A 72,089-nucleotide genomic window follows, 5' to 3' on the forward strand; every position below is an offset into this window, starting at 1 on the left:
GTCTGAACTCTTGGTCATGGGGATCTGTGCATTTTAGAGATGGTCTGTGCACGAGTGTCATAAATGACCATTTTATAGATAGATAATGTTCTTAATCCATAATTCTTTATTGCTGATGGTTATTGCATTAGATGATGACCCATAGCTATTAAGAGTCAGTTTTTAATATCACAACCATTTAGAAAGGTTAATGGACTCGGTTTTGAGACTTAACCTTTGGATGCTGCAGGTTAAGAGGTTATATTTGTGCACTAAAATGCCAGAAAATATCTACTTATTTTCATTTCTCAGTGTACTTTTGGTAGTGTTGTTATGTGCCATAACTGTTATTTACCGAGTAAAGTGAAAGGAACAGCGTAGGGCACATAGCATAGCAAGTCGCTAGAGCAGTGAGACTCTTTTAAAATACATTTCATATTTGGCTTCTATTATTTTTCATTTAGTCACAAGAATTGAAATGTGAACAGCTGTAACCCAAATCAGTTGAGGACTATTTATTACGGCTGTTCAAAAAAAAGAAGAGCAAGATTATAATTCATAGTTTTCTTGGCTAGTTTGGAAAGTTCACATGCATTGTAATGGAGAACTGGTCATTTAGGAAAGTCATGAATCCCTTATGGCTGATATCAGTCTACAGTCCAAAGTTTTCAGAGGAATAAAATAGTGTCTTTCTGGATTCAGTTAATTCTATTTCAGAAATCTAATTAAGGTTCCATGGTGGCCATTTATCATTTATTTTGCCACCCATTATCCATTATTCTTCTTAATATTACCCTTATTCCCTTTTATTCCATTCATCCATTGTGAACAGGCTTTGTGGGAGGAAAATTCCAGGCATTTTCCTTCTATTACAGAAGTCAGAAGCTAAGTGTGTAGTTGCAGTAACAGCCCCCAATGAATTACACCTTCTTGTATCCATGCAGTTGTGTCTCCGCTCCACTTGGACTCTGGCTTGACCATGTGACTTGTTTTGGCCAACAGGACATAACCAAACATGATGCAAGTAGAGGCTTGAAGAGTACACATACGTTAGGTTACCCTTTCTTGCTTCCTGCTTTTAGAACACATCCACAATGTAAAAAAGCACAGGTTATAATGTATGAAGAGACCCTGAATCAGTAGCTTCCTTACAAAATTAATCATTAGACTTGGGGGTGAAGCCATCCAGGGCCAGTCAGTCCTCAGTTGATATGTCTGTCCCCACTGCCTGTTACCTTACCTCTCATTGACTCTCTGAGCTTCTTGACAGTTTTCCAAGAAATTGCTTTTTATTACTTTAGCCAAAATTGGTCACTAATGCAACCAAGAACCCTAAATAACATAGGTTCTTAAGTTGGGACTTTGAAAATGCAAAAGGATTACTTGAGAATAAGCCAAAACCACCATGAACATACTTACACAGATTCAATCAGAAGTTAAATTATGAGTGAATTATGTGTATATTAATTAACTTTAGTTATCAAATATCCTTACGAGGGAGTGGATGATAGAAACTGCTATGAGCCAGAAAATGATATTAACTTAGCCACCTCTAGGTAGGAATCTGAGTTTCCGTTTCTCATTTACTTATATATGTTGTGTGGAGCTCAGTCTGGAAATTAAAGAACAGTTTCAATATTTAAAGACTTCGTGTCCTATGCAACATTCTCCTTCTGTTTCATTGAGATACAATTGACCTATAATATTCTATTAGTTTAAGGTGTACAAAGCATTCTCTTTTTATTGCTATATTCTCTTGTGCTTTTTTGTGTGTCTTTTTTTTTTCCCTTTGCCCCATGTTTCTACCTTCTGTGCCCCATTCTGTCATGGGATTCTGCTCCTGCAAATTGCACCATCCCAAGTGCTTCCCAATGTTGTTCTAATGTCTGCTGCCTGCTGCTGCTGTCCTTTCACATCTGCTCTGAGCTCATCATCTGCTTTGTGCTTTTGCAAACTTCATGGAAGGGCCATATACAATAAGTGAATTATCCTAAAAGATACAGCACATTAATTTTTTTTTTAGGTATAGCTCTTCTCACAGCCTGAACTGCATGATTATTGATAAATGTTTCTGTTTTCGCCACTTTAAAGCAAGAGGCCATACCTCATTGTCATTGTATTGCTTCAGTTCTTCAGATCGTTAGGGGTTGATGGGTGGCTAAATTGTAGCTTGTGTGGATATATGCATTTTATAGTGAGAAGATCCTGGCTCTTAAACCTGGCTTTCACCACAAAGAGAGAAAGCATCATGGCTACGGCCATGCACACTGCTTTATACATAGATGATGCTCAATAAATGTTCATTGACTTGAAGGTATATGAAGTAATTCTCCAAGATTGGAGAATTGGTCCTCATTCTGGATCAAAGGAACCTAGAGTTTCTGATACTATATAACTGCTTCCACAGTAAAAGGAAAAGAAAGTGAGTCCCTTTTGATAAATAGGCATTCAGTCATAAAAGATGAGGGGCCATGAGAAGACACAGAAGGATAGAAAATCTAAAATCCAGGAGAAAAAGAGGCCTTGGAGCTTAAGTAACATTTCCCTTTTTTTCCCCAGCATCGCTCCACCAAAGCTATCACAATCTATTCAGACTGTAAATTTGGTATTTTGTACATTAGAAGGTACAGTCAACTGACAATGCTAGGAAATCCATTTTTACAACTTAACAATTTCTGTCAACATTTAAAAAATGTTTTCTATATCCATTTCTTGGGAGACTCATAAAGCTGGTTTTCCTGAGTGTTCTTGGTTTCTGCTGTTTGTTCATTCTTTAACTATTTTTTCCTTTCATTTCAAGGAAAGCTGTTGGCCATTTTCTCACCTTCTTTGGCTTTGGCTGTGATGCTAGGTGATTCCAATATAATTAGGTGAGATTTTTATAGGCCCTCAAAGGCTAACAAAATAATAAATGTGGCAGTTCAAATAATAGCAATCATAGCAGGTCAAGCAAAAAAAAAAAAAAGGGAAAAAAGAAAAACCTTTGGACTGAGATTGACAAATCCTAATAGTATCAGAGCTTGGAAATACTACAGACTTTCTCCTTTCCTTCTCACTTATTTTCAGTTTTTTTCTTTTAACTTGCTTTTTGGATTGCATAGAGATGTTTTCATTCTGTCTCAATTGTGACTGATTTTTTTCATCTAAATTTTCAATGCATAGATTCTGCCTACAAAGAAATAGGGACTCCCATATAGCTGCAAAATGAATCCTTTTCATTGAGATTATATTTATTGTAGATTCTTTCAAAGGATACCTATTTCTCTAATTACTCTCTTATAAATCAAAATGTTATAAATTTCTTTGAAGTGATTTTTATTCTTTTGATTTTAAAAGTAATGTGTCTTTATTGCAGAAAATTAAGAAATTACAGAAAAGCATAAAGAAAATTACAACCATTATTTCTTTTCCTAGTTATAACTACTGTTGCCCTTTTATTTTATATCCTTCTAGTCTTTTTTCTATGACTAGATGTACACATGTATATGACATATATACACTTGGAATTATGCTTTTATGCTTAGAAAATATGAATTATAAATTTCTTGACAATAAACATAAGGGTTTATAAAACTTCAAGTAATAAAATTTCAAGTGGAGCCCTTTTATAATTAAAACGACAGGAATCTCTCAAATTTCTATAGCGTGGATGGGAGGACAGTTACTCTTTAGGTAATTTGAGATTGCTGTTTTGATGGGAGCTTGTCAAAAAATTAACTACAGCATATATAAAATAACAGAGATTTCAGATGGACCTACAAATGATGTCCTACAATCCATTTTGATATTTAGTCATTTTCCAGTGGACTTTAAGGCTGCTTGCCTCTCTATCCTCACCTAGCATCTCTTTCTCATGAAACAGCTGTTACACACAACTGATTGAAAGCTCACAGCACTTTTTCTTTCTTTCTTTTACCTTTTTAAAGCATAGCTTTATTCATTTTTTTTTCCATTGACAGTTAGAAATGTGGCTTCTGAAAGATAACAAGGCATGGTTCCATAGCATGCCAGAGCCTCTCTCTGTCTCTTCTGCTCACTGCTCTTTTGTTTGTACAATATTCTTTTATTCTGAGCAATATAACATTTTAGTTCTTGTAATAAATGCCTTCATGTGAAGCAGTTCAGCTAAGAGAATGTTATTAGACTGTGCTCCCAGGCAGCGCACCTCCACACGATCAATACAAAGCTGGGCCTCAGCTCATTCCCTCTTTGCTTAAATTCCCTGCAAATGTGCAAGAGAAGCAGCAGAGGGTGTCATCAATCACAGGCCACTGTGACATATGCTGAAACCTGACCAGGGCCGAGATGTTTTAATAAGGCATCCATTAAAACCCTCAAATAAATTGCAATTTGAAAACAGAACATAATACCAGCCAAGTTTTCCTCATCCATCTTGTGGCATGTCATGTAATGTAATTGCGTTGTTAATTTATCCAAGAACTTTCTCAGAACACTGTTTCATTGGCACTGCTTAATTTCCCTGTAGACTATTTGTGCGTGTGTGTGTGTTTGTGTGTGTGTGCATGTGAGACAGAGAGAAAGCAAGCAACTGGAGGAGAAAAAGAAAGACAGAATCTGTGTTTATTTCTGTGTGTTTGTATGTCTGTTGGTTCCTTGGAGGAAATAGTCATGTTTCTGCTTAACATGGTGTTAGCCAGAGAGCTGGTCAGAAATTTGAAATGTTTGACGTTTTGTCAATGACCCCTGAGCATCCTGACGCGGCCTCACCAGCTCTGGCCTAGAGCAGGACCATCTCCTTTCCCCGCTCAACTTGCCATTGGTTTATGCCCCTCCAGAGTGGGATCACTCAGAGTGCCTGTGGATCCCATCAATAAATATCGACGAAAGTGTTTAGGGGCCACTCAAGATCAACACACAATGACCCTCCAACCAGGACAGTACTGATTTTGGTTCCCTAACTCTTGGGTCATAAGTGAAAAGTTTTGACAAGGGTAAGAAAAGTAAAAAGTTATAAATCAATAGGAAGGAATGAAAAAGTATTTCTCTGGAATATTGTCAAAGTGATTGCATTGAAAATATATACATATATATATATGTATTTCAAGAGCTTGGAGGAAAGATACAGGCAGGCAGGGGCTTATATAGATTTCTTTGTCTTCTAAGCATAAATCTAAAAATAAGTAGTGCAATTCTTCATGTAGGGCTGCATCAGCAGATTCTTTACCTTTATTTATTCTTCTGGGTTTTCTTAATCTGTTCTCTTTTTTTCTGTAAAAGAAGCCATTGGAAGGCAGAGGGTAAATGCACTCCACACATTCCATCTATATCTAGGAAGTCACAGTAACCGTGATGCCAATCAAATATTGGCTTAAAGCTGTCAAATATCTTTTCTAGACCTACTGTTTCAAAGTGATAAGCTGTTGAACTAATGACAGAGGGGAGAAGACAGTGTGATGAAAGGGAAAAAATCCACCATAAATCTACTTGTGTAGCTGTTGTTTTATGATTGTTAATGAAGAGTAAAATAGTTATTTGAGATCCAGTAAAAAAAGGCAATTAAATGTAAAGCATACCAGTCAATAAATTAACAGCCACCCTCTCTCAGTGGATCCTTATGTCTAAAGTTGTATTATAAGTTGATCCTGAGGACATGGTCACATTCTAATGTGCAAGCTGCATACAAACCATTCTCCAAGGCTCCAACTTATCACTATGCAAACTATTAGACAATCACCGAGTATGAAAGGTGCCAGGGAAAGCCAAATTAGTTTCTGCTTTCTGCTAACGGATGACCTTTGTGATTTGGATCAGGTGCTGAAATTCACTTAGTCAGAAAGGCAGGAGAGTGGGGAAAACACCTAAAATCATTTTCTCTCCCTACAGAGAAGACGCCTGGCTACCACCTGCCCAATAAATGTCAATTGGGTTATTTTTTAAAAAATAAGCAGCCTGATTCAGAAGCATTGGATGCTGGGTTGAGAGGTGCAGGGGAGTACGAGTGAGATCACTTAAAAATATAAAATCGAAAAGCATAAAGCCAAAACAAAACCGTTAAAAATTAGACATGAGAATGGATAGTTCTCTCCCAGGGACTTTGTTCATACCTCAGTGTTCTAAGGAGCTTCTTAAAGCTTTACTGAAATTTGAGCTGATTTATTATGCTTAGTAGAAATCATGTTTGGTTTCTTATAGTTGAAAATATTTTGAGGTTTAGCTGAAATTTGTTTGGAATTGGGAGTGTAATACCCCAAGCAACATTCAAGGGATCAGAACCAACAGAAACTGGAATATACAAAAACACTGTTTCTTTAGCTCCACGTGAGCCTGGGTTGCCAACTTTCGCATGCTTCTAATGTTAGCTCAAGCTTTCTGGCAATCCCATTGTAAGCTCCATTTCACAGGCATCCTCTGCTATTTTGGCATTTTAATGTTGGCCTTGCTTCGTTTTATTTCCTTGTCCAGAAATACAGTCATTTTTAAAACAGCATAATTATTATTGGATGTGCGTTTTTTTTAAGTTCCAGCTTGAAATGAATTCTGTCTTGCAGTGATATTTAGCTACCACCCTTGAAATTCATGGAAGGCATAAAACATTAAAGACACAGAGGACATGGACCTTTAATTCCTCTTGTGTATTGCAAGGGCAACAACGAAATGTCAGTTCCCAAGGTGATTATAGAGTGCATGTTGGCAAAATGGAATAATTGTGTCCTACCCAGGGTATGAGAAATGTATACATGAGGAGATAAAATTGTTAAGAGGACAGACAATATAGGAAAAGCACATGTATAGCACAAAAGAATTCAATTGGGTGGATGACACAGGTCTTTGGCCTTTGTGGAAATCAATGAACTGCTGTTTAGGTGTCTTTTTCAAAGCACCGGAACGTTGAAAGGAGAAAGACTTGACTCTGATCCACTGTGGCTTGCTCAGTTAACCCTAGGATATTTTTAAGAAAGTTGATCTGTTTTCCATTTTTTCTCAGCTTCCTTGAACTGATTTACAATTCCTGCATCTATTGCTGCCTTTAGCTATGAGCGCCATTATTCAGCTACCCTTTTTGTAATTAAATTCTGCTTGAATTGCTTATAGGCCTAACCTCCCTCCTTAACTTCAATCTGTGACCTCCTGTTTCTAAGTTAGTTAGTGACATTGTATCAGGCACATCATGAATAACCTTTCCTGGCTGCTAAAACACCCAGGTCTGAATTCAGTTTGAGATTTCATCTTTGTACAAAATTCCCTGCAAATTTGCATGCAAATTCAAAGCCTGATCCATAAAAATCTTCTAGCAATATCATTCTAATTTCAGAAGCCTGGTGAGATGAAGCCATGTGTTATGTTATAAACACCCCAACAAAAGAACTGTGATCTTACCATGTTATTTTTTTTCCCCAACGTAATTTTGTAAATGTTGTTGATTCTGCCTCACCATTTGGAGACTCTTGCATGTGTTACCCTTCCAAATTCCCTGCTTTAAAATTCCCTAGAGCCCGGTAAGTGCTGGGTTTCTTAAAGAAACAGGTTAGCCTCACCCCTAACCCCCACACTCCCCACTCCTCCAACAACAATTCCTATACACAAGTGCCAATAAACTAACTCAGCTGCATACAATGATATTGTCAAGAAAACCTCAGGAGAAAACCATTTAAATTTCATGGCATAAATCTGAGCTCTTGGCCAACCTTCCGTTAGCAAGTCGCAAGCACAAGTCTCATGCTAATTCTCCCCCAAACCTCGAGTTTTATGAAAGCTACATTTTATCTGTTTGGTTATTTGCAGTCACTCGAGAGTTAGAAAAGGAATATTAGCACCACTCACATTTTATTGTGGGAGTCACAGTATTTGGTTGACCCCCTTTTCAGGTCCTATTGAATTTCCTATACAAAGGAAATGAAAATGTTTTATATTTAATACAGCAGCACATAACGAGGGACTTAGTTATTACACAGAGAGCCACAATTTTCTGCCTTTGTTTCAGTTATTACTGTGGAGCTGAAATTTCCAAGCACATTTTTTATGATTTGTTTATTACTGGCTTTAGAGCTGACAGTGCAGTGTGGGGGAATGCTACCTTTATGCTACCTACTCTACAGAAAAGAGCTTTCTGTTTGTACCTGGTCATCCCACAAAAGTGGTCCAGCTTTCTACTGATGTCCCAGTTTCTTGCAGAGAGAAAAATAAAGAAAGAATCCAAGGAAAAGTAACTTTGCAGAAACCATAGGTTGAACATAGAGCATTCTCCTGATTTTCCTCCCACGTGCTCTGAGATTATGATGGTGAGAGAGAACTCCAGCTGGGCTCTTAGCACACGCCAGGCCATGGTGCTAAGCTGGTCACCTTTATTCTCATTTTCAATTATTACAACAGTCACAGTGGTCTAAGTAGATAGTCTTGTTATTACTATGAACCTCTTTCTGTAGAAAGACTGAGACTTAGAGAGGTTTTCTAATTTGTCCAATGTTGCCTACTTAATAAAAAGGTGACCCCGCTAGGATTGGAACCCAGGTCTGTCTGATTCCAGAGCCTGCTCCTCCTCCTTTTTTGGATAACAGTAGTCATTCTGTGTTAATTTTTCTAAAATGTACATCCTGTACTGCCTCTTTATTTTAAAATTTAAATTTATTTTCTTTTAAAAAGTAGTATAACAAACACACAGCCTTCATCTAGACCCACCGATTTTGCCGTGTTTTTTCTATCTCCCCCGTCCCCCAAATATAGATAAATATTTATTCATTTCAGATGGTTTCTTCTAAGCCATCTTAAAGTAAGTTACAGTCATTATGATACTGTACCTCTAAAAATGAGAACATTCTCCCACTTAACCATGATGTCATTGCCACACTATAAAAATAAGCATTCGTTCACTAATGTCATCTCCTACACAGTCCATATGCAAATTTTCCAGGTCACCCTCAAAATGATTTTTATTACTTTTTATTTATTTATTTCTGACCCAAGGTCCAATCAAGGAAGAGCCTGCCCTCTCGGCTCGTCTATCTGCAGCCTTTCCAGAATACTGGATATAGAGCGAGATCTTCACAGGTTAAAAAATTAAGCAAAAAACTTGTGCCTAAGTGAAGCTATTACATTGACTCGTATAATGTCATGGTAGGTCTATATGTTCTAAAGCCTCTTTCTGCTCTGACATTCTTGGGGCCTGCGATTCTTTGATGCTGGCTATCTAAAGAGTGGAGTAATGGAACAGCTCGGTGATTCCCTAAACCATTCTTCTCAGAATTATTTAAAGCTACCGTATTCAGCCTAATTCTATGTTTTCGTTGCTTAAATGAGTCTCAACTGGCCTCAGCAAATCTGTTGCTAACCAGGTCACTCCTGACACTACAAGATTCAAAATGCCATTATTGAGAGAAAAGAAAACAGAGAAAACAAGGGGTAAGAAACCGGAAATCGGGGAGAACTAGGGAGAGGATATGAAGAAGAGACAAAAGCAACCCAAAGAAGGTTGATTAAATTTATAATCGCAACAACATAGTAACAAGTCCCAAAATATATTGAGTGCTTAGCATGCCTGGTGGAATAATGAGGGTTTAAAATGTATTATTTCATTTAATCCTTACAAATAATGTTCCAAAATGGGTTACTATTACTTTCTCACCATCTTATGGAAGAATTATTGAGTCTTACAAAGGTTAAGTATCTTGTCCAAGGTCACCCAGATAGTAGAACGCAGCTGGGCTCAAACCAGCGCTGAAGAAGAGAGGGAAAGGGGAGGAGCTGAGGCCTCGACTCTGGCAGAGATGGAGCGGCCTCCTCTGCTCCTCCTGTGCCCTTTCTTCCCACAAGTTCTTAGTCAGCACGTCTTGTCACTGGTTGGGAATGTCTTTTTGTCTGTCTGCTACCGCTGCTTTAGCTCGAGCCAACTCCATCTCTTCACCAGGTGCCTGCCATAACAACAGATTTTCTGCCGCCAGCCTCTCTCTCCCTCCCAAATGGTCAGAACGTTCTTCTGGGTGATCTTTCTAAACAAGTCACTTCCTTGTTTGAAATTCTTGGACTGATAGACCAGTGGTTCTTAACCCTTCCTGCACATGAAAATCACTGCGAGAGCTTTAAGAAACATCAATGGCCAGATCCCAAGTCAGAGATTCTGATTTGTTCTGAGAGGGTAGGGTTCCCAGAAAAAACTATGGGACACTCAGTTAAATTTGAATTTCAAGTAAACAATGAACACTTTTATTATAAATATGTCCCAAGTATTGCACTGGACATACTTGTACTAAAAAAAAAAAAAAATGGGTTTATCTAGAATGCTGATTTAACTGAGTGACCCATATTTTTGTTTGCAAAATCTGGCTATATGTTTCCATGTGTTGTGAGGGGGCTGAACGTAAGTATTTAAAAAACGTCTCCAGTAAGTCACATGTACACCCAGGGTGGAAACCACTGGCTTATGGGAAAGATTATGAAGAAAATAATATCTAAATTCCTTCTTATAGCATAAAAATTCCTTCAGATTTTGGCCTCTGCCTTCTTCCCAGGTCTTACCTCTTCCCTCTCTACACCCCACACTTACCCTCCTAAAAGCCATATACTTGCTTATCTCCACGTCTTTGCAAAGCTGCCTCCCAAGCCTGGGATTTCCTTTCTGGTCTGTTTGATGAAGTCCCAGTCATCCTTTAAGACCAAATCCACCTTCTTAGGTGAGGTGAATTGTGTGGTCTTCTATACTCCTGATGAGTTTTGCATGTGTGTCTATTGTTCTGGCTACTCCTGCTACTAATAATCATATGCATTGTCTATCTGTTTTTTACCCAGCCCTGTATTAGTCACTTTACACAGAATATCTCAAACTCTCATGATTAAAGTATAATCATTTGTTAATTTGTTCGTTCAAATTAATAACAACTAACTTTGTTAGTTGCATGAAAACAGAACCTTTCCAACAATTGTCAAACATCAATTTTTGGCAGATTAACATGCATTACACTCTTAACTTTAGTATATGCCAAAATCATAATACATATTAAATACAACATATATTAGAATTGTATATTTTTTTGGCCAAAGTTTCTTTCTCTCCCTTGTAACCATCAGCCAACTGAACAAAACAAAACAAAGCAGCTTAGACAAACACTTGTCTCCATGGCTTCAATGTTTTAAAAGATGTTTGTATTTCTAATACCCCCAGCCACAACTTCCTAGTAGCACTACAGTTTTTCTCAATAACGTTTTGGATGTGTCCTATATTAATTTATGTGAATCTTTGTTAAATCTAATTAAGATGTTGCCATATTTTAAATGTTTTATTTTGATATATTTTTCTTTTTTGATTGAGGTAACATTGGTTTATAACATTATATAAATTTCAGGTGTACATCACTGTATTTCAGTTCCTGTGTAGATTACATCATGTTCACCGCCCAAAGACTAATTACCATCCATCACCTCACACGTGTACCTAATTATTCCCTTCAACCTTTTCCCTCCCCCTTCCCCTCTGGTAACCACCAATCGAATCTCTGTCTCTATATGATGGTTTGTTGTTGTTTTTATCTTCTACTTATAAGTGAGATCATACGGTATTTGACTTTCTCTCTCTGACTTATTTCACTTAGCATGATACTCTCAAGGTCCATCCATGTTGTCACAAATAGCCAGATTTCATCATTTCTTAGAGGTATTCCAATGTGTATATATACCACCTCTTCTTTATTCATTTGTCCTTTGATGGACACCTAGGTTGCTTCCAAGTCTTGGCTATTATGAATAATGCTGCAGTGAACATAGGAGTGCATGTATCTTTACGCATTCATGTTTTCATATTCTTTGGATAAAAACCCAGCAGCAGAATAGCTGGATCATATAGTAGATCTATTCTTAATTTTTTGAGGAATCTCCATACTGTTTTACATAGTGGCTACACCAGTTTGTGCTCCCACAAGCAGTGTTTGAGGGTTCCCTTCTCTCTACATCCTCTCCAACACTTGTTGTTTCCTGTCTTGTTAATTATACTCATTCTGACGGGAGTGAGGTGGTATCTCGTTGTAGTTTCAATTCACATTTTCCTGATAGTTAATGCTGTTGAACATCCTTTGATGTGTATATTCTTTGGAGAAATGTCTGCTCAGATCTTTTACCATTTATTTATTTTTGTGAGGCAGATTTGGCCTGAGCTAGCATCCACTTTTTGCTGAGGAAGATTAGCCCTGAGCTAATATCCATGCCCATCTTCCTGTACTTTATATGTAGGATGCCTGCCACAACATGGCTTGATAAGCAGTGCATATGTCTGCACCCAGTAACTGAACCTGTGAACCCTGGGCCACTGAAGCAGAGCATGTGAACCTAATCACTACACCACCAGGCCAATCCCTCAACTTACTAGTATTTTGCTGAGGATTTTTGCATTCATGTTCATCAGTGATATTGGCCTATAATTTTGTTTTTTTGTGTTGTCCTTGTCTGGTTTTGGTATCGGGTGATGTTGGCTTCATAGAATGAGTTAGGAAGCTTCCCCTCTTCTTCAATTTTTTGGAAGTTTGAGAAGAATAGGTATTAAGTCATCTTTGAATGTTTGGTTGAATTCACCAGGGAAGGCATCTTGTCCTGGACTTTTGATTTTTGGGAGGTTTTGATCACTCTTTCGATCTCCTTACTGATGATTGGTCGAATCAAATTCTCTATTTATTCTTGATTCAGTTTTTGCAGGTTGTATGATTCTAAGAATTTATCCATTTCTTCTAGATTATCCAATTTGTGAGCACATAGTTTTTCATAGTATTCTCTTATAATCTTTTGTATTTCTCAGGTGTCCATTGAAATTTCTCCTCTTTCATTTCTGATTTTCTTTATTTGAGGCGTCTCTCTTTTTTTTCTTGGTGAGTCTAGCTAAAGGTTTGTCTATTTTGTTTATCTTTTCAAAGAACCAGCTCTTGTGTTCATTGATTTTTTTCTGTTGTTTTTTTAGTCTCCATTTCATTTATTTCTGCTCTAATTTATATTATTTCCTTCCTTCTACTGATTTGGGGCTTTGTTTGTTCTTCTTTTTCCAGTTCCTTTAGGTGTGCTGTTAGATTGTTTATCTGAGATTTTTCTTGTTTATCGGGGTAGGCCTGTATTGCTACAGACTTCCTTCCTAGAACTACTTTAGCTGTATCCCATAAATTTTGGCATGTTGTATTTTCATTTTCATTTGTCTCCAGGTGTTTTTTGATTTCCGCTTTTATTTCTTCTTTGACTCAATTGTTATATAATAGCATTTTGTTCAGTCTCCACATATTTGTGCCTTTTCTGATTTTCTTCCTGTAGTTGATTTCTAATTTCATACCATTGTGGTCAGAAAAGATGTTTGGTATTATTTCAATCATCTTAAATTTATTGATACTTCTTTTGTGGCCTGATATGTGATCACTCCTGGAGAATGTTCCATGTGCATTTGAAAAGAATGTATATTCTGCGGTTTTGAGATGGAATGTTCTGTATATATCTACTAAGTCCATCTGGTCTAATGTGTTGTTTAAGGCCAATGTTTTCTTATTGATCTTCTGTTTGGATGATCCATCCATTGGTGTAAGTGGAGTGTTAAAGTCCCCTACCACTATTGTGTTACTATCTACTTCTCCTTTATGTCTGCTAATAATTTCTTTATATATTTAGGTGCTCCTATGTTGGGTGTATAGATATTTACAAGTGTTATATCCTCTTGATGGATTGTTCCTTTTATCATTATGTAGTGCCCTTCTTTGTCTCTTGTTACAGTTTTTGTTTTAAAGTCTATTTTGTCTGATATAAGTATTGCTACCCCAGCTTACTTTTCTTTGCCATTTGTATGGAGCATCTTTTTCCATCCTTTTACTTTCAGTTTGTGAGTGTCTTTAGGACAGAAGTGTGTCTCTTGTATGGAGCATATATATGGGTCTTGTTTTTTCACACAATCAGCCACCCTACACCTTTTGATCAGAGCACTTAGTCTATTGACATTTAAAGTAGCCATTGATAAATATGTACTTATTACCATTTTGTTACTTTTTTTTTTTTAGTGTTTTAGTAGTTCTTCTCTGTTCCTTTCTTCTTCTTTTGCTCTCTTCCCTTGTGGCTTGATGGGACTCTTTAGTATTATGTTTGAGTTCATTTCTCTTAATTTTTTGTGTATTTATTATCAGTTTCTGGTTTGTGATTACTATGAGGCTCATATATAATAACCTGTGTATATAGCAATCTATATTAAATTGATGGTCTCTTTAGTTTCACCTCTTCCTAAAAACTCAACTCATTTACTCCCCTCCTCCCACATTTTATGTTTTTGATATCATATCTAACCTCTTTTGTGTGTGTGTGTGTGTGTGTAACCATTACCCTCTTATCATGGAAACAGGCAACATTAGTACTTTTGTCTTTTGATCTTCATATTATCTTCATAGGGGGTTGATCTGCTATCTTTACTGTATTTTTGCCTTTACCAGTGATTTTATTGCCTTTTAAAAATATTATTTTCTTATTCCTGTCTCCTCTTTCCCACTTAAATAAGTCCCTTTAGCATTTCTCGTAAAGTTTGTTTCTTGGTGATAAACTCCTTTAAGTTTTGCTTGTCCGGGAAACTCTTTATCTCTCCTTCCAGTCTGAATGATAACCTTGCCAGGCAGAGTATTCTTGGCTGTAAGTTTTTTCCTTTCTGTACTTTAAATATATCTTGCCACTCCCTTCTAACCTCTAAGGTTTCTTTTGAGGACTCAGCTGATAGCCTTATGAGGTTTCCTTTGTGTGTAACTTTTTGTCTTTCTCTTGTAGCTTTTAGGATTATCTCTTTATATTTAATTCTTGACATTTTAGTTACGAAGTATCTTGGTATGGGCCTCTTTGGGTTTATCTTGTTTGGTGCTCTCTGTGCTTCCTGTACCTGGATGTCTGTTTCCTTCCTTAGGTTAGGAAAGTTTTCAGCTATTATTTCTTCAAATATATTCTCTGCCCCTTTGTTTCTCTCTTCTTCTGAGACACCTATAATATGAATGTTAGTGTCCTTGATGTTGTCCCAGGGATCCCTTAGACTGTGCTCATTCTTTTTAATTCTTTTTTCTTTTATCTGTTCAGCTTGGGTGACTTCCCTATAGTCTTTCTTCCAGGTCATTGATCTGTTCTGTATCATCTACTCTGCTGTTGAGTCCCTCTAGTGAGTTTTTCATCTCCAATATTGTATTCTTCATTTCTGATTGCTTCTTTTTTGTGTTTTCCAATTCTTTGTTGACATTCTCACTGAGTTCATCCATTGTCCTCCCAACATCAGTGAGCATCCTTATGACTTTTTGTTTGAACTCTTTGTCAGGTAGATTGTTTATTTCTGTTTCATTTAGTTCTTTTTATGGGGTTTTATCCTATGCCCTTACTTGGAACATATGCCTTTGCCTCCTCATTTTTCCCCTTTCTCTGTGCTTACATCTATGTATTAGGTAGGTCAGCTATGTCTCCTGATCTAGGAGAGTTTGTCTTATGTAAGAGATGCCTTATGAGGCCCAGCAGTGTTCTTCCCTTTCGTCACCAGTTCCAAATATTCCAGGAGTGACCCCTGTATGGGCTACATGTGTCCTTCTGTTGTGGTAGGTTGCTCTTGCTGTAGGTGCCCGTGGAGGCTAGGCTGTCCTGTTGGCCAGCTGGTTGTGATGATCAGCTGCATGTGGCTGCTGTGAACCCTTTGGTCACTTTGTCAGGCATGGAAAGCCCCAGCACAGTTGGCTGCAAGACCTAATAGCATATTCCTATTGCAATTTTTCTGTTAAGTGAGTAGGCCCCCAGCATGGCTGGTTGCTTGGCTCAGGAGCTTACAATTGCTGTAGACTTCTGCCCTATAAGGATCTTGTCAGCTCTCTCAGGATTGCAGCTGAATGGGACTGACCCCAGGCACTGGAGCACCTAATTGTTTCTGGCTTTGGAAGCTGGGGCCAATCCCCTATGTGGCTCTTTGAGAAGCATAAATCGTCTGCAGCTGACAAGCCCCACCACCCACAGAGCCACATCGTCATCACAGTCCTGTCCTGTGTGCATGCCCTGACTCCCTGAAACAGATCCAGTTGACCCACTGCAGGGGCCTCACACACTCCACCAGCTGCTCACACATGCCCTGCCCCACAGAGGTGGACTCATTCACCTGGCTGCAGAGTATCCAGACACCCAGCCTACGCAGGTTGAAAAGGGCTTGCTTTTGGGTGGGGCCAGTCCCTAGGGCAATCTGCTTGCCCTGGCTAAGCTGGATTAAATCAGTGCTTTAGTGTAGGGGGCAGACCCTGGACTAACAGGCCAGGGGAAGAACTCCAATGGCATCTGCCAGCATCTGTGTCAGCATGCCTGTACTAGGTCACAATAATGGCTTCCACCAATATCTCAGTCCCTGGAAAGGTCTCACCTCTCACTTGAGATGCACCCAGAGCCTGTCAGGTGAGTCTCTTTTCACCAAAGCATTGTGCACCTTTCTTTCTGGTGATTTTAGGTTGCATTCTGAAATGGGTGTATTTGTGCATGGACCCTTTAAGAGCTGGCTTTTTTCCCCTTGTGTCCGATAGCTTTTCTGGGGGTATTCCTCATTGCACTTAATAGCCAGCAAAACCAGATATTATGACACTCGTCTCTGTTGTGCTGAGTCCAAAGGATGCTTATAGCAGTAACATTCCCTCACACAGGTCCCCTTCTCCTCCAGGGAAGGCTGTGTACCTTAGGATTTCTTCCAGCAGGTCATGAAGGGCAATGGCTTATGAAGGTAGCTTTTTTCTTTCCAGAAAGGAATTTCTGTCTTTTCCACCTCAGTCAGGACTGCCTCTTATTGTAGGGGTTCTTTTTATCCAGTTTTCAGTTCTCTCTCAAAGGTAATTGCTCCCAGAGTAGTTGTAAATTTGTTGTGTCCATGGGAGGAGGTGAGTCCACAGTCTACCTGCACTGCCATCTTGACAATTATCTCTGATATTTTCCTAATATCTAACAATGTTAGCATGTCTTACAGTAAAATTCCATTAATTTGGATTCTATCAATGATAATAGATTATGATTTGGATAAAGATTGTATTGTGGTTACTTCTCATACTCAATGTCCATTTTACCAAATGACTTCTTTTGGCATTGGAAACAGAAGGAAAAATGTAGAAATGTCTGCTCTTTCATAGTCCCTAGGTTAAAATCTAAAATAGAAATACCATATGATACAGCTATCCCACTACCAGGTATATGTCCAAAGAACATGAAGTCAACAACTCAAAGAGACTTATGCAACCCTATGTTCATCGCAGCATTATTCACAATAGGCAAGATGTGGAAGCAACCCAAGTGCCCATCAACTGATGAATGGCTAAAGATGTGGTATATATATATATATAGTATACAACTGAATACTACTCAGCCATTAAAAAAAGGACAAAATCATCCCATTTACAACAACGTGGATGGACCTTGAGGGTGTGATGTTAAACAAAATAAGCCAGACAGAGAAAAACAAATGCTGCATGATTTCATTCATATGTGGAAGATAAACACATGGATGAGGAGAACAGATTAGTGGTTACTGGAGAGGAAGTAGGTGGGGTGGGGGGGGATGGATATTGGGACACGTGTATAGTAATAGATAAAAACTAACTATTGGTGGTGAACATGAAGCAGTCTATACAGAAACTGATATATAATAATGTACACCTGAAATTTATACAATGTTGTAAGCCAATATGACCTCAATAAAATAAAAAAATAATAATAAAATAAAATACAGTTGCACTTGAGGAATGAAGAAAAGTTCACTGAGGGAGAAGGGAAGTCAGGTGGCCATGGTTGCCCCACATATGTCATTGATGTTTCCGTTTCCCATTTAGAAGACAAGTGAAATTCTCAGAGCAGGATGGTGACTTCTAGTTGAGCTCTGGGCTTTAGAGAAGCTTCTGACAAAATTATTGATTTTGATAAATATTTTGTCAACTGCTATATGACCTTGTAACACTTTTCATTGCTTTACAAAGCAACCTAAAGTTTGCAATGTGACCCCAGTTTTTGGCTGTGTAGGCATAGTGTATTTCACTTCTTGGTAGCAGGGAAAATAATGTCCTGCTTCATTGAGCTTTACCCCATCCTACATTTCCCATTTTCACCAGGAAGTGGATTATGGCCACTTTCCTCTGTGTATTCTCTTAGATAGTGTCCTGCCTCTACTGCTTGATGTTAATCCTTTTTAACTTCACTTGGATAAATTGCTTCCTCTTCAATAGGTGGTGACCTTTTTAAAGACAGAGACTACCACTTACTCTATCTCAGTGTCAAGTGTCATGCTTACCACAAAATAGTTTTTTGGTATGTTAATTTGCTCAAAATGGACATGTGACATTTGCTGGAGTACAAAGCACAACTAATAAAGTTAGTTATTAACTTGAAATAACAGATCAACAAGTGACTACATTTTAATTATGGGAATTTGAGATATTCAGTGTAAAGGACTTATCAAACACTGTTTATCAAAAAGCAGATACACAAAGCATAAAATTGTTATTTGGAGTAGTCAGAACAGTAGAAGTGCAAGTAAAACCCTGCAGGAGTAGGGAGGACCATACCTCACTTTGTCTAGGGAAGTTAGATTTGTGTCTCAAAGGATAACTGGGAGTTCATCATACAGACCAGAAAGGAAATCCCAGGCTTGAGAGACACCATGTGCAAAGACATGGAGACAAGAAAGTACAAGGGTCTAGTGGGGTAGCTGCAGAGTGTGGGGGGACAAAGGAAGTAAGACTTGAAAAGGAGGCGGGGAACAAAGACATACAAATGGTCAACAGGTACATGAAAAGATGCTGAATATCATTAATCATCAGGGAAATGCAAATCAAAAGCACAATGAGATATCACCTCACGCTTGTTAGAATAGCTATCTTCAAAAAGATGAGATGATAACTGTTTTGGTGAAGATGTGGAGAGAAGGAAACCATTGTGCGCTGTTGGTGTGAATGCAAGTTGGTACAGCCGCTATAAACAGCATGAAAGTTCCTCAGAAAATTAAAGATAGAACTGCCATATAATCCAAGAATCCCACTTCTTATTATATATGCAAAGGAAATAAAAACAGGATCTTGAAGAGATACCTGCACTCTCATGTTCATTGGAGCATTATTCACGGTGTCCAAGACATAGAAACAACCTAAGTGCCCATCGATGGATGAATGGATAAAGAAAATGTGGTATATACATACAATGGAATATTATTCAGCCATAAGAAAGAAGGAAGTCCTGCCATTTGTGACAGCACAGATGGACCTTGAGGGCATAATGCTAAGTGAAATAAGTCAGACAGAGAAAGACTGTATGATATATATAATACATAATACCGCTTGATATCACTATATGTGAAGCTAAAGAGTATAACTCGTAGAAACAGAGAATGATAGTTTCCAGGGCAGGGGGGTGAGTGCAATGGGAAAATGTTGCTCAAAGCATACAAACTTCGAGTTATATGATAAATAAGTTCTGGAGTCTAATGTATGCACAGTGATTATAATTAGCAATACTGTATTATAAACTGGAAAGTTGCAAACAGAGCAGATTTTAAATCTCTCCGCAAAAAAGAAATAGTAATTATGTGATGTGATGGAGATATTAGCTAATGCTAAAGTGGTAATCATTTTGCAATATACAAGTGGATCAAATCTACACATGGCACACATTAAACTTAAAAATGTTATGTCAATTATATCTCAATAAAACTGGGAACAAAGAAGAAAGAAAAGGAGGCAGAACCCAAACTCTGAAGGACATTTTATGCCATAATGAAGAATTAGATATTATGTTATTCATAATTTTCCTATAAGCCAGTGGTCTCAACCCTGCATGCACACTTAACTTACCTGGATGTGTTTATTCAATAAATAAACACTGATCTCTCTCTAGACCCAGAGAGTTTGCTTTCATATAACTCTTTTGCCTAACATTCTGACTTATTTAAAGATGAACCTGTTAGAATAATGATAATAAATATAATTTACATTTGCATAGTACATTATATCTCTCAGAACAGTTTTCAAATAGAAAATAAGTAATATATTGTTCCTCATAATAGCTTTGTGAAATAGATAGAGAAGGTGTTACAATTACAAAGAAAAAAGACAGAGAAGTTAAATTACCTTCTGATTCTATATAGCAAGCAAGAGTGCTAATAACACACCCTCTCCTGCCTCGTTGCCCACTCTTCATATCTATTTAACATGGAATTATAATGCAAACAACACAGAATATTTTACTTTCTTAGCAGTTGGTCTGAGAATTCCTTGAAAGGGAAAGCCTATGTTTGTTGGGACATTTCCATGATGAGTCTCTTGAGATGAGCCTGAGACTCTTAAAGAGTATGCTAAAAATAAAAGAAATAGTCTTAGAAAATATTTTAGAAACTAGTAGGGTCTGATAATTGCCAGGGCTTTAGTTTGAATGAACAAGGTTAAGCAGTTTCAGCATAGAATTTTGATCTAGATGAATTTCTCTGTATAACAGAGGGGAAAGGCATTTGAAGTTGGAGATTATCATGTCTGGGAAGGAAGAAATAGGAGCCAACGGGACTAGATCACATGGGAAGAAGAGACGGTCCCATTTCATGCCAAAAAGAGATAAGAAAAAGAACTATGTCTCAGTAAGTAGCTTTGGAATGTGTGATTAGAATCCTCGCTTGCATCTCCCTAAGTCGTCTTCACTTCTGTACGTTGCTCACTAATAATTGTCTGTGGAAGCTGAAAATGACCATGATGGGGTGTCTGGTATTTGGGTGCCATAACATAGTCTTACAGGTTAAGACAATTTACATGCACTAAAAAGACCATGGATTTTGAAACCAAACAAACATACAATCCATGTGACCAAGGAGACTTCTGTTTCTAAAATGGGATAGTGATACCTAATGCATGAGATCATTTCAAGGTTTAAGGTAGTGATAAAGTATGTATGGAACCTCGACTGAGATTGGAACCCTATAGTATGTGATAAACCATGGCCATAATTATTGATCTAACTAAGCTCATCTGCATAGACATGTCATAGAAATTCACATATTGATGTCAAGAGAGCCTTAGAGCTGGAAGCCATAGCACACACTTGCCCTGGACAAAATAAGCAGCCTGAGTTCAGTGAGCCATTTTTATGTCATTATCTCCCGTCACCTCCATCAATCTTTATATGTGCTCCACTCTCATACTTTTTAGACAAGGATTAAAATTTCATTTATGCTAAGGTTTTAAGATACAAGTGGCTTCCAACTTTCAATGATATCTTTCCAGGGGTTGAAAGAGCACTTTTATGGTGATGAAAATAAAATGAATCTTTGATAGTGAAATTTGACATCAAAAGCTAGGACAGTAGGATTGAGAGAGAAACACTTCAAGCCCTTGAAATCATACAAAATAGATGGTCCCTTACTCTACTCGTGTGTGAGGTGGTCTGCATGGTTCCATTCAGAGGGTCTGCGAGTATTGGAATCTAGCAAAATTCACGCAGGATACATGTACTTGGACTGCATTCCTTTCCAAGGTCTGTGTGGCAGCAATAATTTTAAGGAAATACGTTTTCTGGTCTTCAACATCTCCATGAACTTTTGTCTGGTAATGACTCTGTGGCTGAAGCAAGATTCTGGTTCTTCTTTCCTATCTTCTCTTTGACAACTATCCTTCTCCTACTTTATACAAGAAAGACATGCCACTCACCAGACCATCCCCATGGTGTCAAAAACACCAATAAATCAAGAGAAGGGATAATTTTTAATATTGTTGTCTGTGAAGCCTCCTGTAACCAAAGTGTCATAAACTTAAGGACTTTCTTTTTATTAAACATATTTCTATTAAAGATGAAGAGTGACATTAGAAACAAGCAGTTTGACCCAAGATAAAATATTCTAATTTAAATATGTTTGTAAAGTGAGTAGCAGAGGTTATATCTTCTTCCAAGAATCTTGTCATTTTCCTTTGTTAACTATTGTCAAAGAATGAATGATTCTCATTGGAGGGCCCCTTGGGAGCAAAGAGAGAGACTGTGAGAAATATGGAGGGTCAGGAGGTAACACATTTATAGCAAATCTCCTCGCCTGATCTATCTTTATACCTACCTACCTACATACCCACCTACCTGATGTATCTTAGAGCTAGAATTCTGAAGGGAAGTGTTGTCACAAGGATGCATAATAATATAGCTTTGAAGTGAAAAATAACATCAGACTTTTTTCTATCAAAAAGTAAGTTTGATTTGGTTGATTGGTTAGACAATAAGAACTGACTTTGCCAACTCACAAAAAGTGAACATTTTCCAAAAATGAAAATGAACTAAATTTTCAGCTCCAAGTTTTGACAAAACTATATTCAAAACATGTGATAAGAAGAAAGCATTTTATTTAAAAATATATTGGCAAAGATATGTTGAAATTAATGATATTTTTGTCCCAATCTTCTTTTGAGTGTATCAGGACTCAAAGTGATTCAAAGTAAAAGACTAGCAAGAATTATTGAAAGTTACTTGCTAAGTATTGGTAAAGCCTTCTTGGTCTACTTCCCGGCAACGGAGGCAATGAATGACTCTCATGACTGGGTGGCAAAGCCTTTCCCAAGGCGGGTCATTTATACTTCTGTGCTTTCAGCAAATTTGAAGGAGCACCTAGTCAACTTGTTGGCTGATAAAGCACTAGAAATAATAATTTTTTTTTTTTAAGATTTTTTTATTTTTTCTTTTTTCTCCCCAAAGCCCCCCCGTACATAGTTATGCATTCTTCGTTGTGGGTTCCTCTAGTTGTGGCATGTGGGACGCTGCCTCAGCGTGGTCTGATGAGCAGTGCCATGTCCGCGCCCAGGATTCGAACCGACGAAACACTGGGCCGCCTGCAGCGGAGCGCGCGAACTTAACCACTCGGCCACGGGGCCAGCCCCAGAAATAATAATTTTTGATGATAGATCACTATACGATATCTTGGCATATGACAGGAATACCAAGAATTGAGTGGCAATGCTATAACAAAATTCCATCCATTTCCATCAACCTATTTGTGTACACAACGATTTTCAGTGTTTATATCCATAAACGAGGAAAGGAATAGAACTGATGCTCAACTCTCTTTGATTCTGGCAGTAATATTCATCCACAAATATGTGAATCGATTGAATATGAAATCAGACTCATCCATCTCATTAAGAAATGCATTTCCAATCAAATTTATCATCCATAATTATTACTATCCAGATTTGTAACTTATTTCTGCTGTTTTCATAATTTGTTCACTAATAATATTTGTAATGATAACCAAATCAGAAATAATTTTTTTCTGGTAGAGCTTTACATAAAAGGAAAATAAATAAGATTTTAATTTACACGCATTTTTATTACAGAGAAGTAACATAGAGCAATCAATAAAAGATCTTCAAGAATTAAAATATATGTTTTAGCATAAAATTTAGTTGAGAAATTAGAATAAACATGCAACTTGAGGAGAAAAGGCAAAACTGTGAAATTCCCAACTGTAAAAGACAATCTCACTTATGTTTTTTTAAGTGATTATCGTAGACCAAAATCCCAACGGTATTTATGGATTTTGTTTTGTAAATAATATTCACGGCAAACCAGAAATTGTGTACTTTTTGACTGTTCAACTTGTTATGAAAAGTTTTAGATAGCAACTTAAAAGAAGATTTTCATAATTATTTCAGGGCTCAAGAGAGCAAAAGAAAATGAACACAAATACTGTAAAGTCATGAAACTTTGAGTTGTCTTCTCCTTGTGCCCATTGAGTGAGCTTCTCCACTACAGTCAGGTCCACACCTAACGGTGCCTGTAAGAGCGACCACAGCATCCCTCCTGCTGGGAGAATGTGCAGTAAGAACGCACCTGGGTAGCCATATACCAGCACATTCTTCTTAGGGGTACTGAAGTTGGACCAAAGAGAAAAATGGTTTCTGATGCAATTATTTTACATTAAGATCTAAATTTTGCAAACATAGGAGCTTCATCCCTAATGCACACTGTTTAGATATCACACGTGTTGAGTTCTTATGAAGACACTTCCCTCCTCAGTTCCCAGATCATTCTTTTCCAATGGAATCCAATGAACATGATTAATGCAAAGTGTAATGGGGATTTGGCCACAATCCAAATGTTCGCTAACCAAAGGGAACCTGGGACGTGACACTGTGCTGACTCCACAGAAAATCCCTTTGCTCCTATAAGAATAGTTGATTCAGGAGTTAAGGATGAGCAGCTAAATTTAATCCAGATGTACAAGGAAATAGTATTGTCATGAATGCAGATGGCGACGAGAAGTGGTCACCGAGAAAGATTTTAAACACAGCATCCAGGTGCCACCTTGACTAAAGACAGATTAATGAACCGAATGTCTGTAATTATTAGCATTCTTAAAAAGTAATGACAGCCAGCAGTTGAGGTCTTAGACTGTGCTTGTCCTAAATGCTCACCAAATGCTATCCTACATGCACTGCCCATGTTTCCTGAGGTAATCTTCACAACAAATCTGAGTCAGACTAATATCACCCCATTTACAGATGGAGAATCTAAGGCACAGATTGGTTAAGTAACCTTCCGAAGGTCACCCAGCAAATAAGTGGCAGGCCTAGGCTTTGAACTCTGTCTGATTCTGGAGCCCTGCACTTAAGCCCTCTATCACACATTATTTTATGGAATCTCTGCTGCTATAGACAAAGAAATTTATACTTCTTGAAGGTGGGTTTTTAAAAATATGGCAAGGGCAGATGGAGGAGGGGGTTTGCAATAGTTTGGCCCTCTGCCTAGAATTAAACATTCGCTAATTTTCTTTTGCTCTCTCCTATTTCTAAGTAAATTGCTATACACACTTATTTTATTATCATTATTTCTATCTGACATGCTGTGCAAGAACATCACAATTTAAAATATCTTAATAACAACCCAAAGAAAGGGACTTAAAAGTAATGTTCAGAGAGAAAACAGATGGCCACCAAGTGCAAATTCTGCATTCTTATATTTTTGTATGGGGAGTAGATGTGGTTGGTAAAAGGTTATGCTAATAAGCAAAATGTTCTTGTATTGTTATGAGCTTATTATTTAAAATCATTTCTGAGATCTGAAAGTTGTTGAAATAATAACCAAAGTGGATTCTGGCAAAATAAACTCCAAATCTTCCTCAAGAAGATGCTCTGCTTTAAGCAGATCCCTGATACTCAGTTTAAAATTCAAGGATTATATGTCACCAATAGGATGGAACAACTTCCATTCATTTCAAGCACGTGCTATCAGATCATATGTGAAAAGACCAAGGTGCTTGTCTAAGCCTGTACTCTACCTTGAAGCTATTTTTAAATCCTTATAAATTTCCTGCAGAAAAATCTTGGTAAACAGGGCCAGGAAACTTGAATCTAGGATCCAAACTCTCGAGGCGGGTCTTGGTCACCTTTGAACCCTGTCTCGCAGAATCCCCAGTGCAGCCACTCCTCCCCCAGCCCCTCCCACCGCGGGCTGGAGTCTCGGCTTCTTGCGAGTTCGTGCCCCAGCTCAAGAGCTCCCGTCCTTTGCTTCACCCTTTTCGGAATGACAACCGTTTCCTTCCGTTTTGGCTGTGGAAATACTGATTTTTAGATTAAAAAAAAAAAAAAGATAAGTCCTCTCCAAAAGCCCCTACACAATTCTACAAAAAGGATTTATTCCTATTCCTGATCTGGCCTTGTTGGCGTTATCCTCCTAATCCAGCTGTAGTGATGTATTGTCCTGGCTGCCTGCCACACGCAAAATTCTACCTTGGGACATCCTGCTGGAGGCAAAAGGCCAAGCTGGCCTGTTTCTCAGCAACTGGATTGACAAGTCAATACCCCATGGAAGATGACAATTGTGTATGTGTACATATTTAGAAACACACTCATACTCTATGTGTGTGCGTGTGTTTGTATACACACATATATATGTGTGTGTGTATATATATACATATGTATACACATATAATAACTGTGCCATATATGCTGAGAACTCAGTCTGGGTTGTATGTATATACACACACACCATGTACTCAGATTCCAGATGTGTTGTAAACTTCCTCTTTCTAGTCTAATATGAAATTCACATGCCTGCAACCTTTCTTTTTGTCACTCTGCGTCTAAAAGGATATTGGTCACTCTTCAATGCTCTCTCAGAGCACAGCTCTATCCTTCTGTATCACGTTGACGTGTTTTCACTTTGGGAATCCTTAAAGTACTAACACACCTTCTGACGTGCAAGTGGCAAGCGTGATGTGAAACATTGCGCCCTGTGTTTCTGCGTTACCCACTCACACATCATTTTATTTTTATAAGCAAGGAAAGGAAATACCAATCCAAATAGATATCAACATAAGCCTTAAACTTCCAGACCTGAAGGTTTAACGTGGATTTCCCTCTACTCTATAAATCACTGTCCTGCATTCTACTAAATCTAGCTAAGCAAGCTATATCAATATTTTGTCTGACAACACAGACGCAGTTTCGAAACAAGTGAAGGAAAAAAAAAGGTTACAAGTCCTGGAGATTCTTGGACGTTTCTCTAAGTCTCCTATGCAATTAGAGAATGCAAGTTTGGATGGATTTTAACAAATTAAAAAGAGAATTGTAATGAAGCCAGGATTTCCTCTAGAGGAATTTTTATTCAAAAGTGTCTGGGATAGCTGTGTACTAAGGCAGCAATATGTAATTTAAATGAAAAAATAGTGGGAAGCAAAGGTTAGGGCCAGAAAAATGAAAAACATCTAAAATATATCTTTCTCGCTAAAAAGATTATTTAAATGTGTAAACATATACTGTAAATGTTTTAAATATCAAAATAAGTGAATTAAATGACTTTGAACATATGTGGTCCAAAAAAACTGTGTAATTTAACACGTAGGCTCTCCTTGTAATTATCTTATTTCATTGCTTGAAATTTAGCAACTCTTTCTATTTGAGATTGTAATCTGACTATGAATCACTTTGTTCTGGGTTTTTTTCATCTAGAAATCATTTACAACAGAATTTTGGCTTCACTGAGGCACAATGTTTGAATCTCATCCTTGTGCCTGTTTTTTACTTCAGTGGCAAAATGAAACACACAGATTATTACAAATGGAGTTTCATTCAAATAGCATTTAAAGTCATTGTGCACAGAATACTCTTCAGTTTGGGACAGAATCAGAGCAAGAAATTCTATTTTAGGGAGAAAGACATGAAGCAATTTGAAGAATTGAGCAAATTTTTGAGGTATTTTTAACTGAGTAATTAAAAATGCACTTAGAAGTAAGTACCTGTTTGTGAGTACAGCAGAAGCCCAAAATACAGGATGATCAAAAGAGGGAGTCAGAGGGCCGGCTTGGTGGTATAGTGGTTGAGTTCATGCACTCCACTTCGGCAGCCCGGGGTTCACAGGTTCGGATCCCAGGTGTGGGCCTACACACCACTCATCAAGCCATGCTGTGGTGGCATCCCACCTACAAAAATATAGAGGAAGCTTGGCACAGATATTAGCTCAGGGCCAATCTTCCTCAAGCAAAAAGAGGAAGATTGGCTACAAATGTTGGCTCAGGGCCAAACCTCCTCACCCACCCCCCTCTCTGCCCCAAACAACAACAAAAAATGTGCGTCAGAGAACCATGGATGATGTGCGATTTTGATTTGGACATTATAGCCTAGTGATCTCCATCCTGTGCTATGACCATTGTCTGCAAAATGGGAAGTCTCTCATTTAATCATATATAGTGAACAAAAATTCACTCGTCCGATGGCAATCCGTATGTTATCTTTCCTGAAAGGCATGTCTCACCCTCCAATAGAGAAAATCATTCCCTCCTCAGTGCCATTTCTTTGCTTTATGCATACACCCACCGTTGCACCCTATGTTGTAATTTTATTGTTTACGTGTTGTTTTCCTGCACTTGACTGCAAACACCTTGAGGGTAGAATCTATCTGTGAATCCTTGTACTGTGTCTTACTCAAAGTAAAGTTTTTATGAGTTGATGGATCGATAGATGGTTGATGAGTAGGTAACAATATCCAGCTGAATGCTTAGCACTAAACGTTAAAATATTGTGCTGAGGCATTTCATATCAGCTCTTTCACTATGGCTTCACCTAATTACTTTTCCCTTCAAGTGGGGTTGAGAGTAATGATTCTGAATAACGTTTCCTTAAAAATTTCCTTTTCCCTTTTAAGTAAGGTTAGGAGTAAGGATCCTGAATATTTCCAAATATCTTTTTTTTTTAATATTGATGCATAAAGTATTATGAAGTAATTTGAAGGATTTTATCCTCCTTCTCAAAATAAATCCCTGCAATGAGACGAGGACCCACCAGGGAACATTAATGGTCAGGTGAGAACTCTTCATGATCTGCTGAATAGATCTGGGACAAATTGTACAGGTGCTATGAAATCCAAATGATATAAGTAATATTTAGAATACATCAAGTCTATGTTTTCCCTATCCCATATTAATAATTTAGTTATGAGATCCACTGTAGCAAAAATCTTCTAACTTTTTTCTAACCAAAACTGAAAAACTTGTTTCACTAATCTTGGGGGCTGACCTCTGAAGTGGTACATAGGGCACTATTGCACTAAAGAACCGAATTTCGACCTGATTTCTGACCCCTTAGGTAATTTAAAATTTTTAGAGTGTTTGCAACATCCACTAGATGAAATCATACCTCTATTTGCAATACGCTATTTATTTATAAAATATTCCAGTTCTCTTATATATTTAATGCAAATCAAAAAGAAATGGCAAGCATTTTACTTGTAGCTTCCTGGACTTTCATCACTGTTGCAATTACCACTGATTAGAACAAATATTTCATTCCCGTTTCTCAAAGAACTGTGTTTCACCCAAAGTTGCACAGAAGTTAGCTGCAGAAGTATTTAGAACCTAAGTCTTCCTCCAACAAAATACCCTAATATAGGTCATTTGACCTTCAACTGTGATTGGGTTTTAAGCTCTAAAAGAAATCTGTGAGAATTTGGGGGGATTTTTTCTAAATAGGAAAAAAAACCCCAAAATTTGGGAATCAGAACTTAGGTTCTCAACACTGCCTGCGAGCTTAGTCTTATTTGCTATGCAGCTATTCTAGGTTTCCATTACCCTCAAGCCCAAAGTCCCCAGCCTCTCTGCTCAAAGAATATGCTCAGCTTCTAATTCTGCCAAATTTGTAGGCATCTTCTTCTCCCACCTCTCTTATCTGGATGTAAGAAGATTCCAGCCTCCTACTCAGAGCAGAAATGGCTACCTGCACTGCAGATCCCATGCCTACCCCACCCCAGTCCCTAACTCCCTCAAAGATGTCTGTCTGTCGTAGTCCAGCTTGGATATTTATCTTCATCCTCAACTTCCCCACCAGCATATTGATGTTTTTACTTTTTTGTAACTTTAAAATTCCTCTACCTACTGCACTACCATTCTACTTACTCTCACAGTTGAGGTATTTAAAAGGATAGTGTCAATTACTTTGTCTACGTTATATCTATTTATTTCTGAGACACATTGCAATATGGTTTCTGATATCATTAGTCCAAACGAATGGCCTCACAACCTTGGTAAGTACAATGGATACTTTTCAATTATTGCCCTATTGGACTATGATTGAATTGGAGAAAATGAGTCACTCAGTTCTTGAAGATCATGCTAACTTTGGACTCCACGGCCAGGATTGTCACTCTTCCCCAGTTTCTCTCCTACTTCTTGGCTACTCCTTTCCAGTATGTCTTATGGCCTCCTCTGCTCATCTTTATATGCTCCTAAGTCTCTGTTTATTTCTTCTTCTCTTCTCACTGGGTAAGTCAGCCTTCAATGAATTCATCCATTTCCATGGCTTAATGAATGAATTGATTTCACAAATATATGTATTGAGAACTTTCTATGTCACTGAGCTCCAAATCTACATGCCTAGTCCTGATTTCTTTTCTGACCTCCGAACCCATATTCATTCTACTTCATAACACCACAAAAAAGAGCCCACAGGCAACTCAAGTTAGTGGGCCCTTGGTAAATGTAGGCACAGAATAATAAAGAATCAATGATTGACTACTGAAGGAATTAATGAATTTCCCTTAATCTTCCCAGGAATTGCAGAAGACTCAGAATCACAAGAAAACCCTTGCCTCTGAAAGAGAATGGGGCAAAGTGTCTAAATAAATGTTTAGTTGTAACTAAATAAGCCCTCAAATGAACACTTAGGTACGTATTCTGCAGCCTTGCATTTAAACATGTCAATTTCCAGTTCCACCTCTTGCCTGCTAAGTGACCATAGATAAAATCCTTAATTTATTCACTCAACAGTATTTGTTGAATGTTTATTATGTACCTAGCGTTGTTTCAATGCTGGAGAATACATTATTGAACAAAACAAACAAAATTCCTGACATCATTCTCAACCTCAGTTTACTTATCTGTAAAAAAAATGGGTAATAATACCTACCACATAGAGTTTTGTGAATATGAGAACTAATATGTGGAGTTCACCTAACACAGCACTGGTAATCGAGCAGGTTCTCAGTAAATGGCATCTATGATTATCATAGGATTTCACCTATGCAATTCTGACAACTTGGCTTTAGATGACAAAACAAATCCTGACTACACCAGGTCCTTAAGAGCTTCAAAATGGAGTAAAAATTGTCAGGCTTTTGGGGAAAGCTGATTAACTGGACAAACTAAGGTGAAGTGGAGGGAGAAATAGCAGTGAATTTTCCTGGTTATTTGTTAATATCAAGCCTTCTCTTTATCTTCTAATAACAGTAACAGTAATACTAATAATGAGAGTAATAATACCTTCTACTTATTGTACACATCCCATGTGCCTTACCTTTGGTTTAGATTGTCTCTGATACATCATAGAACCTACAAGGAGGTAGTACTCTTCCTTAGTATTAGTATTTTATAAAAGCAAAACTTAAGGTTCAAAGAGCTTGATCGATGAATTAGTGCCATACCTGCTAGGTACAGGGGTAAGATTTTAGTCTGGCTGTTCTGACCCAGAACCTGTGCTTTTCCCACTATATGTCACATTGCCTCTGCAACTATTACGCTTCTCTCATACATCTTTACTCTGGTTTGAAGGCTGGATGCTTATATATTCTGTTGCTGATTATTTTAAGCTGTGTGAGCGCTAGTGAACAACAGCAGGGGCCAAGGTTCAGACAGGTCAAGGTCTAGTGGAGTCTCTGTCCTCTGGTCTAATCTGTTTCCAAACACTCCTGATGACCCAGGGCTGGCTTATTCCATTGGCTTTAAGGTTCTCTTGTAGCCTTCTGAGTCTTGGGCCCTAGTGGCTCTGATTACCTAGGCCATGGAATTCAGGAAAAGAGGCCCTTCATTTTTCCCTGTAGCCGGTTCTAGCCTTTTCGATGACAGAAAGTACCATCCCAGAGAGAGTGGTTCAGGATTATAACATTAGTCTCTGTTCTGCACCGGGGCTGGCATAATGGCCCGGCCCCTACCTCCCAGTGAGGTTCTTAGACCCTGCTTCCTTGAAATTCTCCAGGGCACGTTCCTCCAGGTCCCCAGCTCTCTGAACCCTTGGTTTCCCTGATCTTCGACCCCACTAGGCCTTGACCTGTTTGAACTGTGGTGTCCTGAACTTACTTCCTGGCTATCGTGCACCAGCAGACACACAACTTAACCCTTTCACTCCTAATTCATCACTCACTGACCACAGAGGTCAAAAAACTGACAGTTAAAATATCTTATTCACAGTCCCAACTCTCTCATAGTTAAGAAATTTTTATTAAAGTGTAATTTCTTTGATATTTTGACAAATGTTTTGTGAAAATTAAAATAAAGATAAATATAAAACTGTATATATTGACTCAAAAACCTATGTATTAAAAAAGACCAACCAAATGAACATGTACTTAATTTTATAAAGTTATATATGTTTGATATTGATTTTCAGCATTTATGATAACTAAAGTAGAACATAGTCACTGCTTGCAATTTCCCATATGACTCTCATAGATATTTTCTATGCTAAGTATATACATAAGGATGTTTATTTACAAAGGACTCCATTAGTAGTCCCCTTTGTGTAAATTTAATAAGCAGATTTGAAAATTTAATTAAAACATATTTTATAACACAGCACTTCCTGAAATATATGATTTTAAAACCTAGTTTCATTAGACATTTTCGATAACAAGAAGGAAGAGAGAAGCTAAATTCTAAGAGCTATGAATGTGTAGCTAAGCTGACTTGTGAGAAATCCCTGTGGATTATAGAAATTTGATGACCAATGGTTGAAGATATGTTTTTCAAAAAGTCCCAATTAGCAACTACTCATCTTCAAGAATATTCATCACTATTTATTTCGTAATAGTAAAACATAGAAAATAGTCTAAATGTTCAACACATGGGATATTATATGTTTTTAAAGGAAATTTAATATCAATGATTTTTATTTTCTTCTATGTCTTTTTGCATTTTCCCAATTTTCCTCAAAGAGCAGAAAAAATACTGTGGATAGATATTAAAGCACAGAACCTAGCAATGAATGCTTTTTGCTTCGTAATTTGGGATTATTTTCAGTTTTGAGGATAAGGGGTCGAAGAGCTGTAGCTGTGATCTTCTATAGGAAGTCAAAAGAAAAACAAGATTTATTTAGATCAAAGACAAGGTGTTTGTTAAAAAGCATCTCCATTTGTATAGCAGATGTTCCATATAAAATTTTTCTGCATAACATATTTCAACTCCAGCTAGTTATCTGGAGTTTAGCCTAAAGTCAGCCAAGTCAAAGAGGAAGGGTCTCAGATGGTCCCTGTTGGGCGACAAAATAGGGAAATTCAGATGAGACTTAGAAGCAGAAGAACAAGAAAAGTGCAGAAAGAGAGAACAGGATGAGCTACAGAAAAGTGAAGAAAAAAATAACCAGATGGTGTGGGGGTTGGCAGAATTCACTTGTTTGAAGTACAATGTATAGCCTGAACTTTCATTGGCTTTGGTGAGCTCCATGTGGGCAGTAAAAGATTTACTTGAATTTATGAAAAGGTTCCTTCCTACTGCTTCCAAGAACAAGTATGATATTAAATACCAATAATTTGTAAGCATCAAACTACAAGTAAACTCTAAATTTTATAAGTAACATGATTCACTGGAAGAATGCATATCATTGAAAAGCCTAAATCTTAAAAAATAAAAAAAAAAGTAACCGGAAAGAAAAAATAAAGCCGAACATTTGTTAAAATCATTTGTATTTATTTTTATGGAGGTTCTAAATCATCACTAACCCGCTCTACTTTGAAGCAGTTATGACATGAACAACGTTGTATATAGTATCCTGGTTGAATAAGCTTTTAGGACTCAAATCTCAGCAACCATGTGTCCTAAAGGCCTAGGACCTCTAGCGTAATGTGCATACATCTGTTTTATACACATGTAAAACATTAGCACATTTTGAGCACATATTTTCATCTGGAAATTTGATCGGCTTCAAGAGGAATCTGGGCGTATAGGACAAAGACAGAATGGGTGGAGGAAAGGAGTAAAAAAGTTCGAGTTGAGAGGTAAAAACGACCATATTTTTTCTGGGAATTTTCACATGGAAGGTATAATATTATTTCCCTGCTGAGATCTTGTCATCCTTTCTTTTTACTTCATAAACTCTTCAGTCTATTCTAGTTGAGTTTTCCTTTGAAGGCCACCCAGAAGCTGTGACCTGGCTGGCAATAGAGAACAGCTGATTTAAAGACTGTCTCAGAGAACTCTAAAACAACATGGTTTATACTGCTGCATTGGGGATTTCGGTCGTTTAAATGGTAGAGATTATTGCACATGGGTCTGGAGTGTAAGTAAGCTTGCACACCTTTATCTGCCTTTCAGCTCACCTTCTCTCTTTCTATTACCATTAATGAAATGCTGTTCCTAACAAAGAGAAATGTTTTTAATAGCTTGGGATAAGTTGATATGTTCTTTGATTTGTTTTTCTGAACATAATGATAGCGGCAGTATTGAATATTGCTTCAAAGTGTAGCCTTGGGGGCCAGATGGCCTGGGTTCAAATCCTGAATTGTCCACTGCTTAGCTATGCTTGGACACAAAATTTAGCCTCTCCACGCCTCAGTTTACTTATGAAAATAGGAATTATAAGGATAGTACATATTTCATAGAGGTGTTGTGCAAATGAGCTATTAAACGTAAAGTGCTTGGGACAGCGGATGATACATACAGGGTGCTCTATAAACTCTGGCCATTATCATCATGTTATTGGGTTTTCCATTCTCTCCCCTGTTCACTTTCATGAACATATCATCATAGAAATACAATCTGTGGCCACAGGAGTTTTACCACTCTAGAAAGCGTCTTTCAATGAGTGCTTTGTCTTTATAGTTGATCTGAGCACCAGATAACCTGAGAATGAGCAGATCCTTAACATTCTCATGCTGATTTGCTTTGGCCAAAGACAATTGGGTAGAAATGTTTGGGGTGGAGGAGGAAATGAGTACTTGATTAGGTCAGAATGTCTCAAGGAAGTAAGACATTTGCTTTGCACATGGCTTCAGAGGACGCTGGCAGCTATCTGAAGCCAGGCCCAATTTTTCCAGAAGGCTTCAGGTCTCAGGGAAGCTGATGCTGCCACCAGCACACGGCCGGTTCTACTGGGATTAGCTCAACCCTATGAGGTCATAACTGTTAGTGCTGGAAAGCCACAGATTTGCATTAAGAAAAGTGGTTTCTAAATTTATCTACTTTGGGATATCAATACCTTTTAGTTTTTTATGACATAGCATTATTGTTTTCATTATCTTAGAATTTAATTTTAACGTCTTATCTACATATCCTTGGCTGAGAGTAATCACAAGATAAAATGACCTGTGTCACAATCCCAGAGAACAGGATACTATTTCTAGCATGTTTTGAATGTAAAGGAAGGATTAAGAGGAGCTAACATTTACTGAGGGGTGACTGTGCCATCTATCCTAGTTAATCTTCACAATAACTTGATGAGGGAACTGAGGGTAAGAGAGATTAACTAACTGGCCTAAGGTCCCCCAGCTCATAACTGGTCAAGCAAGTTTAGGTCTGTGGAACACTGAATTCTGTTCTCATCTCACCTTCCTCACCACCGCTCAACACATCATCAAGTCCTGAGTCCTAGATCTTCGAACATCACAAGTTCAGTCATTTTTCACCGCCTCCACTACTACTACGCTGGTCCAAACCTCCATCATCTCTTTCTTGAATTATTACGAGAGGCTCTTGGTTGGTCTCTTGGCTTCAACCGTTGCGCCCCCCCACCCCCGTAATCTATTGAGGGGAGAATCCCATCTCCATCAAAACAAAACCCAGCAGCTTTATGCTGGCCTGAAACATCCCACACCATCTGGCTCTGCTGAGTCCCTGAGCGTATCTCCCACAATTCCCTATCTTACAAATGGTTGTCTTCTTTACGTTCATTCTAACATATTCAATTTTTATAAATAATTTTTATATTTGCAGCTATGGGGAACTGAAAGCTAAGCATTTTTACGGAAAAAAAATGTTATAAAGGATTAATTTCTGACATTAGAAGAAGACAAGTGATGGGGATGGTAAATGTGAGACACGTAGGGTAGAAGAGAAGAGAGAAATAATTTTCCTACACCTTAAAAGAGCTATGGAGAAGCATTCGAATGGATTCTGCTAGCCTCAAGATAGAGAAAAACAGATTCAACTTTTTAAATCCTTGTATTCCATAATCATCGAGTCTACTATAAAAATGCTTGACTTCTTTCTTTCTTAATTCGGGTATGTAATCAAATGACATCCTCAGAGAGGACTTCTCTCACCATTCTATCTAAAATAGCATGCCCTGCCATTACGTCAAACCTCTTACTCGCTTTATTTTTCACAGCCCTTTTACTTGAGACTGCACTAACTTTTTTACTTACTCACTTTATTTCATCCACTAAAACGTCTGCTCCATGAGGACAGGGACTTGTCGGTCTTGCTCATAATGGAGCCTGGAAGAGTCTCTAGCACATAGAAAGTGATCAGTAAATATTTGTTGAATGAATAAATGGTCTGAAAGGAATTTGGAGAGGGGAGTGCGAGAGAGAACTGAGGATGCGAATGCGTAATTTCACCTAGATTGATTCAGGGTTCAAGCTCAAATGCTTGCTTAGGGGCAGAACTAAGACTAAAACCTATACCTCCTCAATTCATAGTGCATGGGTCTTTATACTATAACCAGCTGCCTTTCTTTATAGTAATTTAGTATATTAACTCATTAGAATAGTGTACAACAGAAAAATTTTAATAGTCTCTTTTGCAGTGAAAATACCATAATTTTTAATAATATTTAAATCTGGAGGTTCATACTGCAATATTGCACAACTACTAAGAGTACCTTCATCAAAGAATATATCACAGAATAAGGAAATAGAAAATCCATGGCTCTCCCCAAAAGTATTTTCCTAAGAAAACATTAATGTGAATGACATGTAACATTATGATCTCTCTATAGTGGCATGAGAATATGGAAGAGGATATAGGGATGAAGGAATGAATGAACTTTTTATTGGGCTGGGTTTTCTTTAGTTTGACTGTCAATCATCATCATTACTACTAGTTATTGAACATGTGCTCAGCACCGAGCATTGTGCTAGGTACCTAATAATTATTTTAATCTTTAATCCTCACAATAATTCTATAATGGCCTTTTACAGATATAGAACCTAAGGCTCAGAGAGGACACATTATACAGGTACGAGGTGACAGAACTGTATTCAAATTCATTTATCTGACTGCAAACCTTGACGCATCTCACTATTTCATAAGATAAAAATCATTTCTTCTTCTATGTCCTCCAAAGCACCTCAGTGCTAGCCATACCATAGATGCTTGAAAATTCAGAATAAAACTTGGGGTTAGAAAGAACTTTAGAGATCATCTTTCCCAGGAAGGAATCTATGACTAACCCTTTGGAATACAACTTTAAGAAATATTTTATTTCTTTAGAAGCAAAACCGGACAGAGACCCGAGGACTCTTAATTGTTGGTGGTTCTTTCACTACACCCCAGCCTTTTTGTGCTGATTGGTGTGACTATGATGCTTATAAACATGTTAAATTATAAATATAACTATGTACAGAGGAGTGTATCTAAAATGTGTAAATCATTTTCATTTAGTAGAATTTCAATTCAAATCCTTCTATCTTCCCTACAGACTATCTAAGAAAGTTGAAGCTTGGTCTGAATCAGAAAAAAAAATTATTATAAAATTGTACCCTCATCTCATAAATTGATCCTTTGTATGACGGGTCAAAGGCTGCCGACACATCTACTTATGTGTTGTACACGTATTTGCCCATATATTATACATAAGCACACACACATCATTTGGCAAGACTCCCTGTGTATTGGCTATAAGGATTATGTAAATCAGAATGGTGAATAAACCCACTTAAATCCTTAGGCAAAGTTAACATTAAGGGCGAATCGTGGTGACATTCATAAGTTCATGTTTGCTTTTCAAAAATAATCATCCTGTAGACTGTAAAAAACACTGGCCCCAACCAAAAGATTATATACCAGGTAGGGATGCCAAATGCAGTTCACACAAAGCAATTACAGTAAAAGCTGTGAGTTTTACTACTGCTTGGGGAATACTTTACACATTTACTTTTCCTCCATGAAAGAAACTTGTGCTAAGAAACCACTGCCTTCTCTATGCAAATGGAAAATGTGGAATACCCAAGGAAAGGGGAAAAATTCAGTTTAATTTCGATGTGAGCCTGGCCAAATAATTTTAAAAGTCAAACTGACGTGCAGACAAAGTAAAATAAAAGCTTTCTCATTTCTGAACTGGCTCTTCTTAGCATTTTCTTCTTAGGGTATAATCTGATTCAGAGCAGGAACATACAGTACAGTTAACATTCAACTTTAATTGCAATGAGGTGACAACATACTGGGTAATGAGTTGTTTATGAGTTGTAGATGTGTTTACAATGAGTTGACAATGTGTTGGATAAAGTGTTCTTCTAAAGTTGTAGATCTATTTACAGTGAGCAGTGGGGGATGTTCATTAGTTGTCGATTTGTTTGTTTACATTGTTTTCGATTTGCAATTGCTATGAAACAAATTGCACACTGATGAAGGATGATTGTTTGTGCGCCTTAATGATTTACTGTAGTAGCTTGTCTGAAAAAGTACTTAACTCTGCCTCATCTGTCAGTTTCCACTGCAAAAGCTCCTAGTCACAATAGTTTTATTAGCATAGCATGGACCATTTGTAAGAACATTATGCATCTAAGAAATCTCAGGACTTTGCTATTCAGCCCATTGTATTTGGGCCAGCAGACCTGAACTGAATTCTTTCTGCTTGGTACACATTTATATCTTTTTAAGTTATAACATGATTAATAGTTGGTTCTCAAACTCCCAGCTACAGAAAGAATTCTACAAATCCTTTGTATCTCATGGCACTGCTAATTTTCAGCCTTATCTTTGACCCACTAACTAACTTCGCAAAAAGACTTTAAAAAGAATCAGACTAATTTGAGAGTTATGATACAGTTTTATAAAATTTTAATATATTGGAGGACAAAAAAGTAGTATGGGCTCTATATTTAATAACTCACAATAAGCCAGTTCAATCTGCATCAATATGTATTACTTCTATATCTTGCATATTTAATAGATTTTATTGATAGAAGGGAAGAAATGAGAGAAGAAATTGAACTTCACTCATGTCTTCACCATCTCAAAATTTACTCTATGTCCCTTTATACATGTATTCACATGTATATGTATTCACATAAGGGAGCTGATATACACTGTGCTTCATTTATATTCCATTCATACATTATGATAAATAAAGCCATCTTGTAATAATTTGACTGGAAAAAGTTATGAGTCAGAATTCATGGGCCAAGCCTAACTAAAGAACCTGTAGTCTTTAAAGCATTAAGAATGAAATATTGTGGTTAATTCCTGGGATCATGAAAAGAAAAAAAAAACCTAAGAAAATTAGGAGAGACAAAAGAAGCCACTAAAAGCAAGAATAATATGAGTTTAATAAATGGTAAAGAATATTAATTTCAAGTTTTCAAAGCATATAACATATTTAATCTACTTAAAGACACGAAGTAGTAGATTTCCATCCCCATTTTATATATAAAGCAACTGAGACCAGATGTCTACATTTTTACGTGAAATCTGTGGCTTCTAAACGCTAGCTTTAATTTTTTATAATAGAAGCAACTTCTGCTTATGAAAAGTCCTCATTTTACATATAAAGCATATAATAGAACCCCTATGACTTTTTGACTTCATGCATCTAAAGGGAACAGAACTGGGACATAAACCCAAGTGTTCTGATTCAAATCTGGTGTTGTTACTGTCAGTTCTTGTTCTGTTTTATTTTTATTATGCTAGAAGTAAAATCTTAAAGCATGAGCCAACACTTTTTCTTGTTTAAGTCATAGATAGAGATCTAGTCATTTTTTTTTTTCTCCTACTAGTGTGTTACTTGCTATAACACATTTACTTCCATTTGAGATTTCTACCTTGTGGAAAAATAAGGGAACTTGATGAAATCCCACAAAATTGATGTTCTCCTAAACTCTTGACCCTCACTTTTTAGAAGCATCCTCAACAGAAAGATCTATCAAGTCTCATTTCCATGCTTGTCCCTGAGGAATGTTTTGCTTTCATACCTGGAGTCAGCTTCATAGGCATGGTTTTCCATGCTTAATGAGGAAAAGGAAGACATTTCAATTGTCTTAAAATTTAAGTTAATAGATATACCAAACAATTATTTCTAAAGATCTCACTCGACAGTTCCTAAAACTAAATCGGGCTTAGGAAGCCCAGGCAGGGGCTCTCATTTACTAGCATCGATGATGCCGAAGACAACAGAAGAGATTACATTTTCCTCTCTCGATGTGCCGTTTACTACTGTGAGCTCGAAAAAATCAATTCTGAGTCCTTTCCAACATGCTGACCCTAAAACAAATCCGTCATTGGAACCTAAAGAAAAGGCACTGGGCGAGTGCTGAGGTGTTGCTTCCAGGGAGGTGTGTTAGCATATTCATGCTGGAAAGGATTTCATCTTGGAGGCCTCTGTCCATCTAACCAGATACTTTGCAAGTAAAAATGCATGAAATTTAAACCAGCTTTTCACATGGCCATTTTTTATGGCAGACCATTTCAGCAGTGTAACAGGGGTAGACACCTATAAATGTATAATGTGATGGATTCAATTGTAATGCGGCCTGGATACATATGGAGGTAGTGTTTGCCCTTCAGTGCAAATCCATTTTTATGTCAAAAGGAATCTATTGAAATTAATAGGGCATTATCCAAGCACTAAGTAACAGTGTATATACAATGCAAAAATTTCTAGCAAGAAGACAAATTTTTTCTAAATGAGGTGAAAAATAACATGCTAAGAAATAGAAAATTAATGCATTAAGAAATGGTAAAGCTTTTAATGTTTTTTAAAAGAAAATAGGTGGATAGATGACTAAGATCTTTAACCTTTATTGGAATAATATCTACTAGCAAAGTGAGAGGTATTATTTTCTAAAGCCACATTTATTTTGGGCACAGACACACAGGTTATTTTAAAAACTATTCTTGACTGCACCAATGTCACTGTACATAGTTTCACTATATAATGCAGTTTACTTTGCTGATGGGGAAATTATTTCATTCATTCATTTATGCTTTCATTTAAGAAATGTTTTGGTATTCTTCTCTTGCCGAAAAACAAGTTAAGCAGAGAATAGAGTAATAAACACGACAGACGTGGTAGTTATGTTCATTGTGTTAAAGGGTGAATGTTCCAGTTTCTGAATCTGATTTCTGAACTTTCCTCTGAAGCATTATTTTTTAATATTGAATTATTCTTTATGAGTCCCTTGACTATTTTCATATTTTACTTTCTTATGCCCGGTGTTTCTTAAAAATGATATGCTCCTATACTTTTGTTTTTAAAATAGTTTTTATCACTTTATCCAGTTTTTATTGTTGTATATGCTCAGTTTTCCTTTTTCCATCCCCAAGAAGCGTTTTCTGCCATAAGGAAGATAATATGTCCAGCCCTCAGTAGGTACCCAATACTTATTAATTTCTTCACCCCCATTCCCAGTATGAGCTACTGGTCTCTTAACTCCTCTTGTGCTTTACAGAATTCAGTGAAGAACCATTAAAGGGAGTTGGCAACTGGGGTCGTATTCACATACCATCAATAGTTCTTTACTTTCGCTGTCAGTACTAAATCATGCTAGCCGCTGGCCAGATAGATCTGGAATTCCCAGATCCAGGAGTTACTTGATTTAGGAGAACTTGGTAAATGGTATCTATCTAGCAGGCAGGTGCTCAAGAAAAGGAGGGCAACAGACACATAAAAATGAGAAAGGCCAGTGGCTGCAGCCAAGTACTGACTCTTGCTTTCCATGGCATCAGCAAGGGGCTGCAGGCAGCACAGTCCTGATCAGGGGATCCAAAGACAATGAAGGAAATCACAAAATATGGAGTGGCACAAACAAGCTAGGTGGCACAAGACCCTGAGCCTGAAGACTCAGTCAAGGAAAAGATGAGCTATGTCTCCCAACATAGGTTGATGAGACATCCAGTGTCTCAGTGGAGCATAGGGAAGGATGGACTTTCAGAGATAGGACCCCAGAGAATGGATTCCAAGCAGTAGGACAATAGGTTATAGCTGAAGCTCACTAAGCATTTCTTCCTTTTAAACAAATTATACAGGCTGATGGGTGTGATCTGAGGATGAAAGGATATGCCTCATTGCCTTTCTCAAAGGTAAATGAGGACTCTTCTGTAAGATGTGTCAGGTGACTACCACCTGAACCTCGCATGTATCAGGGCCTTACTGGCTGTCTAAGCCTTGACCTCTTCATTTACCTCCAGGGCAGGCACACAAGAATGAGGAGACTTGATACGAACATGTGCTAGCCTCGTTGACCGCCTGCAATTTGTCTGACCTACAATGTATTTTCAGTCGTTTTGTTGTGGGAAGATGGCTTTCTGGAACCCTTAATCTACAAAACTTGTTGAGCCAGATGTCAGATATTCATTTAGATTCAAAAAAACAGATTATGTACTGGGTAAAGGATAAAATTGGCACAGCCTTACTTCTTGGAAGAGCAGCTCTGCCTCCTGCACTCTTGTGATGCTGGCCCACTGACTGAACAATGGGACCACTGGCCGGTTCAACCAGTTGGTGCTCAGCAACACTCTCATGGTCTGCTCACACGGAGCCAAGTATTTGCTCCAGCTCTCAGACCTTTCTAATAAGACTATAAAAGAAGTTTATGTGGCACTTCATATGCTACATAGGACAAGTGAAAAGAAGAATTATCCACTTGTAATAAAATGAGGATGTTATACTTATCCTCAAAATGTCCATGAGCAGCACATAACATGCAAGGACAGATCCTTTGCATTGGGCTGGACAAAAAGTCAAGGATGGGTCACTTTTTAAGACAGCAACTTGTTTTTTTTTGTCTTAATGTTGTGTTAGGAATAGAAGTGATTTTCTTGCTGGGTGGGAATGTGGGAAGTTTAATATGGGTGGAGGATGAGAGGTAGTATCTAGCTCATAGTTTCCCAATGGTCAGAGTAGCTGTTTATGGCACAGAGCTGTGGTTTTCAAAGGTGAACTTAAAAATTTCCTGGAGCAGGGGCCGCCCTGTGGCTGAGCAGTTAAGTTTGTGTGCTCTGTGTGGGTAGCTGTGGTTCATGGTTTGGATACTGGATGAGGACCTACACACCGCTCATCAAGCCATGCTGTGGCGGCATCCCACATAGAAGGACTTACAACTAGGATATACAACTATGTACTGGTGCTTTGGGGAGAAAAAAAAAAGAGGAAGATTGGCAATAGATGCTTACTCAGGGCCAATCTTCCTCAAAAAAAAGAAAAAAGACTTCCCTGGCGATCTTATAAAAACAAGGCATCCTCAGCTCCACCTCTAGTGATTCTGAATTAATTGATCTAGACTTTCATTCAAGTGTCTGCATTTTTTTGATAAAGCACTTTAGCTGCTGTTTTAAGGTAGGTGGTTTGTGAAGCATATGTAAGTATCACTAACCTAGGGTCTTGGTGGAGTTGACCCTGTTTTCTACCCATCAGCAATGAGGTTCTCACTCCTCACAGTGGTTTGAAGGAGTTTCCTAAAGGTGTCACTAATGGGTATTGGTACAGAATTGTCTCTAAGTCTCTCTTAGAAAGGGAGGCACTTATAACCACACAGATCTTCCCAAGTGAGTCAGCTATTAAATTCCTTACTGAAAATACAGAGTGAGGCTTCAAGTGACAGCAAATCTGGATCAGCGAGGAAAAGACGTATCATCTTCCTCTTACAATAATGGAAATCTCAACAAGGAGAACCAAAAGGCCAAGTAGACTATCAGGGATTTTATTGTGAGAAGAGAAGAGCTATCCAGAAGTGGAACAGGCTATTTATTTGAATTTTCCTATACCTTTAAATATCAGCTTCTTGATGTTACTTTTCAGAGACTGTGACCTTTTAACAAGTGAAAAGGCACCAAAATGCTCTACTCTATATTGAAGCAGTTTATCAAAATGTCACCCAACAGTAGATGCCAATTGCTAACAAGATATTGTGTTTCCTTATTTAATTGACCAGCTTCCCTAATTATGGCTGTCTTTGGATATCTGTTGATGGGCTCTTTCAGAGGAAAAACAAAGCATCAGTTGAGACAATTTCATATAAATATGTGAAAAAGGGAGATAGGTAAGAGAATACCCCCAATGAGAATTATTATTAGATAATAAAATTTAACTGTTTGCATGGATCCCTAATTTATAGAAACACCTCCGTAACACCGCCAACACAAACCTGGATCATCGCCAATTACCCATGCTTCTGTACCTTTCAAAAGTTATCTTGGCATACAGCTCAGCAGAAAAATAGGAAGTACCCTGGAAATTACTCACAAAATGTGAATACCACATGTCAGAGTCAGTGAGCTTTGGATGAACTATAAAGAGTTTTCATTATTTAGGTCTATGAAAGCAAAGGAAACAGAAATATATCCAATAATGTAAGGCAACGGAACCAGGAAATTTATAAGAAGCCTTAATCTGTGGATTTAATTTAAAATATTGGGCCATGTTCAAACTGTGACATGAAAACCATTTTCCCTGACTGTAGTAGTGATCACTCAGAGGTCAGGAAGAATAGGATGTCAAACTCCCCAAGGTTTTTAGACAAAGGACTTTTAATGAGTCCTTTCCCTTAAGCTTTCTTTTTTCTTCTCTTATGTGGACATGAAAGACAAAACCTTAACACATTCCACAATCAATGGAGAGGCTGCCCAGTGCCACTTATCTTAAATACTATATTAATCTTATTTATTACCCGAGGCTGAGGCTTTAGGTAATTAAATGGGCCTAGGTCAATCCATGCTCTGTGACAATGCTAATAAAAAATTCCAAATCACCAAAGCATCGTTCAGCTTTAGGAGATACAGACACTATCTGAGGGTAGAAAACGATCTTAGGTTCTGTCTACAGTTCATTAGGTTTGGAGAACTTCCTGGGGAGGAAGCCGGGCATGTGTAGTCTGGATGGTCCCAGTGATTCTGAGGAGGTTTATTCCCAGGGCTTGTTTATATCCAACAAGAACAATATCTACAGAGAAAGCAAATCTTGGAACCATTAGGACATACCCAAAGGGCTACAAACCTCTTAATGAAGGACCTTCTAAGTACCAGACTATCCCACTTAATAAAACAGAAGACTTTGGTGCGCACTGGAAACAATATTCTGCCTTAGAACTCTCATATTTCAAATCCTCTTTGAATTGCAAATTGCTTGAGCTTCTGTGGAATAAATTCTGAGTGAATATGCTGAGTTCCTCTGGCTTGCTTGCCATGCAGACTACACTACCAGGCAGGTCTTTGATTTGTCTGAAAAGTTAGAGCCGTCAGAAGCCCAGCTAGGAGGGAGTTTCATGTTGGGTTTAGAAACACATGACCAAAAGTCAGAAGACAAACTTGCCAAAGCTACCTGAGACTGCTGTAAAACTACCATAGAAGCTAGCGATGCATTATGTCTCAGGTTATTAAGGATAAACTGCTTAACCAAATACACATCTCATAAACAATCACTGTGGAGGACTTTTGCCTGAAAGTCAGTATGAGAAAAATACTCAAGTAACAGTTTAAAACCAGTGACCACAAATCTGATTAGAAGTATAAGGTGCTCTGAGGTGTCCTGAATGTTAATATCTTGTAATAAAACTATCGAAAGTGAAAAAGAAAAAAAAAAAGGTGTGCACTGCTCAACTCCACTTGCTAAGATGCATATGGGTCACTACATGAATATGTCCTACTGAGCTGAGCATCTACAGGGACCCAGTTTATTTCACCTCTGAAATGTTTGTAGTGCTGAACTGCAAGAGAAAATTAAATGAAGTAAACAAAACCTGTTAGAATTGTTTAGGGTACTAAGTTAAATATCTTATAACAAAACCAGCAACTTGCTGGGCACGTCCTGAGAGAGGTTAGAAGTATAAAGCTTGGGGCTGAGACCTCTGTATAGCCTATCTCATCTTCCCTCATATGGAAGGCACGACAGACTCTAAGAACTCATACTGTGACTTTTTTTTTTTTTTGGTGAGGCAGATTGGCCCTGAGCTGACATCTGTTGCCAATCTTCCTCTTTTTTTTTCTCCCCAAAGTCCCAGTAGATAGTTGTGTATCCTAGTTGTAGGTTCTTCTAGTCTTCCATGTGGGATGCCTCCTCAGCATGGCTTGATGAGCAGTGCTAGGTCCACGCCTGGGATCCGAACCTATAAACCCCAGGCCAGCAAAGCAGAGCGTATAAAGTTAACCACTATGGCACAGGGCCAGTCCCCATAGTGTGACTTTTGTCTAAAACACCTGAAAATGCCAACTACTACTTTGGAGATAGCATTTTACTTTAACCTATCATTATTTTCTTTCTATTTCCCCCATGAGCATAACTGCATGTAGGTTGCATTGTAAGAAAGAGAAATATTATTTATTCATTCATATATAAAACAGTTCATAAAACTTGAGGAGTTTTATAAATACTATTAAAATGAGATGATCACTTAAATAATTTTGGTTCTAAACATGGTGAATTCATTCAACCTCATTCCTTGAATGTGGTCTGGGTACAAAATGACAGTTCTGTCTAACAAAAATATGGAGAAAATTCTGTAGGGTGTTACTTCTTTCCTGAGAATGTTGAAAAGAGCTGGCGGCTCACTTCTTCGTTTCCAAATATTCAAATGAACCATGAGAGCAGCCTCAGGATCAGCTATTAGAGAAAAAGTTTAATATGATACGATGAAGAATAACAATACAGTTAACTTGGCTTACCCACTAGAATTCCAACCTCCTGCAGACCCTGTGTGTATGAATGAAATGGATTCTATAAGACAGGTTTGGGACGGTGCTATGGACTGAATTGTGTCCCCTTAAAATTCCTATGTGGATGTCCTAACTCCCAATGTGACTATATTTTGAGATAAGACCTTTCTCACAGAGCTAATTAAGGTTAAACAATGTCATAAGAGTGGATCCTAATCCAGCATGACTGTCGTCCTTATAAGAAGAGATATCAGGGATACACACAAACACAGAAAAAAGACCATATATGGACAGAGAATTGGCGGCCACCTATAAACCAAGGAGAGAGGCATTAGGAGAAATCAAATCTGACTGTATCTTGATTTTGGACTTCCAGCCTCCAGAACTGTGAAAAAATGAATTTCTGTTGTTTAAGTAGCCTAGTCGGTGGTATTTTATAATGGCATTTCAAGCCTACTAAGATGGACTCCCATGTGTTCACACATGACCATGTTTTCCCCTTGTTCCTGCACTTGGTGCTTAACTGTCATGCTTTCTGTTGTCCCCACGGTATGGCTGGTATGCATTTTTGTGGACATTTGAGAGCAGCTTATATTCCTGGCTTGTCTCCTATGGTCCCCACATTGACTGTTTGAATCCCAAACTCCTAAGTAGCTACCATGATGGCCTGGGCTTCTTCACTGGCAGTCACTCTGAGTGGATGGGGAAAAGCCTTCTAATTATGGGTTATGTTTTGATACCAGGTCCACAAGGAGCTTCCTGAGTCTCTCAGTTTTGTTTCTTTGAGACAGTCGTAAGTGAGACACACTTTATTTGCCTTATTCTTTATTAGAGTCCACCTCTCATCAGAACTCTGCCCCCAAAATCTGAATACAATTGGAATTTTATTTCCAACTTAAGATGCATCAGCGTAGTGTCACAACCTAAAAAGTTAACCCTCCAAAGCTTATATAAAATATTGAAAATCTTTTTAAAATTAAGATATAAATGACATATAACATTATATTAGTTTCAGGTGTATAACATAATGATTTGATTCTTGTGCATATTGCAAATAATCACCACAATGTCTATTTAACATCTGTCACCACACATAGTTAGAAAAATTTTTTTTCTTATGATGAGAACATTTAAGATGTACTCTCTTAGCAATTTTCAAGTCAGTATTATTAACTACAGTCACCATGCTGTACATTACATCACCATGATTTACTTATTGTATAACTGGAAATTTATGCATTTTGACCCCCTTCCCCCATTTCTCCCACCCCCTACCTTCTTCTTTTTAGATTCCACATATAAATGAGATCATATGGGTATTTGTCTTTCTCTGTCTGACTTATTTCACTTAGCATAATGTCCTCGAGGTCCATCTATGTTATTACAAATGGCAAGATTTCCTTCTTTTTATGGCTAAATAATATTCCATTGTACATATATACAATATTCTCTTTATCCATTGATCCATTGATGGACACTGAGGTTGTTTCTATATCTTGGCTATTGTAAATAATGCTGCAGTAAACATAGGGGAGCATATATCTTTTCAAGTTAGTCTTTTTTGTTTTCTTCAGATAAATACCCAGAATTGGAATTGCTGGATTATATGGTAGTTATACTTTTAATTTTTTGAGGAATCTCCATACTGTTTTCCAGAGAAGCTGCACCAATTTACATTACTGCCAACAGTGTACATTCCCACCGACAGTGCCCTTTGCTCCACATCCTTGCCAACACTTGTTATTTCTTGTCTTTTTGATAATAGTTATTCTAACAGGTGTGAGGTGATATCTCACTGTGGTTTTGATTTGCATTTCCCTGATGATTAGTGATGTTGAGCACATTTTCATGCACTTTAGAAAAATGTCTATTCAGATTTTCTAACCACTTATTAATTGGCTTGTTTGTTTTTATGCTATTGAGTTGCATGAGTTCTTTGTATATATTTGATATTAACCTCTTAGAAACTATGATTTGTGAATATTTTCTCCATTTGGTAGATTGCCTTTACATTTTGTTGATGGTTTCCTTTACTGTGCATAAGCTTTCTAGTCTGATCTACCCTCACTTGTTTATTTTTGCTTTTGTTGCCTTTACTTTTGGTGTCAAATCCAAAAGATCATCAGAAAGACCAATGTCAAGGAGCTTACTGCTTATGTTTCCTTGAGGAGTTTTATGGTTTCAGGTCTTAGATTCAAGACTTGGATCCATTCTGAGTTAATTTTGTATGTGGTGTAAGATAGCGTTTGTTTCGTTCTTTTGCATGTGGTTGTCTAGTTTTCCCATTGCCATTTGTTGAACAAAGTATCCTTTCCCCATTGTGTATTCTTGGCTCCTTTGTCATAAATTCATTGACCACATGTGCGTGGGTTGATTTCTGGGCTCTCTATTCTGTCCCACTACTCTGCGTGTCTATTTTTATGCCAATACTATTAATTATTATGAATAGTAAATATCTAATTAATATAAATATGAACCATAATATTAATTTTTCCAATCCATGAGCATTGACTATCTTTCCATTTATTTGTGTCTTCTTCGATTTCTTTCAGTCTTATAGATTTCAGTGTACAGGTCTTTCACCTCCTTGGATAAATTTATTCCTAGGGATTTTCTTCTTTTTGATACAATTGTAAATTAATTGTTTTCTTATTTCTCTTTCTGATAGTTCATTGTTAGTATATAGAATTGCAATAGAATTTTGTATATTGATTTTGTATCCTACAATTTTACTGAATTTGTTTATTAGTTCTAACAGTTTTTTGGTAGAGTCTTTAGGATGTTTTTTATATATAACATCATGTTGTCTGCAAATAGCAACAGACTTACTTCTTCCTTTCCAGTTTGGATGCCTTTTCTTTCTTTTCTTTTCTTTTCTTTTCTTTCTTTTTTTTTTTTAAAGATTGGCACCTGAGCTAATATCTGTTGCCAGTCTTCCTTTTTTTCTTCTTCTTCTTCCTCTCCCCAAAGCCCCTCCAGTACATAGTTGTATATTCTAGTTGTGAGTGCCTCTGGTTGTTTTTACGAGATCTCCAGGGAATTCTTTGTGTTGGGGGTGGGGGGCAGGGGAAGATTGGCACTGAGCTAACATTTGTTGCCAATCTTCCTCTTACTCCCACCCCCAAAACACCAGTACATAGTTGTGTATCCTAGTTGTAGGTCATTCTAGTTCTTCTATGTAGGACGCTGCCTCGGTGTGGCTTGATGAGCAGTGCTAGTTCTGCGCCCAGGATCTGAACCAGTGAAACCCTGGGCTGCTGAAGCAGAATGCATAAACTTAACCACCCAGCCACAGGTCCAGCCCCAAATGCCTTTTATTTCTTTTACTTGCCTAATTGCTCTGGCTAGAACTTCCAATACTATGTTGAATAAAAGTGGCAAGAATGGCAATACTTATTTGTTCCTGATCTTAGAGTAACAGCATTGAGCTTTTCACCTTTGAGTATGATGTTAGTTGTGGGTTCTCATATATGGCCTTTATTATGTTGAGGTACGTTCTCTCTATATCCACTTTATTGAGAGTTTTTATCATAAATCAATGTTGAATTTTGTCAAAGGCTTTTTCTGTATCTATTGAGATAGTCATATGATTTTTATTCTACATTTTGTTAATGTGGTGCATCCCAGTATTAGATTTATGGATGTTGAACCGTGCTTGCATTCCTGGAATAAATCCCACTTGATCCTGGTATATGATCCTTTTAATGTATTGTTCAACTTGGTTTGCTAATATTTTGTTGAGGATTTTTGTATCTGTGTTTGTCACAGATGTTGGCCTATAATTTTCTTTTCTTGTGGAATCCTTGTCTGGTTTTGGTGGTGTCAGGGTAATGCTGGCCTCGTAAAATGAGTTTGGAAGTGTGTTCCCTCCTCTTTAATTTTTGGGAAAGTTTGAGAAGGATTGGTATTAATTCTTCTTTAAATGTTTGGTAGAATTCACTAGTAAAGCCATGTGGTCCTGGATTTTTGTTTGTTGAGAGGTTTTTGATTACTGATTCAATCTCCTTGCTAGGAATTATCTGTTCAGATTTTCTATTTCATCATAATTCAGTCTTGGTAGGTTGTATATCACTAGGAATTTATCCATTTCTTGAAAGTTGTTCAATTTGTTGGCATATAATTTTCCACAGTAGTCTCTTATAAGCCTTTCTATATCTATGGTGTCAGTTGTAACATCTAATTTATTTCTGATTTTATTTTAGCCCTCTTTTTTTCTTGTTGAATGTTGCTAAAGGTTAGTCAATTTTGTTAATCTTTTCAAAAAGCCCTCTGTTAGATTTATTGATCTTTTCTATTGTCATTTTATTCTTTTTAATTTATTTCTGCTCTGATCTTTGTTTGAGATTTTTCCTGTTTCTTGATGTAGGAATTTACAGTTATGAACTTCCTTCTTGGAAGAGCTTTTACTGCATCCCATAAGTTTTTGTATGTTGTATTTCCATTTTCATTTGTTTCAAGATATTTTTTGATTTCTCTTTTGATTTTCTCTTTGACTCATTTGTTGTTCAGTGACATGTTGTTTAATCTTTACATATTTGTGAATTTTCTAGTCTTTTTGTAATTGATTTCTAGTTTCATACCACTGTGGTTGAAAAAGATGTTTGATATGATTTCAATCATCTTAAATATGTTGAGACTTGTTTTATGGCATAACATATGATCTATTCTAGAGAATGTTCCATTTGCACTTGAGGAGAATGTGTGTTCTGGTGCTTTTAGATGGAACGTTTTGTATATATCTGTTAAGTCCCTCTGATCTAATGTGTTGTTTAAAACTCATATTTCCTTGTTGATTTTCTGTCCAGATGATCTATCCATTGATAAAAATGGGGTGAAGTTTCCTACTACTATTGTATCACTGTCAATTTCTCCTTTTAGGCGTGTTAATGTTTGCTTGATTTATTAGGTACTCCTATATTGGGTGGATACACATTTACAATGTTATATCTTCTTTTGAATTTACCTCTGTAGCGTTATGCAATGTCTTTCTTTGTCTCTTTTTACAGTCTTTGTTTTAAAGTATATTTTGTCTGGTAGAAGTATAGCCACCCCATCTTTCTTTGGTTTTCCATTTGAATGGAATATCTTTTTCCATTCCGTCCCTTGCAGTCTGTGTGTGTCCTTACGTCTAAAGTGGACTGTTGCATGCAGCATATAAATGGGTCTTGTTTTTTATGTCTCAGCCACTCTATGTTTTTTGATTTTCTGTAGTGGTGTGCTTAGGTTCCTTTCTCTTTCTCTTTTATGTATCTACGTAGATTTTGGTTTGTGATTACCATGAGACTGCAAATCTTTATTGAAGTCTCCTGGAAAAGAAAAGAAGACAAAAAGGGAAAAATTGTATCACAAATATACTACAAAATTTCCTAAGAACCTTTTTTGTTCACTTATGTCCTGAAGTTCAATGCCATGTGGCAAGTGTCTTGTGTAAAAAGGAGTTAGCAGGGCCGGCCTGGTGGCACAGCAGTTAAGTGCGCACGTTCTGCTTCTCGGCGGCCAGGGGTTCGCTGGTTTGGATCCCGGGTGCGGACATGGCACCACTTGGCAAAAGCCATGCTGTGGTAGGAGTCCCACATATAAAGTAGAGGAAGATGGGCATGGATGTTAGCTCAGGGCCAGGCTTCCTTAGCAGAAAGAGGAGGATTGGCAGTAGTTAGCTCAGGGCTAATCTTCCTCAAAAACAAAAGTTAACATAGTAGGCCTGAGACTGCTATTCTTAGAAAGACCTGTTTGCAAGGTTGGCTGATATCTGTGACCTTGGATTTCAGGAGGGTTTCCACCACCCTAACTGATAAGAATGGCTCACTATGCCTAAACTGGTTGTACAATGTAGTTTATACTGAATGCCCTCTTTCTTTTGGGAAGTCTGGAATTTTGTTATGTGCCAGGCAGAGAGTGCCCATATGACTAGCCCCCAGGAAAAACCCTGGGCACTGGTTCCTAGTGACCTTGTCATATTGATGTGTTGTCACCATTGCTTGCTGGAGGAACTAAGTACACCCTGTTTGACGCCACTCAGAAAGGACTCTTTAAAGCTTGTGCCTGGCTTCCTCTGGACTTTGGACCATGTGCCTTTTCTTTTTCCTGATTTTGCTGTATGTATTTTCACTGTAAAAACATCACTGTGAGTATAACTACATGCAGAGTCCTCTTAGAGAATCACCAAACGTTGGAGTGGTCTTAGGGACCCCTGTCACATGCTCCAATCTTTCTTTTCTCATTTCCCTGTTGAAATTCTAGCTGAGCTCTTCAAATTCTACACTCCTTTTAAAATACAAGTCAATTGACAGAATGACATCAGTGAAAGTTGTGGAGTAGGGAACTCCAAACTCTCCTTCCACAGAAGCGATAATTGGTCTCTGGAATCTAATAAAAAACTTACCGCAACCAAGAGAATGCTCAGTAAAGAAAGAATAGCTACATTTCAGTAAGAGAGCTCTGTTGTGTTTAACTTACCCAGCTACCATCACCCACTCCCTGGCAGAATGGACAAAAAACATGATCCAACCATACGGTGTTTATAACAGACTCATATTATATCTAAAGACACAAGTATGTTGAAAGTGAAAGGACAGAAAAGAATAATAGCCAAAACGTAATTCACCTGTTCCACCATCCCACTATTTAGTCAGCGTTTTTCAGGCAGTACTGATATTTGGGTGGAAACAACCCAATGCCCATCAACTAATCAATGGATAAACAAAAACCCTGTATCCATACAATGGAATATTAAACAGTCATAAAGGGGAATGAAGTACTGATACATGCTACAATACGAAAAAAGCTTGAAAACATTACGCTAAGTTAAAGAAGCCAGAAAAAAAGGCCACATATTGTGTGATTCTATTTAAATGAAATATACAGAATTAGGGATATCTATAGAGACAGAAATCAGATCAGTGGTTTTCAAGTGCTGGTAGTTGGGGGAAAAATGGGAACTGACTGCTTGATGGGCATGTGTTTCATTTTGGGGTGATGAAAAAGTTCTGCACCTAGAAAATTGTGATGGTTGTATGACATTTTAGGTATCCTAAAAGCCACTGGATTATACATTTCAAAATAGTTAAAACGGTAAATTTTATATTATATGAATTTTACTTCAATGTAAATTATGTAAATCAATTTAGCCTTTCTCAGCTTCTTTCAATTCTCCTTCAAATCATGATTCAATCATCACCATAAAGTTTTAGAAAGCAGGAATCATAATAATAATAGGTAACATTTTGGATACTTACTTTAAGCCATGCACCCTTCTTGTTTTAATCCAATCCAAACAACCCTAAATGATAATAATATCACCCACGTTTTATGGATAATAACACTGAGTCAAAGGCAGACAGTAAGTCAGTGGCAGAACTGGGATGCAAACTAAGGAAAAACTGCATTCTGAACACTTTTTACAATACTTTCTTCCTGGGTAAGCAAGATAGTGGTGAAACTGTGTGTGTGTGTATTTTAATATTTTTTCACACTGTCATGCTACAAATTCCTAAGGTTTGGGCCAGAGAATAATCTAGGGGATAGATGCAGAGATTTGCTAAAAGTCATCCCTCCTTTTTGACACCATAACATCTTTGGAGCAAGTTTGTGTACAAAAAGTCTGTCACCTCTTAGAGTGAACTCCTTCCCTTTGTACACAGCCTTAGGGTAGATGGCCCTTGAACAATGGCTCTGGGGTCTCAGTGGTCTTAGTTCGGGGGATTACGGTGGGAAAGATTGCAGCCATCTGCTGTTAGGGATCTTGCTGTTTTACCTACGAAGCTCCTGGAGTCACCAGTCAGGAATTCCAGAATTTGTCTTAAGTACCTAGAAATTTCTACCACATGCAAAACAGACTTGTACATCAGAGAGAGAGAGTATATGTATTAGAGAAAGAGCTGGGACCTGGGGTAGTTAGAGAAAGAAGTTGGGCTTCTGTATTTAAAAGAAAAAAAACTCAGACACATTCTGAATAAAAAAAGTGTTCTGTTTTTTAAACATAAATGATCAATTAAGGAAAATACAGGAAAAGTGTCAGGGCACAGTAAATGCGAGTAGAATATGGAGGCTGGTGGGGCTGGAATAGAGACTAGGCTCAAATATTTATGACCTTAAGTAGCTTATTTTACCTCTAAGTTTCCTGATTTATAAATATAGAGACTACCTACCTCTTAGGAGTGTGAAGATTAGAAATAATAGACTCACAGATCCAAACACAGTGCCTGGCATAAAGAAGACATTGTCCCTAGGACTGTATGTTGCAAAAATCAAACTTGAGAGTAGGAGACATCATAAACCTATGCCCAAGTTAGACCCTTTCTCAGAGCATGTGGGCCCAAGTAGGATGCCCTGTAATGAATACTTGTACCATGGGAGACACAATGATATAGTTTGAGGGACCTTATAAACATCCACAGAACTAACTAGGGATAAGAGAAGTGAGAGATGTATGCCAAAAACCTTGTATATCTGATAAGTGCTTTCAGAGAAGGAGGATGCTATGTCCAGCTGGAAAATCAGGAAAGGTTTCCTGGAAGAAGTGGAGAACACAGATAGGCCCAAGGTATTGAGTATTTCAGCCAGGGCAGCTACTTCAGCAAATAATAACAATTGAAAAGCAAGAGGCTTGAGTAGTTGAGTTTGACTAGAGCTGAAAATTTGTAAATGGAAGATAAAGAGGATATAAATATAAGACTCTGGAGAGTCTTGACAACGAGGCAAGTGTTCAGGCTTTATCCAAAGTAATGCTGAGAGTTTGAGCTTCAGGTCATAGGGAGTAGAGAGAAATGACGGTGAAATGGGAGAAGGCCCATGTACATGGAACACCCTGTCATAAACTCAGGATTCTGTACGTCTGGCCCTGCTCCGTTAGGGTGCTATGAATCAAATTTCTGCAGGTCACAGAATTTTTCTTTTTTTTTTAATCTGCAATGCTTGACTAAATGCATAGTCAGGTTAGAATTCAACAGATAAATTGGGTGCTGAGTTAGCACTGAACTGTGTGGACATGGAAATAGTTTCCTCCCTTCCTGAGATTTTTTCTATCAAGCAAATATTCATAATTGATCTTTCTTTATTTTTATTCATGAGCCACAATTGGCACCCGTCTGAAATTCTGGCAATGTCTCTGTCACTCTTAATGATGCAGCTGAAGTGAAACATTTACTTAGTAAAAAGCTGTAGTTAACCTCTCCTCACTGCTCGCCTTCCTGAAAGTGTGTCCACATGGTGAGAATGTGGCTCCAGGAGACCGAAGGAAAACACCTGATGAAGTAAAGTTTAGAATTAAATTTCTCCTGCTTGGTCCTCTTTTCTATTTATTTTCTGTCTGTGTATTCTTCCTCATTTGTGTTGGCTGTCCTTATCGTTACTAATTCCAGCTTCTGTAATCCTTCCTCTCTCTTATACACACTTCATAAACCAACTCTCCTGTTTCTATGCCAGTGGGGAAATAGTAGGAGTACAAATAATCCAAAGGTCACTTGCTTTTAGTTTTGGAATGCCTTGTTGTTTTGTTAAAAGCAGACTTACTAAATTTTATTTTACTTAGGAGCATGTAAATTTAACTAGCATTGCCAGAAAAACATCAGCTGGATAGTCGGGCAGTGGAATAAGTGCTGTGAGGCAAGGTGGAGTAACCATGACTTAATAATCTGCTATTGATAAGCCACTGAGTAGATAAACATCCAATCAATCCTTAAATATCTATTTATTTTCCAGGAAAAAGTGTTAATGTTAATCCATTTGGATGACTATTTTTTCTTTTTCAAATAAGTCATTAAAACACATTTGGCTTTCCCCTCTCTAAACATAAGGTAATAGACATTCAGTTCTCAACCATCACACATAGGGCAGGACTGAAGGTAGGCATCCATATGCATCTTCCCACCTGCCTAAGAAAGACTTTCACAGGAACATTATCTTATCACCTCAAAATCACCTTGTCCTAAACTGAGCAGTACATTGTCCCCGGAGAAGCTACTGCAATCTCAATTTCCTGGTTATCCAAACTTTAGATCCTTTGCATTATTTTCCCTTTTTAGCTATCTGTGTTGAGGGGACATTCCTTTTCCCAACTAAACTTGAGTTCAGAGTCAGAAAATGTCACACTATGAAATGTAAATGAGGACCAAGGTTTCTGGTTCCACATGTAAGGAGCTTGGAAATCACCTCTCCATCCTAACAAGTAAAAGACTGAACAGATTGAAAAATCAACAACTCTTCTAGGATCTGTAAGAGAGGTAAGGGCATCTGACAAACAGCTGCCCCTAAGATTGGAGACACCAACAGATCAATACAGAGAATAATGACTTATCAAAGCAGATACCTACAAGCAGAAACCACTGTGGGAACCAGCGCTAGGTAGGAAAATCAGAACTGTGATTGATGAATTGCTGGAGGCTCAGTGTACACAACTCTGAGAGTTAAAAACTCTAAGGGGGGCTTCCACAGTTTTGTGAGATTTACCTCTAGGAGCTTGACCAGCCTCCCACAATAAATACTGGTGACAATTCCTCTCATGCTTCTGGCAGGGGGAGGGGAAAGGGAACCATTTTGAAATAGGCTAGAGCACTCTGTTCTGAACAAAGCCTGCCCTCCGGAGAAACTAGTTAACCAGATCCTAATCTGCTGGGTTATTATCAGAGCCTAACTACCTAAAGAAGGGAAATACAACTTCAGTCCACTCTAGCCATCCTATTCTACTTAAGGAGAGAAAAAAATAAAACCTGAGAAACACTTGTAAAGTTCACAGTCCAGAAGCATAGGCTAACTAAAAGACTAAGACCTCATCATAAACTATAGAACAGTCCTCTCCACCCTCACACCTCTTCACCACCTTACCGAAGGCCTATTTACAGCAGTTCTTTTTACTTGGTACATCATGTTCAGTTATCAAGGCATAATGAAAAGGGGAAAAAAACACCATTTGAAGAGAGAGCAGGCATCAGAACTATCACAGAGATGTAGAAAGTATCAGACTGGGAATTCAAAATAATTATGATTAGTATGCTAAGGTGTCTAATGGATAAAACAGACAGCATATAAGAACAGATGGGAAATGTAAGTAGAGACATGGAATCCTGAGAAAAAATCAAAAAGAAATGCTAGAAATAAAAAAATAAACACAAACAGAAATGAAGAATGCCTTTGATGGGTTCATTAGTGGCCCATTATTAATGGACATGGCTGAGGAAAGAATATCTAAGCGTGAAGCTATCTCAATAGAAAAATCCAAAACTGAAAAGCAAAGAAAATAAACACTGAGAAAAACAGAACAGAATATCCAAGAACTGTCAGACAACCAAAAAAAAAAGGTGTCAAATATGTATAATGGGAATACCAGAAGGAAAAGAGAGAAAGAAATAGAAGAGATATTATTTGAAATATTTGAATTGATATTGACTGAAAATTTCCCCCAGATTAATGTCAGAACCAAAGGACAGATCCAGAAAGCTCAGAGAACAGCAACTAGGATAAACGTCAAAAAATCCACGCTTAGGAATATCATCTTCAAATTACAAAAAATCAAAATGAAGGAAAAAATCATGAAAGAAGCCAGAGGGAAAAATCACTTTGCCTATAAAGGAATTATGATAAGAATCCCCTCTGAATTCTCAGAAACCATGCAAGCAAAAGGAGAGTAAAGTGAAATATTTGAAGCGTTGAAAGAGAAAACCAGCAATCTAGAATTCTGTATCTCATTCAAAAATGAAGGAGAAATAAATACTTTCTTAGATAAAACAAATTGAAGAAATTTATTAGCAGTAGAACTGCCTTGCAAGAAATGTTAAAAGAAGTTCTTTAGAAAGGAGAAAAATAATACAGATCAAAAACTTGGATTTATGTAAAGAAAGGAAAAGGATAAAAGAAGGAATAAATGAAGGTAAAATAAAAACATATTTTCCTTGTTCTTAATTGATCTAACAGATAACAGTTTCTTTAAAATAATAGCAACAATATATTTGATTATGTAAGCCTATGTATATACTTTATGTATACTTATATATCAGTGTATATATAATTATCTGTATTTATATGCTCCTATATATAATGTATTTGTATATATGTAATATATATCAGTATATATTTATGTGCTTACCTATGCTTATGTATAAGTGAACTGAATGACAGCATTCATACAAAGGATAAGAGGGAGGAATTAGGATTCTTTTGTTGTTATAAGGTACTCACACTACCTATGAAGTGGTATAGTGTTATTTGAAAGTGAACTTGGATTATTTGTAATGTATATTGCAAACTCTAGGGCAACCATTTTAAAAAATAAAAATGTATAACTGATATTCTAAGAAAAGAGAAAATGGAATCACATAAAATGTTCAGTTAAAACCACAAAAGACAGAAAGACAGTGGAAGACAAAAATAGGAATGAAGAAGGACAACAAATAGAAAACAGTAACAAATATGGTAGATATTAATCCAACTATATCAATAGTTTGAATGTCAATGGTCCAGATGTACCAATTAAAAGACAGAGATTGTTAGAGTGGATCAAAAAACGTGACTCAACTATATGTTGTCTACAAGAAAACCACTTTAAATATAAAGACATGTTTAGATTAAAAGTAAATGGGTGGAGAAAAAAATCCCATTCTAACACTAATCAAACAAAAGCAGGAGTAGCTATATTAATTTCAGACAGAGAAGACTTCAAAGCAAAGAAAGTTACCAGGGATAAAGAAGGGCATTACATAATGACAAAGGGGTTAATTCTCTGAGAAGACATAACAATCCTTAATCTGTATGCACCTAACAAGAGAGCTGCAAACTCTGTGAGGCAAAAACTGATAGAACTGCAAGGAAAAATGAATCCACTATCATGTTGGAGACATCAACACCCCTCCATCAGAAATGGACAGACCCAGCAGACATTAAAATCAATAAGTACATAGTTGAACTCAACAACACCATCACTCAACTGGATATAAGGGACATCTATAGACCACTTCCAATAACAGCACATATATGTTCTTCTCAAATTCACATGGAACATTTACCAAGATAGACCATATTTTGGGCAATAAAATTACATCCTAACAAAGTTATACAATGTTTGCTCTCACACCACAATGGAATTAAACTAGGAATCAATAACAGAAAAATGACTGGAAAAGTCCAAAATATGTGTAGACTAAACTATTTACTTCTAAATAACACATGGGTCAAAGAAGAAATCTTAAGAGAAATTTGAAAATATTTTGAAGTAAAAGAAATGAAAATACAACTTGTCAAATTATGGAATGAAATGAAATCCGTTCTTAGAGGGAAAATTATAAGATTGAATGCTTAGATTAGAACAGAAGAAAGATCTAAAATCAATCATCTAAGCTTCCACCTCAGGAAACTAGAAAAACAAGAGCAAATTAAATACAAAGTAAGCAGAAGAAAAGAAATATTGTTTCTTTTTAAGAAATTCTTCTTATTGAAAAGTAGTACAAAAATCAATGAAATTGAAAATTAAAAAATCAGTGAAGAAAATCAATGAAACCAAAAGCTAGTTCTTTGAAAATTTCAATGAAATGCATAACCTTCTAGCCAGGCTAACTAAAAAATAAAAGAGAGAGAGGGGCTGGCCCTGTGGCCAAGTGGTTAAGTCCATGTGCTCCGCTTCGGTGGCCAAGGGTTTCACTGGTTTGGACCCTGGGCGCAGACATGGCACCACTCATCAAGCCATGCTGAGACAGCATCCCACATAGCACAACCAGAAAGACCTACAACTGGAATATACAACTATGTACTGGGGGACTTTGGGAAGAAGAGGGAAAAAGAAAAAGAAGATTGACAACAGATGATAGCTCAGATGCCAATATTTTAAAAAAAAAAAAAAAGAGAGAGAAAGAGAGGACACAAATTACTCACATCAGAAATGAAAGAGGGGACATCACTACAAATCCCATGGAAATTTAAAAAGCAATAAAAGAATACTATGAACAGCTCTAGGATCATGAATTTCATTTTATAGATTCAATGCCATCCCAATCAAAATTCCAGCAAGTTATTTCATGGCTATCAACAAAGTGATTCTCAAGTTTCTGTGGAGAGACAAAAGACCCAGAATATCCAAGACAATGTTAAAGGAGAAGAACAAAGTTGGAGGACTGACACTACCCAAATCAAGACCTACTTAAAGCTACAGTAATCAAGATAGGGTGGTATTGGTGAAAGAAAAGATAAATAGATCAATGGAACAGAATAGACAGACCCAGAATAGACCCTCTTAACCTAGTCAACTGATCTTTGACAAACAAGCAAAGGCAATACAATGGAGCAAAGATATTCTCTTCAATAAATGGTGCTGGAACAACTGGACATTCACGTGCAAAACAATGAATCTAGACATAGACTTTACACTTTTCACAAAAATTACCTTGGAATGGATCATAGACCTAAATATAAAACCTAAAATTATAAAACCTCCAGATGATAACAAAGGAGAAAACCTAGATGACCTCAAGTATAGTAATGACTTTTTAGGTACAACATCAAAGATACTTTCTGTGAAAGAAATAACTGAAACTTGACCTCATTAAAATTAAAAACTTCTGCTCTGCAAATGACAATGTCAAGAGAATGAGAAGAAAAGCCACAGACTAGGAGAAAATATTTGCGAAGGACATGCATGATAAAGAACTGTTATCCAAAATATACAAAGAACTCAGTGATAAAACAAACAACCCAATTTAAGAATGGGCCAAAGAACTTAACAGACACCTCACCAAATAAGATGCACAGATGGCAGATAAACATATGAAAAGATGCTCCACAACATATAACATCAGGGAAGTACAAATTAAAACAATGAGATAACAATAACACTTTTGAGAACGACCAAAATCCAAAACATTAACACCACCAAATGCTGGCAAGGATGTGGAGCAACACAAACTCTCATGCATTGCTGGTGGGAATGCAAAATGGTACAGCCACTTTGGAAGACAGTCTGGTGGTTTCTTACAAAACTAAATATACTCTTACCATAAGATCTAGCACTCACACTCCTTGGCATTTACCTAAAGGAGCTGAAAACTTATAGTCACATGAAAACCCACACGTGGATGTTTATGGCAGCTTTATTCATAATTGCCAAAACTTTATTCATAATTACCAAAACTTGGAAGCAACCAACATGTCTTTCAGTAGGCGAATGGTTACATAAGCTGTAGTACATCCAGACAATTGGATATTGTTCAGCACTAAAAACAAATGAGCTGTCAAGCCATGAAATGACATGCGGGAAGCTTAAATGCATATTACTGAGTGAAAGAAAACAATCTGAAAAGGCTACATACTGTATGATTCCAACTATATGACACTCTGGAAAAAGCAAAGCTATGGAGATGGTAAAGAGATCACTTGTTGCCAGGAGTTGGGGGATGGGGAAGAGATGAATAGGTGGAGCCCAGAGGATTTTTAGGGCAGTGAATATACTCTGTGTGATATTATACTGATGAATATGTGTCATTATACATTTGTCCAAATCCATAGACTGTCTAACACTGAGTGAATTCTAAGGTAAACTATGGACTTCGAATGATAATGATGTGTCAGTGTAGGTTCATCAATTGTAACAAATGTGCTACTCTAATGAGATATTGATAATGAGGGAGGCTATAGATGCATCAGGGCAGGGAGTATATGGAAAATCCCTGTACCTTCCTCTCAGTTTTGCTGTGAACCTAAAACTGCTCTAAAAAAATAAATACTTAAAAAAGTTAGAAGACCAGAAAAAGAAATACATATATATGTATATATTTGAACAATGTAAGTATATGAAATTATTTCTCAGTGGAAATATGGGCTGTTGACCAAATGAGAAAATGTAAATGATACTATTTTATATGTAAGTGATATAAATTAATTTATAATTTGGGAAATGTGAGGTATGGAGAACAAGAAATTAAAGTCAAAGTTTAAGAGTTATATACTACTCTTTTATCACAGTAGCATGTAATCGCCATGATTTCCCACTATTTCATTTAGTGCCAAATCCCCAGTCCTTGGTGCAGTGTCTGATACAGAATAAACACTCATAAATTGCTGTTTGACTGACTCGGATCAAGGAATCACTGTCTGAGAAGAGCACACCATGCCTGATAGTCCAGTCATCATAGTCGATGACAAAATCTCTTAGAGATTGAAAACCTGAAGACCTATAGTAAAGTGAGGAGAGCGAGCCTGGTGAGTTCTGTAGGAAGTTGGAGAGAACATGGCCCGTCTTGAGGTTGTAGCTGCTACCCAGCCCAAGATAAACATTGCTTTCTATATTGAAGGCACAGTGTTACCAGATATTTCGAATTTTCAGTAAAAGTTTGACTTAGGGATTGTTGCGTAAAATATCTTAAATCTTTAAATGTTGGCAACTAATTTTAAAAATATTTAAATACTCTGAGGGCCCATAGAATTTCTCAGAGTTTGGATTTTGTTGATTGCTTCCCATGGTGTCATTTAGCATGCTTGTGTCTCCTGTATTTTCTGAATAGTGGTAGTTCAATCTAGAGGCTTGATTGAATTCAGGTTTGATTTTTTTTTCAGTAAGAATACTTCATAAATGGTAATATATATTTCTGTCAAGAACCGCATTATGTCTGATTTTTTCTTCTCATGATATTTTCATTAGGGATTGAAAATGGTGATATTCTAAGTCTATCATTCCTTCATTTATTGACAAATATTTCTATCAAGAGAAATTTTCCTTGTCAATTCAAGTAACGTTGTACAGGAAGTGTAGGATAAATGCATGTTTCTTTCCATTTTTTAGCAGTTTTCAAAATAAAGTTTTGCTTCCCTGGCATCCTTCAAGTTTGACAAATTAGTGTTTTTCAGTATCATTATGATCTCATGGATTTAAATATATTTTTATGCCTTAATTTTCTTCATATAGTATCCTTGATGCTTAAATTGTCCTACGTGGGCCAGTAGGAGCCTTTTTAAGTTGGTTTCTAAGGTTTTTGTTTTGTTTTGACATGAACCTAGTGGTCATTGAGAGTTTTCTTATTTTCTGAGATGATTAAATATTTTATGCTCAGATTGTAAATTTTCTCACTCAGCCCTAAGATTTCTTTTATGATCAAATTTGAGCATCTTTTCATGTGATTAAGTTCCATTTCTCTGAATTGCCTGTTTATATCTAAAGCCTTTTTTTCTTTATGATCTATGTTGATCTTTTAGAAAATTAGAGAATTATTTTATCATGTCTGGGCAGACCATCAAAATGCAACTTTTTGGCCCCAAGCTAAAACATAGCATTTCCACAACAGATCTAAAAATGGCTCAATAGGTTAAGAGTACATAGCTAAAGAACATGTTCCAATATAGGACTGCTCCTGTAATTCCACTCCGCAGAAGTAACCAGATTTGGCCCAACTCTATTATAAAACTTCCACTATTTGATTAAAATCTAAACTGGCTTCTGGCTTCAAAGGCTTCAACTCTGGCATTTTTGCAAAATATTCTCAAATCAGGTAAGATCTCTACGTCTTTTCTCACTCAGCCTAAAGTTCCATAAGGCCCAGTGGCCACACGTTCAGGCTTGTCAGTGCACTCCAAATAGGACATGTTTTCAAAGATTGATTCAGGCAAACCAAACCCATTAGAGATGGATTTTTAAGTTAGAATGAAAGCTCATTCTTTTACAATGAAGGCCACATACACACATGTATACATTATATATACACACATACATACATATATAAAACCATTGACCAGAATATGCTTCTTTCTATCCCCTATTTCAGCATCAGAGTTCCAAAGAAGCTAAAAAGTGGTGAATGGCTGATCATGGTGTGTATCAGTCAAGATCCCAGGAGGAAGCAGATGGCACATACAAAAGTGGGTAATTGAGGAGCGTATAGTTAAAGGTCTGTTTAGGCAGGTGTAATCAGGGTTCAGGGAAAATAGTAGGGTAAAAAAGCACCCAAGGAGTCACAACACCATGGTGAGTATTCCAATGCTTGGTCTGAAAAGCCAAAGGGAGCTAGCTATGACCAGAACCTGGTGAGAGCTGTAGCCTTTGAAGAGAGGCCACTTGGCAGAAGCTATGGCTTTAGGTAGAGGGCTGCACCCTGCCCTCTCCTCCTGCCCTCTCTTCTTGTCCTGGTGCATTCCCACATCTACCCCATTGGTTGAGGCCAAGTGAAAGTTCAAGTTAAAGGAGCCCTGACATATAGGCTGAGGAGGGCAGCCTCCTGAGGCACAGAGCAAGGCAGAGAAGACTGGAGACCAGATCTGGAGGGACAAATGGAGACTATCCAGACCATGGGGTGAGAACTTATGGAAATCCTAAGTGAAATCTTACCATTTACTATGGAAAAGCATGGTTCCTTCCTCAGAAGGCTCCTATCCTCCAAAATTCAGTCTCCTCTCACTCTGACAGTGCTCATAAATTTTCATATTCTCTAACTTATCTTTTTTTAGACTTCTTTCATACCAACCCACTTCTGCTCACACCTTTTTTTTATTGAGATCACATTATTTATAACATTATATAAATTTCAGGTTTATAACATTATATACATTTCAGGTGTATATCATTATATTTCAACTTCTGTATAGACTGCCTCATGTTCACCACCAAAAGTCTAGTGGCCATCTGTCACCATACACATGTGCCCCTTTATCCCTTTCACACTCCCTCCATCCCCTTCCCCTCTGGTAACCACAAATCCATTCTCCGTATCTATGTGTTTGTTTATCTTCCACATATGAGTGAAGTCATACAGTAATTGTCTTTCTCCATCTGACTTATTTCGCTTAGCATAATACCCTCAAGGTTGATCTGTGTTGTCACAAATGGCAAGATTTCATCTTTTTTTGTAACTGAGTAGTATTCCATTGTGTGTGTGTGTGTATATATATATATATATATATATATACACCCATACACACCACATCTTCTTTATCCATTCATCTGTTGGTGGCCACTTAGATTGTTTCCATGTCTTAGCTGTTGTGAATAATGCTGCAATGAACATAGAGGTGCATATATCTTTTTGAGTTAGTGTTTTTACATGTTCTTTGAATAAGGGGTTAACATCTAAAATATATAAAGAACTCATACAACTCAACAACAACAAAAAACAAACCCTATCAAAAAACGGGCAGAGGATATGAACAGACATTTTTCCAAAGAAGATACACATATGGCAAACAGACACATGGAAAGATGTTCAACATCACTAATTATTATGGAAGTGCAAATCAAAACCATAATGATATATTAGCTCACACCTGTCAGGAATGGCTGTTATTAAAAAGATAAGAAATAACAAGTGTTGGAGAGGATGTGGAGAAAAAGGAACCCTCACACACTGCTGGTGGGAATGCAAACTGGTACAGCCACTATGGAAAACAGTATGGAGATTTCTCAAAAAATTAAACATAGAAATACTATATGATCCAGCTATTCCACTTTTGGGTATTCATCCACACCTTTCTTTAGACAGATCTCAACATGATTGATTCTTTTCTGGTTTCTAAATTCATTACATTTCCGGGCTAAAGGTGAGGTTGTATTCTCATTACCTAGATTGGGCATCGGCATTCTCAAGGCTTCTCAGCCACATATCACAAACAGTCTCTTGGATGATTTCTGCAGATAGATATTATAAACATTTGAATTTTTTCTCATTTCACTCTCAGATTTCTATGTTCTTATGAGGGGGAAGAGGGCTCCCTATAAATTCTGATAATCTTCTAATGCTGTCACATTCTTAAAAATCTCTCTCCCCATTAAAAAATAAAAATAAATAGATATAGATATATACACATATCTATCTCATGGCATAGTTTAGTCAACAGAAGTATTGATGGAATAAAGAGTAGATGCTGAAACTGGCAAGGCTTGTTCTATCTTTGTGTGAGAGAAATAGAAGAATTAGCAGGCCAATTGGGAAGTTTAAGTTAACAATGTCACATAAAGCTGAATGAAACTTAAAATAATGCAAACCAAGGATGGAAGGGATTAATTAGAGAATAGATTGGATTTGAGGAGAGAAGGCACATATTTGGGAAGAAAGAAGAAAATTGTGTATACAAAACAAGCACACTAATTGTATGTATTGGACATCAAAACTTACTTGAAAGAGAGTGAAAACAACTTGACAAGGCCAGACTGAGAATTTAGATTGAATGTTACAAGTACAAATAAGTCCATGCAGCAAGGCAGTTCAAGGAAGCTATTCTAAAGTTAAAAGCTGTGTGATTATCCACATTTGGATAATGGGTAGGACCTAACTTTCGGTAGGCAATGTGCAGAGGGAAAGAAGACATGGGTCTCTTTGTTATATCTAGTGCACAGGTGATGTGATAAGAATGAGATAGAAAATAATTTCAAGGTCTCAAAGGAAGACAAAACAATGGTAACAACAGAGAAAATAATGAGAGATCAAAAAGGAATGGCAAATTGTGGAGTAGGAAAAATGCCAGCCTTAGTTTCTGACATGTCCTCCTTTAGGTTTTGATAGGTAATCGAAATGATGCTTTTCAGGAGACAACTGAAGTTTCTTAACTGCAAGAGGATATGTTATCAAACTGAGAACAGACAAAATAAAGTTAGTGAAGTGTTTCTTCTGAGTATATGACTTCCCTAAAGCAAAAAAGAAAAGGAATTCCATAAATATGCTTAGGAGTTACCAACTCTCATGGCAAAGAGTAATCAGAAAATAGCAGTCAGAGAATTAAGGTCAAGAGAGTAATATATCATGGAAGTCAGGAGTGGAATGCAATGTCAAATGCCTAGAAGAAAAAATCATTGATTTCCAAACAACAGACCATAAATATTATGTAAGCTTCCATTTTTGAAGACTCTGTTCATTCTTTGTTTCCTGTACTAAATACAACAATAAGATTTATTAAATATGTTCATACACATAAAATAATTAAGTCCACCCAATAATTACTCAGATGATAAATCAATCAGCACAACATTCAAAATGGATTTTGCATTGCAAAGTCTATGAAGTATTACGTGTAAGCAGTCAAATTATCTTGGATTGTGATAAATTACTACATTTGCATTTTTTGAATAAATTTAAGAAATTTGATATGTTACAATTTAAGAACTTTTTATGTAATTAATGATCAACAAATGAGAGCTAGAACTTTGGATAATTTGTCATGCTGTGGTGATTATACAGAATGCTTCATGTGTTTTAGCTTTAGCTAAGGCAATTTGATTACAATTTGTGTATGTAATGGAAGTGTGATGTGAGTCTGTGTGTGTGTTAGATCATGAAATGGAATATATTAGGATTTCTCTTACTGGTAAAAAGATCTTGAAGATAAACAGTTAAGACTCCTTTCCTAGTCTTTATTCAAAGAATGTTTGTTTTGCACTCAACTTTTTGATGTATGTGTTTCTGTATGTGTGTCTTGAAGGAGAGGGGATTTCTTGTAGGTTTTCCAGAACTATGTTGCCATAAATAGTAATACAGATGTAAGTAAGATCAAACTTCATTTGAGAACCTCAAAGACCATATCAGGAAGCCAAGTGATGTCAGATTCTTATTCAGCACACTAAATAAACATCCATTGTAAGGTGCAGTACACTGGCTAGAATTGCTGCTTCAATGAAAGCAGTATGGGAAAGTTAATGAATATCACTGTCTGCAATATGGAAAATAGTCTTAATGCAAGGCTGGAATAAAACCTGCTTCTGGTCAGGTTGAATTAAGAATACACACATACATAACCAAATATAAGTTATATGATTATGGGGGTAAACCCAGTTACATGCTTCTGAGTTTATTAGCTGGTAAATGTCAATCTCCTACTAGCCTTGATAATAGATTTGGGGAAGTTAGACTGCAAACTACTAAGGAATGAGAGCTTCACATGCAATATTATGTCTCTTGATATTTTTTTTTTTTGAGGAAGATTACCCCTGAGCTAACTACTGCCAGTCCTCCTCTTTTTGCTGAGAAGACTGGCCCTGAGCTAACATCCGTGCCCATCTTCCTCTACTTTATATGTGGGACGCCTACTACAGCATAGCTTTTGCCAAGCAGTGCGATGTCCGCACCTGGGATCCGAACCAGGGAACCCCAGGCCGTTGAGAAGCAGAACGTGCGAGCTTAACCGCTGAGCCACCGGGCTGGCCCCCGTCTCCTTAGGTTTTACAAATAAAACCATGCTTTTAGAAGCATAGTCCCAATTCTTTACCTAAAGTCAGGTATTGTATTTTACATATATTTATATTTTTCGTTATACACTAAAATTAATTTTTTTCTTTTTATTTTGTAAGTTCAAAGATTAAACATATTTAAAAGGAAACAAATTTGCCATCTGAAAGACTAAAGAAGAAAGACGTTTTTTCATCTTGAAAAGAATGTGTGTTTGAAATTTTCAAGAATAAAGGTTGGTTTCTAATGCCCTGTATTCGAGTTTTTTGCAATTTTCCATTATTATTTGTGCTGTCCATAATGAAAGCGGCAATTTTTATTTATAAAGCTTAATTGATATCTTGTTGCTAGTAATGTACATTGATATGGCTGCTTTGTAAAGCAATTTGGCAAAATATCAAGGGCCTTAAAAGTGTTAATTATCCTTGACCCAGTCATTCTAATTTTGATAAACAGTTCTAGGAAATAATCCTTAATGCAAAATGCTTTATATGCACATGTTTATTACAGCTCTACAGTTGTCAAAAACTCCAGAAATAGCGAAAATGGCCAACAATAGAATGATTAAGAAAACTGCTATATGTGGACTTGATGGAATTGCATTAATCATTAATCACTATTGGTTTGAACACCAGACAGTAGCTTGGAAATTCTTATGATTTAATAATTTTAAATAATCAAAGTAGTATAAACAAGCACCAAAAATAGTGTTTCAATAGATGTTTCTTGATAAATGAATGAACGAACGAGCTAGTGAATGAAAGGATTGTATAAATCCGGCACACTATTATTTCTTCTAGGCACTTCTGTATCAGTAGAGTTAGAATAATTAAGCAATAAGTTACATGCCAGTTGAGGACAGCCACCAAAATGAGATTTTCATAAAAAGAGAAAATAATAGTCAGATACACTACATTTTTTTCAGTCTCTCATAGAGTTTTGGCACTATTTTTCATTGCTGTCACAGAATTTTAAAAACAATTAAGAAGTTTTATATACACTCTATACTCAACAGAGGAAGATAATTGATGGCAGTAATAAAGTGAGAGTTTTTTTCTTATATAATTTTTTTCTTTTGAGGGATAAATGACATTTAATATTAGTTTCAGGTGTACGACATAATGATTTGATGTTTAAGACTGCAAAATGATCACCAAAGTAAGTCTAGTTAACATCTGTCACCATATGTAGTTACAAAATTTTTTTCTTGTGATGAGAACTTCTAAGATTTACTCTTAGCTACTTTCAAATATGTTGTTATGTATTTATTTATTTTTGTGAGGAAGATTGGCCCTGAGCTAATATCTGTTGCCAATCTTCCTCGTTTTTGCTTGAGGAAAATTGTCCCTGAGCTAACATCCGTGCCAGTCTTCCTCTATTTTATGTGGCATGCAGCCACAGTGTGGCTTGATGAGCGGTGCTAGGCCTGCACCTGGGATCTGAACTTGCGAACACCAGACTGCTGAAGCAGAGCACGCAAACTTGACCACTAGCCACCAGGCCGGCTCCAGAGTGTTATCAACTATAGTCACTGTGCTGTACGTTACATCCTCATGACTTATTTGTTTTATAAGTGGAAGTTTGTACCTTTTGACTTCCTTCATCCATTTCTCCCATTTTCCACCCACTGCCTCTGACCTATCTGACCTCTCTGTCTGACTTATTTTACTTACCGTAATGTCCTCAAGGTCCATCCACGTTGTTGCAAATAACATAGCACATTTTCTTCATCCATTCATCCACTGGTGGACTCTTAGGTTGTTTTCATATCTTGACTATTGTACCTAATTCTGCAATGAACATGAGGGCACATATATCTTTTTGAGTTAGTGTTTTCATTTTCTTCAGATAAACACGCACAAGTAGAATTGCTGAATCATATGGTAGGTTATTTTTAATATTCTGAAGAACCTCCATACTGTTTTCCATAGTGGCTGCGCCAATTTATATTCCTACCTACAGTGCAAAAAAGGGTTCCCTTTTCTGCACATCCTCTCCAACACTTATTGTTTCTTGTCTTTTTTATAATAGCCATTCTAATAGGCATGAGGTGATATCTCATTGGGTTTTGATTTGCATTTCCCTGATAATTAGTGATTTTGAGCATCTTTTCATGTACCTGTCAGCCATCGTTATGTCTTCTTTGGAAAAATATCTATTCAGATCCTCTGCCCATTTTTAATGGGTTTTTTTTTTTTTTGCTATTGAGTTGTATGAATTCTTTATATATTTTAGATATTAATCTCTTACCAGATAATGATTTGCAAATATTTCTCCCATTTGGTAGGTTGCCTTTTCATTTTGTTGATGCTTTCCTTTGCTGTGCAGAAGCTTTCTAGTTTGATGTAGTCCTGCTTTTTACTTTTTACTTTTTTGCCTTTGCTTTTGGTGTCAAATGCAAAACATGATCACCAAAACCAATGTCAAAGGGCTTATCACCTATGTTTTTTTCTGGGAGTTTTATGGTTTAGGCTTACCTTCAAGTCTTTACTCCATTTTGAGTTAATTTTTGTGTATGGTGTAAGATAGTGGTTCAGTTTCATTCTTTTGCATGTGGCTGTCCAGTTTTCTCAACACCGTTTTTTGAAGAGACTCTCCTTTCCCCATTGTATATTCTTGGCTTGCTCATCATAAATTAATTGACCATATGGGCATGGGTTTATTTCTGGGCTCTCCATTGATCTATTTATCTGTTTTTATGCCAATACCATACCATTTTAATTACTATAGCTTTGTAATATAGTTTGAAATCAGGGAGCACGAGGCCTCCAACTTAGTTCTATTCAGGGTTTTTGTGGTTTTATACAAATTTTAGGATTGTTTGTTCTGTTCCAAAATGCCATTGAAATTTTGATAGGGATTGCATTGAATCTGCAGATTGCTTTGGGTAGTATGGACATTTTAACATTATTTATTCTTCCCATCCATGATCAATGAATATCTTTATATTTTTTCTTTTTCTTCAAATTCTTTCACTAACATGTTATAGTTTTCTTTCATCAATGTTTTAGAGTGTACGGGTCTATCACCTCCTTGGTTAAATTTTTTTCTAGGTATTTTATTCCTTTTGATGCAAGTGTAAATGGGATTACTTCTCCCTCTGAAAGTGTATTATTAGTGTATAGAAACACAAGAGATTTTTATATATTGATTTTGTATCCCGCAACCTTGCAAAATTTATTAGTTCTAACAGTCTTTTGGTGGCTTATATATAATATGTCATCTGCAAATAGTGACAGTTTTATTTCTTCCTTTCTGATTTGTTCCTTTTATTTCTTTTACTTGCCTAATTTCTCTGGCTAGGACTTCCAATACTATGTTGAATAAAAGTGGCAAGAGTAAACATTCTTGTTTTGTACCTGATTATGGAGGAAAAGTTTGCAGCTTTTCACCATTGAGTATGATGTTAGCTGTGGGATTGTCATATATATGGCTTTTATTATGTTGAGGCACATTCCCTCTATACACACTTTGTTGAGAGCTGTTGTCATTAATGGATGTTGAATTTTGTCAAATGCTTTTTCTGCATCTGTGGAGATGATCACATGATTTTTACTCTTCATTTTGTTAATGTGGTGTATGACACTGATTGATTGGTGGATATCAAACCATCCTTGCATCCCTAGAATAAATACCAATTGATCATGGTCTATGACTTTTTTAATGTATTGCTGTATTCAGTTTGCTGATTTTGTGTGTGTGTGTGAAGAAGATCTGCCCTGAGCTGACATCTGTGGCAATCTTCTGCCACTTTGTATGTGGGATGCTTT

Source organism: Equus quagga, chromosome 2, assembly GCF_021613505.1.
Source record: "Equus quagga isolate Etosha38 chromosome 2, UCLA_HA_Equagga_1.0, whole genome shotgun sequence".
In the NCBI taxonomy this organism is placed as follows: Eukaryota; Metazoa; Chordata; class Mammalia; order Perissodactyla; family Equidae; genus Equus; species Equus quagga.